Consider the following 72,089-nt stretch of genomic DNA (forward strand, 5'->3'; position numbering starts at 1 on the left):
ACAATGTGAAGTTTGACAGGGGAGGTGACAGAAACAGCATGGAATACAAAGGTGGATATGTACAGGTGTGACAGGGGAAGGACATTATGTGACCACTTTGGTGAGATGAGGAGTCCTGTTCCTCCCCCTCAACCAGAGAGTCGAGGGGAATGAGAAAACAAGGGGGCATCAGACAGGGCTGCAGGTTTCCTGTTGTTTTTATTCAAGAGTTCTGACAGTTCCATAGCAGTTGTAGAAACAATGGTGGCTCTCAGAATGTTGGCCGAAATCAACATTTCATCAACTGGATGAGAGTTTTTGGAGTTACAAAAAGCTTAATAGTTCAAAAAGTTTAATAGGTATCAGAAAGCTTTTATCAGGGTTGATGAATATGTTTTCGGTAGTTGAAAGAAAGTGAGATAGGTTGGTTGGTTGATTGGAAGGATGAATAGATGGATGAAAGAGAATGAATAGATGAGAGAGAGTATAGGTAAATCTAACAATTAAGAGGGTAATCAGTATGGGGTATACTCAGTGAAGCAGTAGTGACCAGTGAAAGGAAGAAAGGATGATGCCAGGTAGTTGAAAGCTTAGATAGATATAAGGTTGGAAAGACAGATAGCAGTTTAAAAGGTCATAGAGTCACAGATAGACAGGATGAGCCTGGGGTAGTTCAGCGGAGTGGGTAGAGGGTTAGTTGGTTGGTTAAATAGTGGTTTTAGTGGGGTAGAACTGGTAGCCAAGAGAGTGCATTGTTGCGTAATCATTCTAAGAATGTGTTTTGCATAACAGTTGCAGTAACAATGGGGATCTCAGAATGTTCGCCTACATCAACACCATGATGTACGTTAAAAAACCACCATGTTAAAAAATAGGACTTTTTGAGTTACAAAGAGCTGAATAAATATAATGAGTTTAAAATATATTAATCAAGTTAGACCTCTCTGCACGTTTTAAAGTTTGATTAGTGTAAACAGCCTAAAAGCTGGAAGAGGAGTAGCATACCAAAAAATCGGAAGAATTGGAATAATAATGATAAGAAAAAGAAGTAGAAGTATGAGCAATAACAATTAGACTCTCTCTGAACGACAGTTAGAGAACCACTCAATATTTGTTGTGAAACAACACACCACAAACCCAAAATGTAGGTGACTAGCAAGCTAGCTAGTTCAAGCTAAAGCTAACAATGCTACCATTGCTACCAACTGACAAAGTGTCATGCCATTACCCAGATACATTTGTTGACTCTACTACTGTAAAATGTAATTAAACGTTACATACCCGCTTCGCTGTCCTCACAACTGGAGCCCTGCAAAAAAGAAAACAAGAACAACAACCTGTCATAGAAACGGCTGCCCCCAGTCCACGCACAGCCAATCCTGAAAAACACGAAGGCATTTTTCAGTCCTTCTTTGCTAATGCTAATGGCTGAGTAATGCTAGCTGTCAGAAAACCAGCTGGGTCTCAATGTAAACATCAATATCAAGTGTATTGCTGTGTAGCGCTGGATGAAACATTCCATAGAATGCTGTTCAAGTCTTTATGATACATGTCATCTATGATTATTATGAATTGTTTTCAAAATTGTGTGTTGCTATGTAACCTTTCAATATAGAACATTAGCAACATTCTATGGAATGTTCAATCCGCTCCAGATAACAACAAACTTGAGCTGATGTTTACATCGACACAAACCAGCTGATTTTCGGAGCAAAACGGGCTGAAAAATGCCTCAGTGTTTTTCAGGTTTTGACTGCGGCCTGCCGTTTTTACTTCCGTGTTTTCTTTTTTGCTGGGTCCGCGATCGTGAAGAGGGAAGCGACGGCAGCGACCTCGGAGAGGGTATGTGACGATAGTTGGACCATATCTGAACGATAGTTAGACAACCACTCGATACGTGTTGCTAAAACAACACGGCACAAGTCGAACATGCATGTTGGTGACGAGCAAGCGAGCTAGTTCAAGCTAAAGCTAACAATGCTACCACCGTTGCTACTGACGGACTAACAGTCATGCCATTACACAGATGCATTTGTTTACCACGTGTCTACTGTAAAATGTAATTAAACGTGACATACCTGCTTCGAAGTCGCTGTACTCTCAAAAAGAAAACAGGAACAACCTGTCGTAGAAATGGCAGTCCGCTATCCATGCACTCCCGCAGCCAAACCTGCGTTTCTCAGTACCTTTCCTTGCTAATGCTAGTGGCGTAGTAATGCTAGCGCTCAGAAGACTAGCTGGGTCTCGTCAATGTCAACATCATCAGAGGTGTGTTGCTGCGTAGCGCTGGATCAAACATGGAAGGCTGCTCATGTTCTATTTCTAGAGGTCACATGGTAACGCATTTTTGAAAAGTGTTCATGATACATGTCATGCATCATTATTACTCATTATTTTCAAAACGGTGTGTTGCTATGCAACCTTTCAATATAGAACATTAGCAACATTCTATGGAATGTTCAGTCCGCTCCAGATAACAACAGACTTCAGTTGATGTTCACATCGACACAAACCTGCTGATTTTCTGAGCAAAACGGACTGAAAAATGCCTCGGTGATATTCAGGATTGGCTGCGCGAGTGCGTGGACTGCGGTCTGCCGTCTCTACGACGGGTTGTTCGTGTTTTCTTTTTTGCAAGGTTCGCGATCGTGAAGAGGAAAGCGACAGCGACTTTGAAGAGGGTATGTGACATTTAATTACATTTTACAGGAGACACATATCTCACAAATTGTGTGTGCAATGATTATTTTGCCAGTTAGAAGCAATGATAGCATTGTTAGCTGCTAGGTGGCTAAGTAACCCGTTGACAGTGTCTAAGGGCGTTGCTAAGAGTTACCTTTAGCTTGAACTAGCTAGCTTGCTAGCCACCTCCATGCATTTTAGCTAAAGAGATGTGTGTATGTGTGTGTGTTGTGAGTAGCAGACAGACATCTCTGTGGTGAATACCGTCCTGCGTATGGGACCGGATGGGCAGCTGTCCTCCACTGCGTGGTCGGGGGCTGACTCTTTCTCCACACCCGCTCAGCAGCAGTACACTGATCCTGAGCCACAGGGCCAGAACTGCTATGAGGTCAAACTTAACACTTAAGCCTTTACCATATTATCACGCCTTTAACATATTATATACAAGTTCCAGAAGAAACATTGTTTCTCTTTAACAGAGCAATATCCAAGACTGCGTAAAGAGGGAGAAAAATATCTTTCTTAAAGATCAGATTTTAGTAAATAGATATTATTGCACACAATTGGGCTATAAGAATCTCAAAGACAGAATCAAACATTTCACTCTCTATAGTAGTGATTTTGGTGTCTAGTGTCAGAGGAACATATTTCATCCCCACATTAAGTAAACACAAATAAACTAATTCATATGTAATGTCCTCCAACTTTCCATCAAGAATAAAGACACACTGTGTACTGTGTACCAGTATAGTAACACTACTACTAGAATATATAGACTTGCAATGGAATTTGGCCTTGGAGGGCTTCAGGTCCTAGGCCCCCCATTCCCTAGCATCTGATTTCATGTCTCTGCATTGTGTACTGGTTATGGCATGGTACCACTAGGTGAAAGGTCGAGAGGCACATAGAATATTGTACAATTCCAACAGTCCCCTCTTTGATTATTTTAAACAAAGTATAATAATCAAGAATTACCAAAATGAATAATAAAAACATGAAAAAATATAAAAGTAACAACAGGAAATATAAAAGAACCACTTTCCTCATCTTACGAGTGAGTGAGATCTGCTTGTCCTATTTTACACATACAATATGTTGAGTTGACACCATGAGCATCATGTACAGGACTGAGTGAGCGCTGCAAAACATGTTTGTCTACTGATGCTGTATCTTGAACCGTCATCTGCGTTTAACTCACTCACCGCCAAAGAATTCTGGTACACTCACCACCTGGAGTGCCAAGTGTTTTATGTGGTATTCACCTAGCAATAATACTTGGATTGGCTACAAAATGAAGTCGCCCTTGGTGCTCTAGAATGTTGACAATTTGGCGCAAACAACGCTTAGGTTGTGGGTTATATTTCTGCTGGGACCATACATACTGAAAAAATATGCACTCACTGCAATGTAAGTCGCTTTGGATAAAAGCGGTAGCTAAATTGCATATATTATTATATATTAGTCTCATTTCCCAATATTTCTCGTGATTACGTAGTACCATTAGCCAATTTATCCATCTCCTCTGCCAAAGTCCTGATATCAGTCAGGGCATAGTAAACACCTACAGGAGCTACAACAGAGAGAAGAAAATGTTGAATACCTGTAGTGTGAGACAGTTTGAATATTACATCAGTCTTAAGTAAACGTCTAGTGTACTGTCCTCCTTCAAGTGTATCTAACCAAAATTAGACAGCCACAAACAGAAAATAAATTAGACAGCCCAAAAATTAGACAGACACGCAAACACAAAATAAATATAACATTGAGTGCTAAAAACAACGCATTAAATGCAGAGCAGAATAATTAGTGCTATTGACAATTGTCGTTGCTAGGATTGCGTCTTTCTTGTGCCATTTCCCTAGATTCACATGACCGTACCTGTTTTCAATTAGTGGCATTTTGGTTAATAAAATGGAGAGCACGCTCCGAAGTTAGCTCTGGCTTCAGTCTCCGTTATTAAAACCCAACACCTATCACAGAGTTAGAGTAGTAACATAGAGTAGGCCATTAGAACACAAATAAATAAATGTTGTTCAATATGCTTCAGCTGGGTAGTTGAGACCTAGTGACTTTGGAGTCTGCTATTGATGTCTGTCAACATGAAATCTGTCAAGAAATCTGCCCCATTTCACTCTATGAGAAATCCCATAGGAATGATTTTCGTCCTGTGGAGAGATAGAAATAGAAATGTAGTAAAGTGTCTTATTGGTCAATAATGGTCTGTAATGAGAGTTGGTGTCATAACAGATTCACACAAAACAAACTCAAGCAGTAGTCAGTCACCATTTCAAGTTATATTTAATAGACTAGGACAGTTCAGATTAAAATACATGTTCATCTGGGTTTAAAGATGAGAACATAAAACCTCTTCTGATAGAGAGGGACTTCAAAAATGTAATTGGATATAGGGCCATCGCAGATTTTGTCCACAGCCACTCCCATGGCAGTCATTAAAAAACAATTTAAAAAAACATTGCTAATTATGTGAAACACCAAATTTCCTGATTCATGGCTCATTCTGAGAATTGGAATCATATACCAGCTATATACTAACTATGTATAACTTTGGTTTGTAGTCTCACTGAGGTCCAGCTCTCCACCAAGGGCACTGCAGAGGGACACAGCACGCCTCACCGCCCCCCTCTCACCTCCCACCTCCCACAGGGACCAGGTACAGGAGCTGCAGGAGGAGGGCTTTGCTGGAGCTGAGGGGAGACAGAGGAGGGAGCGTACATTGTACAATGAGAAATCCTCCTCCCTCCTCATCAGAGATCAGTGTGTCTGTCCTTACCCCAGACGGACTGTGTCTAAGTGGGATGAGCTCTGTGCTGTGTCCCTCTGCTCCTATGCTGACAGGTCCACAAAGGAGGAGCAGGAAAAATCCAGCCTGTGCTGCAAAGCCCTGAGCTGCTCTGCTGCTGCCCCCTGCTGGATGTGTGAGGCAGTGCAGCAGTGGAGGAACCTCAGCAGCAGCCTCCTGTCAACACTGCAGCAAGGGATACAGGGTCAGCTGTACCTGGTGGAAGACCTCGTTGATGAAGATGATGTTGTCCCGCCAGCCGGACAGCGTGCTGCTGTTGGAGTGGCTCTTCTCTGGCTCGGCAGGCCCGTTGGGCTCCCCCTACTCTCCAGTCCTTCTCCTTCCCCTGGAGAATTGCACAACTTTTTTTTATTGATTGGTGTTACAAATTCTTTAGCTGAGTAGTTTTACTGAGTTAATACCTATGTCTGATCTAAATTTCATGTGAATGGCTGCAATGGAAATATGTTGAATTAAACATTTGTTGATGTGTTGAATACTTATTTTCCCGCACTGTATATACACACTCACTGAGCACGTTATTAGGAACACTATACTATACTCGGTAGGGCCTCCCTTTGCTCTGAAAACAAACTCAATTCTTTGTGGCATTGATTCCACAAGATGTTTATAACATTTCTTTGACATTCTGGTCCATGATCACATGGTCAGCAACAATACTCAAATAGGCTGTGGCATTCAAGCAATATGATTGATTGGTATTAACAGGCCCAAAGAGTGCCAAATAAACATTCCCCACACCATTACACCACCTCCACCATGAGAATGTGTACAGGTGTTCCTAATAAAGTGTTTGTTGAGTGTATATATAATATATATATATATATTTGTATTTATTATACTACAGCATATACTTCATCACTTTCATATTTATTTGTGTCTCTGTGTGTGGTTTACATATGTATGTATATATAGTGTGTGATTTTCTCGAATTGTAGGACATCAGCACTTATTACCGTCTACCTTTTTCTAAAATGTTTGTTAATATATCACAACACTTACGCATGGCCACTTTATTATGGGGGTTTTACGTCCTGTTATCTCTAATTGTCTTATCACTATGCGTATTACTAATTTATTACATGTCCCCAGCATTTTCTTTTTATCTTAAAATTGTTATTATCTATTTATATAGGCAGGCCTATATTTGCACTTTCGCCCACGTAGCACTTCATCTCCTAAAGACCATTTGGGAAGACGTGATATGTGCACCCTAAGATATCTAAGTGTCATTTCGATGAGGTCTGTAGCAGAGGCCATAAAGCACAGCAAACAAATAATCATGTGTTTAAATATCCTTGTCGTTTTGAAAAATGACCATTGTCACCTGCACAGGAATGCCATGCGGCCAACATTGAAGAAATGTGCTTCTCGAATCTGTCATTAACACTGTTTTCCACACGCTTTTTTCATTGCATTGCCATAATATCAGTTGGTCATTGATGCCTCACGAATAACGACAATGCGTCGAAAATTAAAGAAATGTAAACATGAATTATGTCATTACTGTCGAAGCATCGAAAAGCTGTATGCGCAAAGGCGTCTCACAGTGGCTTGCCTGAAACAAAAACAAAGGAATTTGTAGCGCCCCTTTGCTGGTCTGGGCAATTAATAGGGGTGGCTAACCTGAATTCTTTAAATAAAATGTTATCTCTAACTATTATTGTATTTTTACTTTGTCTGTTCACATTAACACAGTCCCACCAATTACTTGTCTTTTGTTTATTTTATTCAAATCAGTCCTCTTTCATTTATATTAAATCCCCAAAATAGAGTACATGAAATGAAATACAATAACTCTTAACATGCACATACAAATATCAAAATGTAAATGGTAAACACTGTAAACCTCAATGAAAAGAAATAAAACCTATTCTAAAGCCGGCAATGATAACTACGACAACAATACCAAAGTCCAGTGCGTTGCAGGCCTGGCGCGTGTAGCTTGCGTGCGTTGTAGCTCACCTAAAATGGCGGCTCCTTCACTCCCACGAGCAAGACGACAAAAACCAAACTCCCAGTTCCTTAAGCCGGCAGCCTCGCGAAGCTCCTCTCTCGGCAACCGGGGTAGTTCTCTCAAACGGCAGGAATCTTTTGTGCCACTGTCTCTCCCGGTGGCTATCGACGTTTTGAACTCCCGTGTTGGTCGAACACACAGCCCATAAGCCTCCGAAGAAAAACTAGCTCTCTCACTGTAGGCTAGGCTAAGCCAGGTGGTTGACCGTCGGAACGGTTACTCCTCTGCAGAGAAATTGTTCCAAAACAGGTCATACGCCGAACGTAATAACTTATAAGATGCACGGGTTGTGCACTCGCATTATTACCTTGTTCTAAACACAGAAATAAGTGGGCTACCTATTTCCACAATATTAACCTTACTCAGCACAGCAGCATATTCCATGCGTTTTCTTTCTTCGCCATCCCGAATCTAACTTCTCCTTCTCATCCACCTGACACCTGACCTTCATCTCACTTTTTCATTGGCTCATGAAAATAAACAAAATGCACAAACTTTACATTTGAATCTTTTCTCACAGAAATCAAAAATAAATTCCTTTACAATATTGCCAGCATTGTGAACACAGTATTTAAGAAAACAAAATACATTTTACATCAGGTAAATAATTCAATACATGAACTTAACCCATGAAACTCTATTCAATATCAAACATAGTAATAGTTTTACCCTTTTTAAGTCCTATGTATTCTATTAATGAACTTATTCTATTTATACTATTTATTAGTTCCTATTTATTAATCAAAGAACTTTTAATAGTTAGGCCTAATTTTCCATAGGGCTACAAATTGGAGACACGTGCTTACAGGGGCGTCGAACCGGCGGCTCCCCTTGATGGAGCAACGTTGTTACATTGACAAAGACAAGCTCCGCGCTCATGGGCAATTTATAGGGGGCAACTGTGCTGCGAGTATCTAAGCAGTCGTATTGACTGGATGAAATGCAATGTTTCAAACAGATCTGATGAATTCACCTGCTTTGAAAAAGTGTGCGTCAGGGAGTGCTTTTGACACGAAGCAAAAATCTACAGTCAAGCGTCCTTCAGCAGACAGCCTTGTGTTCTTTAGTCATGAGACTTGTCAAAACGGCAGAAAAAAATGGTCACAAACGAAATATTGTTTCTACACTTAAAATGAACAAAGAAAAAATGAGCTAGCCTGATATAACTCATGTTCATGACGATGCAAATGTAAAGAGATTTCGAACTGTTCTGTTGCACACGTTGTGACTCATTTTATTTTTCTACAAGAATCATTTACCATGACGGGAATCGAACCCGGGCCGCCCTGCGTTAAAAGGCAGATTCCTATCCGCTAGACCAAGACGTGATATGTGCACCCTAAGATATCTAAGTGTCACTTCGATGAGGTCTGTAGCCGAGGCCATAGAGCATACCAAACAAATAATCAGGTGTTTAAATATCCTTGTCGTTTTGAAAAATGACCATTGTCACCTGCACAGGAATGCCATGCGGCCACCATTGAAGAAATGTGCTTCTCAAATCTGTCATTATAGTAAATTTAAAGACAAATACTAGCCTTAGTAATCCCACACCTAGGGGAAAAGGTCACAAGGACACCAGATGGTCCTGGAACATCTCAGAGGGGTGAGATCACTTAGGTGGGGGCTGACTAGGGGGTATGGATGCTTTGAAGTAGAGTGGTATACAGCTGTGTAAACATCATCAGGTGATCTGGGGACAGGATGGATGGGTGATAAACACAGTTGTAAACAGCCAAGACAAAAGGGCTTTAGAAAACAGCCTAGGTCAATTGATTTCTACAGTAGACTGATCGGCGCCAAGCCAAAGGGGGCGTAGCCCCGGCATGACGAAATGTAGTTCTTGAATATTATTGGTGTATGTAAACAGGAAGTAGACGTTTGTTGAATGAAGGTTGTTGACCTATGTGAAGTCTATAAAAAGACAGGTAACGGAAGTGAAAAGTGTTTTCAACTTTGCAAACCTGACCCGGCTTTGTTCTCTGTGAATAAAGTCTCTGAATGAATCAACAGCTCTGGTTAACGGTATGTTATTTCAAAATACCATGATTTAAATTCCACTACATATTTGGCGTCACGAACAGGATGGATAAATAAGGCTCGCATCGTGAACTATCGTTGAGAAGGGGACCGGGACCAATTTATACAAATTTAATGAGCTCAAAAACAAAGTAAGCAGAATTCGTGCTTTTAGTATAGAAAATTTGTATAGATCGCCCTGGACCTTTGGCCTCCGCGGTGGAACACGTACATGAGTCTTACCCATAAAGACATAGACACATACACATAATTATACCAATATAGACACATACTCATTCATACATTGTCATACATACAACCACATTCTCAAACACATATACATACATGCAAGTACATAAGTTGTTGGTTATATCTATATTTGATTCCCAAGGTGTAAGACACCAATTGTGATTAGGATATCTCAAGTTGAGTCCAAAGTGGTTGCCTAACATATTTCTTTAATTATACAGTAGAATCCTAGATAACCAATAATACAATATTGTTCTCTTTTGACAAATTACAGAAAAGAGAGTAAGACATTTTACAATAACCCTAAAAAATAATTACTGCAAAAGGAAAAATGGAGAAAGGGATTACCCTGGTAACTCCAGTAGAAATATTAGAGAATAAAAACCCTCTTTTAAATAACCAAATAAAAGAGATGTCAGAAAAATGGGAAAAACTAACCAGTAAGAATTATACTAAGTGGCCAAAAGAAGGGACATTTGATGTTGCAGTGGGTAAGGAAATGGGAACACTGATAAGAAACCCCAAAACTCGAGTAAAGTCAAGAAAGAGAGAGATATGTTAAAATTGTTCCAGAAATGAGAGGTGGACAACCCTGAGAGAAGAATATCCACAAAGGATGGATATTAAGACCCTGAAGGGAGACCCACTGGGAGAGACTGAGGATCCTGCCACATACCTGCACCAGCAACCAAAGAAGTGGAAACTAGAGACTGAAGTAGACCCAGAGGGAGACCCACTGATGACAACTCTGTTCAGAACCGCAGTGGTAGATGCCATGTCCCCTCCGGTGAAAAGCAGGTTAGAGGATGTGGTGGGACTCACGTCCAAAACACACAAGGATGAGTCAAGGCTAAAGGAGCAAGAAAAGGGGGACCAGAGAAGGTTAACACAGCTCCAGCTGGGGGAACTCACAAAACGAAAACAAGGCGTAATGGGCGCCGAAACCAAGAAACCAGTTCCATACAGAGCCATACCAGAACCACTTCCAGTGCTGAGACCTCAGGGACAAGAGCAACCCACCGTACTTGTAGTTCAGGTGCATACGCAGCAGCCCCAGCAGTTTAAGCCAGGGAAGGGCAGAAAGAGACCCCAAGGACGGTTCCAAAGAACAAACCCAAAAGGTCCATCTGACATGTGCTGGACATTTCCAAAGGGATTGTACTAATCCGAAATCGAGGGAGAATAGTAAACAGGGCTATAGTCAGCAACAGCAGAGGCCTCCGCAAGGACCGGCCAATCCATATAGGGGACTAAATTATGGTTACTAGCTTCCAGTATTAACCACAGAAGCTGATCAAGAACCAATGCTGTAGGTTCAAATAGAAGATAGGAGATAGAGCCACAACCCTGCCCATACTAATCTCTGACCGGACTCCGGTGAATCTCTTGGGGAGGGATGCAATATGCATGCTGGGGATGAAAATATGGTGTTCCCCAGAAGGTGTATATGTAGATAATATGGTAATAAAGATACAAGAAATACCAATAACTGCAAGCGCAAATGTTTACTGGTTAAGGGAAATAAATTATGAAATAGAGCAAAATTGGTTAAGATGGAGAAAATGTATTGAAGCCCAATTGCCAGATGCAAGGAGACCATGATTTGACTTAAATTGCAACTCCTGCCAAGAACAAATCTGGCAGGAGCAAACCAAAAATCTGGTTGTCCCATTAATGTCACAGTATATTATAGGGGAAAACAGGGAGCAGCTATACAAATAGATGAATTAGAATTCGTACAAAAGTGGTATAATAGACCTAATGCTGCTCATCATGGGTCATAAATGGTAAATAAAGGGTATAGAGCAAGAGTCTTGGGACCAATGATGAGAACCACATTAAAAAGTATTTGGAAAGAAACAAGTAACCCATTGGTAAAACATTTTGCGGATAAGGAATTCATAAAAATAATATATACCACAGGAAGTAGCCATATTGGTTGAACAACAGGTTCAGATGAAAGAAAAGTCAGATAATCAATTAAATAGAACCAATAACGCAACTAGAGGATATGATACGCATGCATCGGATTGCAGGGCCATTTGAGCAATCCATGTGGCTCTGAAGGGGGGCGAAGGTGGACTCTACAGGATTGTGGAGATCATATGAGGGTACTATAGTAGCGCCTACTGGGCTACTGGGGATTTTTGATCACTGCGCAAGGGGAGAAGTTGTGAGAAAGATAAAAATCCAAGGGTATTGGGCACCCTATGTACAGGCAATGGTAGAAAATGCATTTAAACTTATAGGTTAATTTATTAAAAACATTTAAATTACAAATTTGGTAATGGAATATGGAGACATGATAAAAAAGGTAATTGGGAAGAGATACATGCTTGTTGATATAGATAGATTCAGAAGATGGGTAGAAGCAGGGAACAGGGGTTACATTTCTAACAAGAGAAGAAATACCCAGATTTGGAATAACTAATGAGATTAGCTCAGATAATGGTGCAGTATTTATTCAGAAAACTGTGAAACAAGTCATACAGCAGTTAAGAATAATGCAAAGATTGGGTTGTGTCTACCATTCACAATCACAAGGAATGGTAGAATGAATAAATGGTACCCTCAAAACAAAGCTGAATAAGATATGTGCCAGTGCAAAGCTTAATTGTGTAAATGCCTTGCCACTTGTATTAATGAACTATCGCATGCAAACTAACAGAAACACGAATTTAACACCGCATGAAATGCTTACGGGTCGACCCATGCCATTGCTAACAATAAGAGGACCTTACAAAGGACCACCGCTTGAACAACGCCAGATAGAATTGATACAATATATGAATTGATTAACTGAGATACACAAAGTTATATGTTCACAGGAAAAAGACAAGCAGCTGGAGCCGGAGACACCCCTGCCCAATCCGAGAACTCCAGGAGACCAGGTGTACATCAAAGTCTTCAGAAGGAAGTGGAACGAGCCAAGGAGAGAGGGACTGTACGAGGTAGTGAGAGCCACCCCCACTGCAATACAAGATCGAGGGAGCCTAACCTGGTACCACTAGAACCACAGCACCAGGGTCCCGAGGCAAGAACTCAGGCAAACCAGAGAAGAAGACGAAGGAATGGGTGAGATCGTGCAGGAGCACAGAAGGAATGAGGGCACAGACTTTGGGAAATTAGACTGGTTTGACAACATCCTAGGATCATGGGGAGGAATGTTGGCGAAAATGGGAATAATGGTTGTGATAGTGATTGTAGTGTTAGGACTGTTATTTTGTTGTATAATGCCTGTTTTGAGATCCTTTTTTATACAGAGCACAATTAAGCAGATGAGTGTAACCAGAGGGATAGCTCCAATGGCACTCAACAGAATGGGAGGCCAACTAGACCTATATCCTGTTCTCGACTGGGGAGGCAGCAGTGAGTCTTCTGCCCCCTCATCCGATGATGACGAGATCGTCTACACTCCCAGCCAGGACTAGCAAGCGCTAACAGCAACACCTACATGGGAGAAGCATTGCTACAATCCTCAAGAAAGACGAAACCCTGGCCATACAAGGACTATATTCCCTTTGGGAATATTGACAATTTGAATGGACATTGACGTGTTTTAAAGTGTTATGTGTGACAATTATTGTGTGTAGTACTGATAGAATGACCATGTTGAATGTATGCATAGAGACACAATGGGATGGCTATGGATCAGAGACAGGGGATGGTCCCCTGTGTTGGACATAAAGTCCCATTATAGGTTGATGTGTTGTGTGTTGTTTTATTTTTATTAACAATTTGTGTAATCATTTAAATGTAGTTTAGTTGTTGCTCATGGGGACGGGTGCTCGTTTGCAGACCTGTAACGTGGTTGCTCAATGATTGGATATGGTGAGAACCGTGGGGGAATTTTCCCTAATGAAAGAATGGGTTTTTCGCCCCCACCTGTAAAGGAGGCGTGTCCCCAGGAGCTAATAGAATGTCATGCTGTTGATGTCATACAGGTTATGTTTACTTCTGTGAGTCGCCTATGTATGTTGTCTTGAAATCACTTATATGTTTTATTGCTGTGTCATTGATGTGGGACTATTAAGTCCCAAAGGGGGGAATATATAGTAAATTTAAAGACAAATACTAGCCTTAGTAATCCCACACCTAGGGGAAAAGGTCACAAGGACACCAGATGGTCCTGGAACATCTCAGAGGGGTGAGATCACTTAGGTGGGGGCTGACTAGGGGGTATGGATGCTTTGAAGTAGAGTGGTATACAGCTGTGTAAACATGATCAGGTGATCTGGGGACAGGATGGATGGGTGATAAACACAGTTGTAAACAGCCAAGGCAAAAGGGCTTTAGAAAACAGCCTAGATCAATTGATCTCTACAGTAGACTGATCGGCGCCAAGCCAAAGGGGGCGTAGCCCCGGGATGACGAAATGTAGTTCTTGAATATTATTGGTGTATGTAAACAGGAAGTAGACGTTTGTTGAATGAAGGGTGTTGACCTATGTGAAGTCTATAAAAAGACAGGTAACGGAAGTGAAAAGTGTGTTCAACTTTGCAAACCTGACCCGGCTTTGTTCTCTGTGAATAAAGTCTCTGAATGAATCAACAGCTCTGGTTAACGGTATGTTATTTCAAAATACCATGATTTAAATTCCACTACATCATTAACGACTGTTTTCCACACGCTTTTTTCATTGCATTGCCAGATAATCAATTGGTCATTGATGCGTCACGAATAACGACAATGCGTCGAAAATTAAAGAAATGTAAACATGAATTATGTCATTACTGTCTAAGCATCACAAAGCTGTATGCGTAAAGGCGTCAGGAAGACATTCTCGAGACTGCACCTGTAGTGTGTTCACTGTATGTCCACAGGAGTGTAAAGAGGATCAGGCTGCCCTGATGATGGAGGCAGCAGGACCGGCAGCTTTCGCAGCCTACACCCCACTCCCACAGAGGACATCAAGACGGGCCAGGCACACGAGAGAGAGGGCCAGAATGGCTAAAGAAAGAAAGGAAGAGAAGGAGGGTTGGAGGAGGGAGATGGAGGAGAGAGCGGAAGAGGTGGAGGGAGCCCAAAACCTTCTGCATAAGGTGAAGGAGCACACCGATGCAGAGAAGGAGAGGCTGAAGGAGGAGAGAGAGAGGGTGGACAAGGACAGAGAAATGGTGGACAAGGACAGAGAAATGGTGGAGAGGAAGAGGAAGATAGTCAACCATCTTAAAGATAATATGGAGAGGAAGAGGAAAGTGTTGGATAGAGACACTGAGAAAGTGAATGAATGCAATGCAATACTCAGTCGCATTCAAAAGACGCAGGAAAATAACAAAAAGGATTTGGAGGAGAGGATTGTCCAGTTGGAAATAAAGGCGAAAGAGGTGGAGGTGGAGAAAGTGACAAAGGAGATGGAGGAGACTTTCCAGAGGGAGATGGAAAAAACAAGAAATGAGATGAAGAGGAGAGAGAAGGAGGTGGAGGAGAGAGAGAGGGTGGTGCAGGAGAGAGAGAAGGAGGTAAAGAAGAGCGAAGAGAGATTAAAGATGAGTGAGAAGGAGACCGAAACAATGGAGGTGATGAAGAGAAGGGTAGAAGAGGTCGACAGAGAGATGGAGAGAATCCTAGAGGAGAAAGAAATGGAGGTGAAACAAGTGAAAGAGAGGATGGAGGTGATGAAATGGGCAGAGGAGGAGAGAGAAAAAGACAGGAATGAGAAGAAGAAAGAAAAGGATATTGAATGGATGAGAAAGGAGTTGGAGGCGATGAAGAGAGTAGAGGAGGTGGAGAGAGAGAAGGAGAAAATCCTGGAGGAGAAAGAATGTGACGTTAAACACGTGAGAGAAGAGATGGATGTGATAAAGAATATGTTGGAAAGGAGGGAGAGTGAAGTGGAAGAGGAGATGAGAAAGATTACAGAAGATGTCGTGAAGTGGATGAAGACAGAGATGGAGAGGGAGATGGAGAAGATTGAGAAGGAGAAAGAAAACGATATTGAATGGATGAGAAAGGAGATGGAGGCGGGTATGAAGACAGTAGAAGAGATGGAGAGAATCCTGGAGGAGAAAGAAATGGAGGTGAAACAAGTGAAAGAGAGGATGGAGGTGATGAAATGGGCAGAGGAGGAGAGAGAGAGAGACAGGAGTGAGAAGGAGAAAGAAAAGGATTTTGAATGGATGAGAAAGGAGTTGGAGGCGATGAAGAGAGTAGAGGAGGCCGAGAAAGAGATGGAGAGAATCCTGGAGGAGAAAGAAATGGAGGTGAAACAAGTGAAAGAGAGGATGGAGGTGATGAAATGGGCAGAGGAGGAGAGACAGAGAAACAGGAATGAACAGGAGAAAGAAAAGGATATTGAATGGGTGAAAAAGGAGTTGGAGGCAATGAAGAGAGTAGAAGTGGTCGAGAAAGAGATGGAGAAAATCCTGAAGGAGAAAGAAGATGACGTTAAACGCATGAGAGAAGAGATGGATGGGATGATAAATTATATGGTGGAAAGGAGGGAGAGGGAAGTGAAAGAGTTGATGACAAAGATTACAGAAGATGTCGTGAAGAGGATGAAGACAGAAATGGAGAGAGAGAAGGAGAAGACTGAAAAGAAAAGAGTAATGGCGGCGAACCTGGAGTTTGCCAGAGAGAGCATGGAGAGGGCTTTCCATAAAGGGAAACAAAATACAGGTATGCCCTCCATTATCTGCTTACAGTGCATTCTAAGCATGATCATTTTGGCTTCTCAAATCACCTCAAAATAATTTAGATTTTATCTATACAAATGATAAGACAATTTTTCTCTTACAGATATTTCAACACAGAGACAATTCTGGAAATCCACAACTATCCCAAACTTACTACCACAATAACTACCCTGCATACTACCACTATAACTACACTTGCCGTTTCAATTCTCTTTCATTAAAGTCATATTCAAAGGCAAACTGTATGTCATGTTTGAAATGCTGTATTTTACAAGTTGCATAGCTGTAAACTATGTTGAGTGATGATGAGTTTAGGAAGAAAAGGTATGTAAAAAATGAATACTCCTGCACACACGATTGTTACCTCTGCTTATTTATTGTGTCGACGTTTCGGTTTATGACCTTTATCAAAACATTTTTATCTGTGAGGTCTGTATTCCTAACACCACAAAAAGACAAAGTGGTGGTGTTTGTGTTTTTTACATTTACAAGTTGAGGAAGAAAAAACATGGCACATGTATGCACATGGGTTAGATTAGAAACAATCTGGGTAAACCTTAATTTGAAGAGGTATGCATGAGGTCTGTTATGTTTTTCTCTATATCCCATAATATTGATTACAATGATCAACATATTTGTACCCTGAAAAGAACCCAAACTGAACAAGTTCCCCATTATAAGTACCTGGGCATTTAGATAGATGATACACTTTTAAAATACATGTTGAAAAAGTGATCAACAGTTTGCGAGTTAGACTTGTACTTGTTTTGTAAAGAAATGTCTTGCTTCACCTTTGATAATAGGAGGAAGATTGTCTTGGCAACGCTCCTCCCTGTCCGTGATTATGGTGACACAATTTAAAATCACACGACAGCCTCAATTCTTAAACCACTAGACCCGATTTATCACTCTGCTCTGCAGTTCATTTGTAGGCATGTTTTCTGTACCCACCATTGTCTTTTGTATCTGTCTGTGGGTTGGGATTCTTTGACGTTGAGAAGGGCTTATCATTGGATTTCATCTGTATATAAAGCAGTTCTTTTAAAACTCCCATTTTACCTCACATCATTGCTTTTATGGCGACTTATTGGCGATCAAACTTGCAGCTTGTTACTATTTAATGTGCTACAAGTGATTACAGAATTGAGAAGAACTTTTTAGCTGCTGTGCTCCTCAGATATGGAATGATCTTCAGGCTAGACTGAGGTTGGAGCACTTGGTCCCTTACACTTGTACCATCATCTGCTTTTTAGTGGACAATATATGCAATAAATACCTTTTTTACACAAACATCTTGAATCAGAATGGGTCAGCCCTAGCCTCTTACACAAACAGGGTCAGAGTCAATGGGTACAAAACTGGAGCAAACGTGTGTATACCAAGATACTGTACCTCGACTCCTTTCCATTCCAAAAGAAATGTGTCCCTTTCCCTTCACTCAAATGTTGTGGATGACATGTACATAAAGCCACACACTGATGCAGGTGTGATGTTATGAGAGCTTTAGCATTTAGCATTTCCTGTGTCCAGGCGTTCTATTCACTTCTAATAGGACAAATGAAGGTACACTTGCCTCATAAGGCTCATTCTTGTTTCATTTGTCCTATTAGCTCCTACTGACCTCACTTTACACAGACACAGAGGAGGAGAGACTCAAACTCATTAGAAGTTTATTACTGGATCAGTTTACAAAACAAAACAAAACTGCATGGAGCATACAGTACAGCAGAGCTTGGAGTACCAGACATGAACACACACATCGGAGCTGTCACAGTGGTATACCTTGGATCACACACAGACACACACACACACACACACACACACACACACACACACACACACACACACACACACACACACACACACTCACTCTCTCTCAGGGCTGCATGCGGATAGCTCCATCCAGTTTGATGACCTCTCCATTGATCATGGGGTTCTCAGCCAGTGATGTCACCAGGTGGGCAAACTCTGCAGGGTCTCCCAGGCGCGAGGGGAAGAGCACTTGGCGGGCTAGGAATGAACGCACCTTCTCAGGTAAACCCGCCAGGAGAGGAGTGGAGAACAGACCTAAGGAGAGGGAGAGAGAGGTTGTCTGATATGGAGAGGAAGGGGGTGGGGGGGGGAGTGTGTGAAAGAGTGCGTATGTATGTGTGTGTGTTTACTGACTGGGTGCGATGGTGACCACACGGATGTCCATGGGTGCCAGGTCTCGGGCGATTGGTAGAGTCATCCCAACAATACCCCCCTTAGAGGCTGAATACGCAGCCTGACCCACCTACAGAGAGAGAGAGTGAGAGTGAAGGAAGGGGCTGTTGAGACAGTGTTTGTGTGTGTGTGTGTGTGTGTGTGTGTGTGTGTGTGTATGTGTGTGTGTGTGTGTGTGTGTGTGTGTGCGTGCGTGCATGGTGCAATGGAGGTCTTGGCGATCTGTTGGTTCTTGTGTGTGATTGGCTGACGGTACTGCAGCATGTTGACCTCTTCCTCACTGCAGGGTCTACTACAGTTGGAGCAGTCAGAGAGCACAGCCTGGGCCCCTGCAACCAAACATACACCCTGAAATATGGTTTGGACAAAGGATCCCAATGTCAAGATAATATTGCTGTAGGGAGGCTAGTCTATGACACAATACCATGTGGAAATGTCAATGATTTTCTAAAGATGAGTGGATAGTGGATAGTGGATAGTGCCTGGTGAGGTCGCAGACTTCAGGCAGATTGTTGACCTAATACGAAACATTAGTACTTTATTTGGACATTATATGATACTTTTGAAGCCCTGAAATAGTGGGAGTATGTTTACAAATGTTTTTTTAAAAACCCATTGAATTAAAGTTGAGAATCTCTACTTTGACCCCATAATAATTGTTTGATTTCAAATCCAAGTGTAGAGCTAAAAGAACAGAAAATGCTTCCTCTTTCCAATACTTATGAAGAGCACTGTATTCATGTTAATCAGTTGCTTCATTACTGTAATATGTGATGTGTTTTGAACTAGTATTTTGAAATACTGTTTTTAGGAGCCAATGATATAAAACAAGTGCATACATGTAAAGAACATAACACATTTTTAGAGGAGTTCAAATATGTAAAATTCAGTATTACTCGAAAGAAAATATTTGCCCAAAAATATTTGCCCCATAGTCCTTCTTGAATCAATGGGTCTGCAAACTATTAAAACCCGATAGGGATCAAACAGGCAGCAACTATTAGCAGGATGTTAAGATAAAGGCCGACAATAACATCACTGAGTTTTGCCCTCTGCGCAGGGATCCCCTTTCAATCATTCACTAGCCATGGCTTCAACTTCACCTCTCACATACTCTTTCGCCTGTGTTTCATGATCTGAAACACAGGTGTCATGACGGGATAAAATAATCACTTCAGCAGACGTGTCCGGGGTTACTCAGAAGAAGCGATTGAACCTGTAAAGATGGGTTACCTTCCGTACTTCTCCACCGAGACATGGACTCTCCTTGCCTTACTCATCTCTCTGATCGTAGTGTAAGAAGTTTTAATAAAAAATATTATTTGTTAGTTAGTTAGTTGTGATAATACATAGAAATGATAGTATTGATAATTACAGTTATCTAACAGTTTCAATGATACCTATGACTTGATCGTTTTGCTTTTGTTTCAAGTCAGATTGTTGATTTATATTTATTCTGACCAGGTATGGATACTGGCCATATGGAATATTCAAAAAACTAGGCATTCCTAGTCCTAAACCCATCCCTTTCCTCGGGACGATAATGGGATATAAGAAGGTTTGTCGAGATTAAGCCCATAAACAACAACATTGTAGACTCATCCATGATGTGTGTTGTTGTGGTGAAAGCCATGGGAGCTGAATATGAATTGTTTTACCCAGAAAAATGGGCAATAAAGCTTTTGAACGAAAACGAAAAGAGAGGAGTGAGAGCCGGTCTGTAGTGGAAAAGGGCCATCATAGACTAAGCCACAGTTCAGGTTTATGACAAGCATTTATGAACTGGCTATTTTTTATTTATTTTTTTTTGTTCCCAGGGTGGTTTCACCAATTTTGACACAGAGAGCTTCCAGAAATATGGGAAACTGTGGGGGTGAGTCTGCTAAACTGATCCTGGTTATTGTTAACTATGATGGATATATATATCTCTCAGTGTCTACAGTATACACTCTTAAACCAGGCGGACACCGTGCGATTTTCACAAACACAGACGATCCAACCGACGAAATGGTCTCATACACCAAGACAAATGATCTGTCTTGATGCAAGTACACTGCCCAAGCAACAATTTCATGCTTCCACATTAATAATTTGAATCTGTTATTGAGCGATTTAAGTTTTAAGCTTTTAAGTATTCTGTAGTATGGTCCCAAACACAACTTGTGCGTTGCCAATGTTTGACAACATCCTGGATTCTCATTGGTTGAGGCTCCTATATTGCCTCTGAGCACGTCTCAAACTGCATGAATAAAGAGGAGCCACGACATGTCAGAATTCAAATCGGAAGTGATTGTGTCTTCCCTCCATGTCATTGAAAGGGCAAAAATGTAATTAAAAAAATAAAGAAAAAAAGGGTTCTAAAAGGATTCTTTGGTTGAATAACTCTTATGGGTTCCATTTGCAGTGCCCTGCGTAAGTAATGGGCCAAGCATTTTTTCTTCTTTTGCATTATGCAAATGTCCAAATTAAGCACTCATGTTCAGTATTTGGTCCCCAATCCTTTGTATGCAAAAGTGCAAAAGTCTGTGACCCATTGACCCAACCAGACGCTGGGTATCTTCTCTGGTAATGCTCTGCCAGACCTATATTGCAGCGATTGTTGTTTGTTTTTTTAGGATGTTTTGCGCTCCTCTTCAGCAAATTAAATGCATGTTCTATAGGATTCTATAGGATTCTCTTTTTGGCCCTGAATAATTTCCTAGTTGCTATGGCAGTATGTTTTGGGTCATTGTCCTGCTGTATGGTGAAATGCCGTCCAATGAGTTTGGAGCAATTAACTTGTACTTGGACTGACAAGATGTTTCTGAACACTTCTGAATTCATCCTCATCAAAGGAGACAAGTGAGCCAGTTACAGTGGAAGCCATACATGCCCAAGCCATAACACCCCCTCCCCCATATTTCACAGATGATGTGGGATGCTGTGGATATTGGGCAGTTCCTTTTTTTCTCCACACTTTACACTTGCCATCACTCTGGTACATGTTTTTCCAGAACTCTGCAGGCTCTTTTAGGTACTTTTTAGCAAACCGTAACCTGGCCAGCCTGTTTTTGTGGCCAAGTAGTGGTTTGCACCTTGCAGTGTAGCCTCTGTAGTTCTGCTGGTGAAGTCTTCTGCGGATGGTAGTCTCTGACTCATTGACGCCTACCTCCTGGAGAGTGTTCCTAATCGATGGGGCAGTTTTTTTTAGTTTTTTTTTTTAATTATGGTGAGCATTTTTTGGTTATCCACTGGAAGTCTTCCTTGCCATTTGCGATTTCTTAGCTCACCAGTGCTTTCTTTCCTTTTAATGAAGTTCCAAACTGTTGATTTTGGTAGGTTTAAGGTTTTGGCTATGTTTCATTTTTTTCTGATATTTCAGCATCATAATGGCTTCCCTGACTTTCAATAACATCTCTTTGGTCCTCATGTTGACAAGACACCAATAGCAGACTGCACAAATTATGTGATGGAACACACCTGACGAACACACCTGTCAAGCCAATTGTCCCATCACTTTAGTGTAGCCTGAAATAGGGGGATTATGCATAAAAATGTTGTAATTTCTGATTGATAAACCAATATGTACACAAATAACATCAAATAAAAGATGAGAATCTCTACGTTCTCATTTCAACTCCAAAAAGAAGAAAAAATGCTTCACTGTCCCATTACTTTCGCACGGTACTGTATAACCTTCTGTGGAAAAGGGTTCTACATGGAACCCAAAAGGTTTCTTCAAAGGGAGAGTGGAAGAAGAACCCTTTTTGGTTCTAGGTAGCACTTTTTTTCTAAGAGTGCAGGATCTGTGATGGGTCTGTCTGTCTCTATCTACGGTATATTCGCTTGAATGCCACAGCCTATTTGAGTATTGTTGCTGACCATGTGCATCCCTTCATGGCCACAATTGACCCATCTTCTAATGGCTACTTTCAGCATGATAATGCACCATGTCACAAAGCAAAAGTTGTCTTAAACTGGTTTCATGAACATGACAATGAGTTCAGTGTTCTTCAGTGGCCTTCCCAGGATCTGAATCCAATAGAACACCTTTGGGATGTGGTAGAACGGGAGATTCACATCTTGAAAGTGAACCTGAAAAATCTGCAGGAATTGAGTGATGCAATCATGTCATCATGGACCAGAATCTCAAAGGAATGTTTCCAACATCTTGTGGAATCAATGCCACGAAGAATTGAGGCTATCTTTGTTTTTGCTGGTCTGTAGGATCTATGATGGCCGTCAGCCCATCCTGTGTATCATGGACACAGCCATGATCAAAACCATCCTCATCAAGGAATGCTGAATTGAAGTTGTTGTATGGGGAAAAAAACATAAGGACTCCTTAAATAGATAATATCATTGTTATTATAGCATTATTAATAGTAGGTTAATCTTGCAGTATATAATTATTATTATTTTTCTAGAATATCTATCTCAACGGGCCTCTGTATGACGCCGTGTTTATCGCTGAGGATGATGCATGGAGACGGATCCGCAGTGTCCTGTCTCCCTCCTTCACCAGTGGGCGGATCAAAGAGGTACAGTCCCATCTCTCCTCTCCTTCTTTCATTCATTCCTTTATACAACACAAATAAATGAATGACTAACAACTCTGATGCGCGCGCGCGTGTGTGTGTGTGTGTGTGTGTGTGTGTGTGTGTGTGTGTGTGTGTGAGAGTGTGTGTGTGATTTGTACTATGTGTATAGTGTGTATTCATTGTTGTTTGTTGTTGTGTGAAGCAGCAACTTTAATTAATTAATCCAAGACAAATTTTCATCCGGGACAATAAAGTATATTTGATCTTATCTTCGATAAGTTCAGTGGTCAGATGACAGAGTATAGAATAATAGTTCATCTTTGGAGTCACTTATTCTTTGACTATATACATAATGTATCCTGTATGGATGTATATTCTCAGGCTATATAAACATTAAAATAATTCCTGTTTCAAACATGATATTAATATATGTTTTGCACATATTAATCCACGTATCAATCATGATATTTTTCCATGTATCCTTCCCAACTCAGATGCTCAGGATCATGAAGCAGCACTCTGGTAACTTGGTCAGCAATCTGAAGAAGACGGCTGATAACGATGAGCCCATTGAACTAAAGGAGTGAGTATTTATCTCCGAGACGATAAGGTGAATTTGTAATTTCAGTGAACTCCCCCTTTAATTTTGCGGTTGTGGTTCTGGTGGTCAGAGATTGTGTGGTTGTGTTCCAGGTTCTTTGGACCATACAGTATGGATGTGGTCGTCAGTACTTCATTCAGTGTCGACATCGACTCCCTCCACAACCCCTCCGACCCCTTTGTGACCAACATCAAGAAAATGCTCAAGTTTGACATCTTCAGCCCACTGTTCCTCACAGTCGGTACAACTGCCCCCATATAGCTTTCAGTCATTTTGTGCTTAATAAATGAAGCTATTGATTTCATTGATTAGACTGACATAAACCACACTGCCAATGGTTTGCGCTCTACTGATTTGACAAACACATGGGCCGTGTCCAGAACCAACCTCTAGTTCCTAAATGCTGGACACTTGGAGATCTGAGTGGATTGGATACAGAAGTGTCTAGGGATAGAGCCTAGGAGTTGTTTCTGGACAGGGCTGTGCATTGAATAGGATTGGAGTCACGTATCATGGTATTTCCTGTTCCTGTTTGTAACCGTGGCATTTCCTGTCCGTCCAGCATTCTTCCCCTTCATGGGTCCTGTTATGGCAAACATGGAGTATCCCTATTCCCTGCCTCGGTCACAGATTTCTTCTACGCTGTCTTTCAGAAGATCAAGTCCAATCGCGTGGCTAGCACCAGGAAGGTATGTAAATATAACTGATCAAATATACGATCTTCAGCCAGTATTGTGTAATACAATTGTAGAGATTTGGTAGTTCTCATGTGATTTTGATCTGACGTAAGCCTGCTTCCAGAGTCGGGTAGATTTCCTGCAGCTGATGATAGACTCGCAGAAAGACAGCAACTCAAAGGGAGAGGAGCAGAGTAAAGGTGCCTGCCTTAAACACACACACACACACACACACACACACACACACACACACACACACACACTGTATACTAGCATCTAACACACACATACAGTACCTGCCTCAAACACCTATACCTACAAACACACCGTGGAAATACTCTACTTCGTCCCCTTCTCACACCTACCACCCCATTTCTCCCACTCTCCCTCTCCTCCCTCTCATTCTCCCCCTCTCTCCATCATCATAGGATTGAGTGACCACGAGATCTTGTCCCAGGCAATGATGTTCATCTTTGCTGGCTATGAGACCACCAGTAGCTCTCTGTCCTTCCTGGCCTACAATCTGGCAACCAACCCTCACATCATGACCAAGCTGCAGGAGGAGATAGACACTGTGTTTCCCAACAAGGTAACCCCTCTGCAGACTCCTATATAGTACTATTCATGTGGAACAGGTGATAGTGACAGTGACAGTGTGATAGTGACATGATAGTGACAGTGTTTTAGAGGGTACTGATGAGTGTGTAACCCCTGTGCACTGCAGACTCCTACAGATGGTTAGATAGGTGACAGTATTTTGCAGTGTGCTAATGTGTCTGTAGCATCCCTGTGCAGACTTCTGCCCAGTATTATTCATTTGAAACAGGAAGTAGATAGGTGTTGTTGGAATCTTCAGAATACTTAAAAGGCCAGTACCTGAGGACCTGAGGGATCTACAGGGTATATACCTTAAAAGCATGTCTGACATGCAGTGGTGTGCATGACCATAGAGTGATTTCTAAACTAATACAATCATCTTAAAATAAATTATAAAACTAACAGGTAATCAGTGCAGAGACTTGTGTGATATGTGCTCTCCATCTGACTCGTGCTGCTGCATTTTGTATCATTTGCCAAGAGCTTTCTTTGGTCGACCAGACAGGAGAGTGTTACAGTAATCAAGGCTGCTAGTAATACAAGCATGCATTCGTCTCTCAGTGTCAGCCTGGGAGAGGAAAGGTTGCATCTTTACAGCTGTGTTCTGTAAAGGTCCATGTAATATTCAAGCTTTCTAAAAGCTTCCTAACGGTTGTAATGACTATCTTTAATCGGTAGCGATCAGGGAACAAGATCCCTTATAATAAATCCCTTATGAATAAATATTTCATTTACGAACGCTGTTTTGGTTCGGAAAACACGCTTTTTAAAATGCAGTGTCCTACCTGACATTCGGTTTGCATATAAACATGTTGTGAGTGCCAGGGGTGTTCTAGGGGAGTAGACTGACCTTTCTCTGGTGGCTGCCTCTCCCAATCGTGTGCGCATGCAGAAACACAACAGCTAATGTCCAACACTGCAAGTTCATTTCGGGGGGATATATTATTATTAGGGAGGATGTTGTTGTTTGGACAACTTCAGACAGAATTTCTCCACGATGGCAAACTTACTTACTCTTCTTTAAGTGATACAAATATGTTTTAGTCACATTCTTGATATGGGTTTCAAAATTAAGATCTGAGTCAATGGTAACACCTTGTTTTTTTGCCTGGTGCTTAGTGTTACTGTAAGTAGTGTCTTTAAGTGTGCAGACAGTTTGACCAGGACAAGGACAAAGAGCATTTTGGCATCAGCATTAATTAATTAATTCTAAGGTCATTAAGAACCTAGTTAATAACTTAACAACATAGTGCTATCTCAGTGCTATGATCGGCACAAAAGCCAGATTGGAACATGTCAATGGTACAGTTGGGAATAAGGAGATTATTTAACAGTTTGAACACCTTTTTTCAAGAATTATTATTTTTTTGCTTAAAAAGGGAAGGTTGGAGATTGGCCTAAAATCGCTAAGGACTGAAGTGTCTAAGTTACTTTTCTTCAGGAGGGGTTTCACCATGGTAGTTTTAGGTGCAGATGAACAGACCCCCACTTTGCTGAGCATTTCTGTATGACCACTGCAAAAGAGTTCATAGTGCTTCCATGTGGTGGAAGGTGGGGTAACAAGTCATCAAACACATCTTCAGGTCTTGCCTGAGTGATCCTCCTCACCTAATATTGGTTCTCTTATCTCAGAAGTATGTTGCAAATTCCTCACATTTGTAGGTGGAGAGCAGATCACCAGGTGTCTTGTGGGCGGGATTTATAAGGCTGTCAATCGTTGAAAAGAGCACTGTTTGAGTTGTTATGATTCATTATCAATTTTGAGAAATGATCCCGTCTTGGCGTTTTTTTATTACCTCATTAAAAGCAGAAAGATGCTCTCGAAGAATATCAAGGTGGACCTGCAGTTTTTGTCAGCTCAGACTTTCTGCAAATTCTTTTAAATTTGGCCACAGCCTTTTTCAGTTTGACTGGTGCTACAGAGTCGATAGTTGCCCTTAGTTTGGTGTTGAAGCTGGTTACTAAATCATTATCACAGGAGGAAGCTGTTGATGGTGTACTATTCATATTCATATTCATCATGAAATTCTCATCTGCTCAGCGACATGGCTAGATAAATAATAGAGTGAAAATATATTTTTTCCCCACTTCTAATAGACTGACATGCATTCATGTTTAGCCAGGTTTCAGATAAAAACATTACAGTGCAGCTTTCGCTCTGAGATAAGATCAATAAAGGTTTTGCCAGATAGGGACCTAATATTCAAAAGCACCATGGTAATGTTCTCTGGGCTGTTCGGTGCTGCCCGGCCACAGTTAATGGAATGGATACCAAGTTATTCACATTTGAACCACCTGACAGTTTTCTTGTAGTCTGTCGACTGTGATAGGAAATAATAGACTATAGCACATTCAGTATTCCAAGCAGTCAATCCACTAAAAGCAGCGCAGTTTAGTGGCATTTTGACTTCTGATTGATCCTTGTGTACATCTATCATTGGTGTCATGAAATTAGGCTATGCAGATTAGAATAAGTACAGTACTGTGTTCATTTCCCAAAAAAAGAACACAAAAAACTAACAGCTCTTCAGATTTGCGACGAAAAAGAGTTAGTTCTGGGCTACGGCTACGTGAACGACCAATCACTAGTGCTCATGTGAGTGTAATATCACTGCAGGCTCCTCTCCAGTACGAGGCTCTGACGCAGACTATCTAGACAGCGTGATCAACGAGTCTCTCAGGTTGTACCCCATCGACTTGAAAGAGTCGCCAAGAAATCTGTTGAGATCAGCGGCATCACCATCCCCAAGGGTATGGTTGTCATGATACCCATCTGGACCTTGCACCGTGACCCCGATGTGTGGGAAGACCCAGAGGAGTTCAAACCAGAGAGGTAATGGGCCACATCTTAACCACAACCACAATATCAATCACAACAGCAACGATAAGAGCAGTGTTCCACAAACAACCATAAAACAAACCTAAATGCGACGACCAAACACAAACAGGTTTCTTCAACCATGTATAACCATCATATTACTGTGATTTAATTGATATGTTCTTTAACCCCTCCTCCTTTGAACTCTCCGTGTGTAGGTTCAGTAAGGAGAACAAGGAGAGCATCGACCCATACACCTACATGCCGTTCGGGGTGGGCCCACGGAACTGTATCGGGATGCGATTCGCTCTGGTATTGATGAAACTGGCGATGGTGGAGATTCTACAGAGGTTCAACTTCACCGTCTGCAAAGAGACAGAGGTGAGACAAAATAATGATACAATGATTGTAAATATAATTTTGTACCTATGACTTTGTTGCGTTTCTATATGTAGCAGAGGTGATTTTGGAATCACACTCGCGTGATGAGGTAGCCCTGCCTGAGACATGTAAACTGAAGTGTCGCCCTCAGACCTTGAGGATGTCCTCTTGGCTTAATAGTAGCGTTTGTGTCTTCCACATGGGAGACCCGGGTTTGAACCCCCATACTACAATTCTGTACTTGCGTACTGCATGAGTATGTACTCCCCATTTAATTTCCCAGATTGCATTTTTCAGTACTAGGCGCCAATCATCCTCAGTATAGGCTACCTACTAAATGATGGAAGTGTGAGATTTTAAAAAAAGCTATTTGTATTTCTGCAAAACTCCCTCGAGACTTCATAGGGCCATTTTAATGTATGTCGACCCAAGAGAGGTTGTCCAGGAGTTTGAGTTTATTTGAATTTATAGTGCAATGCTACCCGAACGTAACAGTGACACTGTATTAGGTAACATTCATAGTGTAACGCTGACATCTGTTTTACTCGTTCCTTCATATTTTAACTGTGTGTCAACTCTCACCAGATCCCCATTGAGATGGACCTACAGAACACTCTGATGCCCATACGGCCCATCAAACTCAAGCTGCTGTTCCGCTGCCAGGAGTCCAACGACAACCAGCTCAAAGCAGACAGCCAGTGATGAGGACCTGCCCTGCTGCAGGTCTCTCAGTTATTATGTTACACATAGATCTAGGATCAGCCCCAACACTGGCTACTTTCAAAAATGGGCTTAAAAAAAAAAAGGGCTTCGCTTTTGCCTTAAATTGAAACTAAATTGGCGCTAATAATTGCACTGTGACCCTAAAATGCACTGTGACTTTTATTATTTTTTTATGTCTTTTATGCGTTTTTATTCTAATTTTTTTTTCATGCTGTTTCCTTTTTATCTATTTTACGTAAAGCACTTTGAATTGCCTCTGTGTATGAAATGTGCTATATAAATAAACTTGCCTTGCCTTGCCTTGCCTTGCCTCGCCTCGCCTCTGGGCTCTGCTGCTACTGTATGCTGCTCTCTTTGTATCTGTCTATTAGTGGAGGTCCAGGACTAGTTGTACAGAGACAGTTGTTGTCTGTCGTCTGCAGTGCAGGGATTTGCATGTGACTTGTGTATGTTTTGTACTCGTCTGGTAGTGGGTCTCTATCATCACGCTAAAAACGTGTGTATAATCACAAACTAAATCATAACATGAGAATGAACAACATGCCATCAAAACATGACAATCAATAGGTGTTAGATTAGATTCAACTTTATTGTCATTGTGCAGAGTACAAGTACAGAGACAACGAAATGCAGTTAGCGTCTAACCAGAAGTGGAAAAAAGCAGAAAAGTGCAATGTGAACAATATATACAGGTAGAGCAGTATAAGCAATATATGAGCAGTATAAGTAGTGCAGTATAAGCAGTATATGAGCAGTATAAGCAGTATATGAGCAGTATAAGTAGTGCAGTATAAGCAATATATGTATTAACAGTAACATTATAAGCAGAATAAATATAGAATGCAGTATGAACAGTATAAGCAGTATATGAGCTGTATAAGTAGTGCAGTTACCAATGTATTGGTTCTATCTATGGGTATCGTAGTGCAGCAGTAGTCAAAATGTACCTGCATTTTATCGGTTGAAGTGCCATCTCATCTGTCATAAGATTTGACTTGTAAAACTGAAAAGTAGGATACAACTAATAGCCTAAATGTATAAACACAGACCACAACCAAAAAACAACATGGGAAAATCGTTTACGCATCCTCTGCAGCAGGAACAGTGCAGAGAAAAAGTATGTACAGTAAACCCCATAACTGAATACACTTCATACGCTTCAGCGCGACACAGAACGCCTATACTGCAACAAAGTAAAAAGATGAGACAGACACGTGTCTTCAATAACTTGCATGTTTAATCAAAATACAAGCATTCGGCACATCGTTAACTTGTAGGAAAGTTTAATCAGGTTTTATCAATTGTATTATCTTAAATGTGAAATAAATATCATCAGTGCAGAGGCTATAACACACTACAAAAGTCACATTAAATCACGGAAAGTAGGCTAGGCTAATTAACGGAACTATATGAATATACAGCCCGAGCCCAGTCCAGGGTTCTGAAAGCGACAAGTAACAAGTGTGCATTGTCCATAACGGCGCATTGTCCATTTGTCATACATGTCCAAACAGACCTGCACACTTGAATAGGAAAGTAGCGCGGCGGTTCGTTGCTTCAGCAAACCTCTCGATGACTTTACTGTTGAAATCCATCTGTCCCTGGATCAATGCATTTTCAATGGAAATCATGTCAAGGCCGTTCAGTCGCTGGTGTCTGTTCTGTTCTGACAGATGTATAATGTCTTTGAATCCAGCCGATGCCCAAATAGTCTCCACCAAAAATCATACATGGGAAACAGAACAGCGCATGTTTCGAGGTGGTAGCGGTTAGCCATCTCTTTTTGTCAAACCATTCCTGTTGGCCCTAAACGTTTTATCTCCAACTTCTCTTCCAAAGGCAATGTACTAAACCGCATGGTCAACAAATAATCTACACGATTCATTGTGAAAACTTTAGCTAGCTAGCATTAGCGATAGACGTACAGTAGATGAACTGAATTGCTTTGTGATTATTTCCTGTCATGTCAGACCACGTTAATGACATTAGCGTTTAATAGTTTTTCGCCACCTGTTGCTAGGCAGAATTCATACCCAATATAATTTGCGTGAGGTTTTCCCTGCTTACGCCAAACACGCTCACGTTGTTCCCCTCGCAACGATGGGGCAGAGTGCTCCGCTGCCCCACAGCAGAAAGACGGGACAGGGAGCGCAGTGCGCACACACTAGTAATTACTAGTAATTAGTAATTACTCCAAAAACAGCACTATACGGATTATGAGTCAAGTTTATTATATGTATACACACCAATTTCACCATTTAATCTATTTTGTATTAAATATAAAATACATATTATTATTACTAATAAAAAATATGACTAATAATTGTTTCGTATTTGTAATGTACTTTATGAGACTTTATGTTTGTAATGTACTTTATAAAGAAAAAAACCCTGTATATCCCCAAATTTGATTCTATGCAATATGTTTTTTCAAATGTTGTATTTGTCTTGTAGGCTACTTTTGTGTAAGCCGTATATTGTGGGTAAAATGCACTATAAATTCAAATGAACTTAAACTTAAATGTGTATGTGCAGTGGAATCCTAACTCGAGATCCGCGTGTAAATCGAATCAATTTCCCATTGACATGAATGCAAGATTTACGCGCGCGGATTTGGAGTTAGGATTCCACCCAAAATGCGTTGCTATTGGTATCATTATGACGTTGATATGTACACAGAATTGAGAATGTTCTGCAATAATACACAAAGTTCTTGAACTTTTAGTTCAGTGGCATAACGAGCTAAGACGCAACCTGAACCTGTGCAATCAGTATTACCAGAGTGAGATATAAAGAGATTATAACCGGAAGATTCGGCGCTTATACACAGCCTACTGACTGAGGTAGGCTAATGTAGGCCAGAGATGTAGTATAGTTGACATATAGTATAGTTTTATAACACTTGTATTTGTAAATACTTGAGACGGCATAGGCCGACTACCTTTACAGCATTTGGACAAGGGACGCGTAAAAATGTCACTGAGAGATATCTGTCACTAGGAGATGATATTCCCATTAAGTCGATTTCTTTACCATTATTTCTATATGCCTAAAAACTCACATCTTTAGAAAGGCCTTCCTTTAGGTCCTGTCCTCTTGTTGTTGTTAGTGTTTTGTTTGTGTTTTTGTTTGTGTGTCTATTGCACTCAACTGCACAGGCTTTGAAATTGTCGGCTACAAATGAAAAACACATTCCAAATAAAATATATTTTTTATTATTATTATGAGAGACCTAAATGCATGAATTGAATTAGGGCTATTTTAATTTTCCCGAGGTCTTCTGCTTATTAGCCTATAGGCTCCTACCTGTACCAGGCCGATTCCAGTTAATAAAATGTGCCCATTATATGGCCACTGATATTTGACCTGTTGGCCACAATTGTAGGCTATATTTCAAGGCGTGTCAACAAACATAGCCAGCCAACCCACACTGGAAGCTTTTGCTGACTCTAACATAGGCCTCTGACAGGACCAAGTCACTTCGAACCATTGCATCGAACGCTGATAAGAGTTGTTAGCCAGTGAATTACCATGATAGTCATTCCAAACCCATTATGACGCCAGCCGAACGCACATTATAGATAATAACATTTCTTTGCTGCCAATCGGTGTACTGGTATTTGTTGACTGATTCAGAAGGGCAAACTCAAAGATTGTTATACCATTCTCATTTGGGGAATCTTTCTGACATTCCTGTTGCATTATAGTATGGGTGTGTGGAGATTATTTCAATCATTCTTGTTTGTGTTCTATCTACTGTAGGTGCATAAAAACAATGGAGGTGAAAATATATATGAGTATTGAGGATATCAGGAAGGAGCATGAGAGGATTAAGACAGAGAAGGCAGAGTTTGAGAAAAAGATAGAGGAATATGAGAAACAAAAGAGAAGGGACCAAAAAGTTAGGCAGAGGGAGGAGGAGATCCTGGCCAGAAAGGCAGAAAGACTGCAGGAGGACAGGAATGAGTTCAATAGGGAGAGGGAGGAGATGGACAGTGGGATCAAGATCCTCATGATGGAGATTGAGAAAGAGAAGGAGTCCTCAAAGGAGATACTTAGAAAGGCTGAGAAGGCAGAGGCAGAGTTAAATATGATGAGGAAGGAGAGCGTGAAAATCCAAAGAGACGGACAGAAGGTGGAGCAAGAAATGCTCAGGATGTGGAAGGAGAAGGAGACATTTCTCAAGGCCAAGAAACAGATGGAGAAAGAGATGGAGAAAAATATGGTGGCAGTCAAGAGGAGAGAGGCCCTGGTGATGGAGGCCGAAGAAAGACTTAAACTGAGCAAGGAAAAAGAGAAGGAAGAGCAGGAGAAGGAGACCTCAAAGGAGATGCTTAGAAAGACAGAGAAGGTCGGAGCAGAGTTGCAAATGATAAAGAAGGAGTGGATGAAAATCAAAAGAGACGGGCAGAAGGTGGAGCAAGAAATGCTTGGGATGTGGAAGGAGAAGGAGACATTTCTCAAGGCCAAGAAACAGATGGAAAAAGAAATGGAGGCAGTCAAGAGGAGAGAGGCCCTGGTGATGGTGGCTGAAGAAAGAGCGAAACAGAGTCTGGAAAAAGAGAAGCTAGAACAGGAGAGGGAGACATTGAAGAAGGTGAGCATGGTGACGATTAGAGAGATGGTAGAAAACCTATAGACTAAGTAGATGAAGGTGATTGTTGCTAGTTTTACTATAGCATTTAGTCCATGACCTTCAACTCTCAGTTGAATTTGTCCAATTCTTGTTACACCTTGCACTCCCCTCTGATGTTACTTTTTTAATTTCAGATGAACGATGGCTCCAGATATGCCCCAACCCTCATGTTCTCGTTGAGAGCGACTCCTCTGATGGCTCAGCTGGTACACAATCAGGCAAACCAGGGGACGAGCCTTTCTGTCAAAAGCCTTGTTGATGTGGCCCTGGCTGAGAGCGTGTGGGGGTGCAGAGATAAGACAGGGGACTGCACATGCCGACACCGTTAGCCTGGAAACCTCAACACAATTGGCCGCTATTTAGGGATACATAGCAAATCAATTTATATAGTTGTCTTAAGTTCAATAAATTAAGTTGAACATTAAATTAAATTGATTTCCTTTCTCTACCACTGTGACTGCTTGTGGCATTTATTATTATAGAAAGTCTTACTTGTGATGACCGTGATGTATGTAGCTGAAGATGAATGTAGCTATTTATTTTAAGTCGCTCTGGATAAGAGCTTCTGCTAAATTACTCAAACGTAGGCCTAAAGTACATCCGTAAAATAATGTATCCATTTCCTGTTAACCATCTCTAAACCCTAGATGGCAGTATTTACTCTTACACCAGAAACGTGACCAGTTGCACATGTGGATGCAGAATAAATAGCCCTCCCAGTCTGTTTCTGCAAGGAACTTCTAATTTATGGATTCTCTACATATGTTGAGAGTCTTGTCAAGTCTGAATATGTTAGAGTTGGGGTTTGTCCTCTACCTCCAAATATAAACGAGGACAATCACTTTGTTTTTCATACAGGTACCACTATTGTATGTATTTCTATTATCAAGATTTTTATTACTTTACCATACTATGAAACTAATTGAATATGTTTTATATATTGTTTTATATAATAAGCGTCCAAAAAGCATTGATACCATTTCCAAGCACTCCAAGAATCATTTTGCGTTGCTGCTACAGCAGCCGCGCAATGTCAACACTTTACACACGCACTGGTGTAGCATGTAACATTAAAATCCATCAACTTCATATCACACCATTGATGATTGGTGAACTTGTTGGATCAGTTAAGGCCTGTGCCAGAAATCATTACACACACCAATCACACAATGGGACTATAACAGGCACATACAGTGCATTCTGAAAGTATTCAGACCCCTTCACTTTTTCCGCATTATGTTATGTTACAGCCTTATTTTAAAATAGATTAAATTATTAATCTAATCATTAATCTACACACAATACGCAATAATGACAAAGGTGCTTCAACAAAGAACTGAGTAAAGGGTCTGAATACTTATGTAAAGGTGATATTTCAGTTTTTTATTTTGAATAAATTAGCAACAATTTCTAAAAACCTGTTTTCACTTTGTCATTATGGGGTATTGTGTGTAGATTGATGAGGGAAAAAAAATGTTGAATCCATTTTAGAATAAGGCTGTAACATCACAAAATGTGGAAAAAGTTAAAGGGTCTGAATACTTTCCGAGAGCACTGTATTTACATCTTGATTCACAGAATCACGCCTTGTACACACTTGCAAGTGATAGCAACGCCATCACCTGTCCCAATAAAGAGATGCTCCAAGCACACCATTTCATCCTTTCCACTCTTCACTCTCTGACTGTCTGAAGTGTACTGTAGTTGTGTTGTTGTAGCTGGCTACACCTCAGCCTATGATTCTCACGGGGCGTTAGATTGTCTCTGATAGAATCCTACGGTTCAGCTCGACATTCAACGACGATTTTCACCTTCTGAGCACCTGTTAACTCTCTGAGCTAGCAGGCTAACCTGTGAGCTCTCAATTCTTTGTTATTGTTGAACCCTAGCTCAACAATAATTCCTCAGGTTATTATTATAACTTGCTAGGTCACATGTGTAGGCTACAGCTAGCACTTGGGACGGTCGGCTAACTAAGTTACTTGTTGTTTCCGGACAGCTGAGAACCTTGGCTAGCTTTGACAAGCTAATATTGAGAAATATTAGCACCCTGTTTGCAGGAGGGTTGGCCAGCTTGTGTTTGTAGCCCTGGGACTACTGAGCACTTTCTAGTTTGACATAATTCCTAGTTAGTTACCTCATATAATGATCTAGAATATGCCAGTTCTCTCTAGTGTGAGACCAGTGCCATATCTAACTATGCGGGTATCAGTTCCCTGTGGTAGCACGTGGGTGTAGTAATGCTGAGGTGTGCTGATATTGTACCTGCTTGTTGCTTCGTGCGCTGTATCTAAACTAGTCAACTACACTATCTACAACTACACTGTCTATCAGGGCCGGTTCTAGGAATGCACATATGAGGGGGCAGTCAGAAATGTGAAGGGGGCATTATGCGTACACATCATGTGCCAACTGTTTTTTTTTATAACAGTGTTTTCTTCACGGCATGGGCTGTTAGCTGTGTGTCCAGCCCTCAACCTGGAGAAGTGGATTGCACTCTGTCAGGCCTCTACCCTAAGACCTGTTCAACTTGGGTGTCCCACCTGAAGACTAAAGCTCCTGCTGGTATAGCTCTTAGGGTCACTGAGGCACACAAACCCCCTGACCACAATAAGGTGGCAATCCCTCAGGGGGAAAACTGAAAAATAAAAAGTAAAATAAAATATCCTTCATCCAGATTTTAACAAACAACAACATAACATTTATCTTAACTGGATGGTCTAATTCTCAAATACATTTGAACCTAAAGGAAAGACTTTTCACTATAATCAATATTTACAAAACTGAAAGGTAGTCTTATGAAAAAATAAAATAAACAAGCATATAACACACTGTAACAAAGTCCGTTTATACACAGAGGCAGACGCAGTATCACGATAAGGGAATTGGTCCCGTTTATTCATAAAGTATTCCGCTGGCACTGTTTGGCTTTCCAGCCTCGTCCAAAGTCTCTCTCTCTCCCGTCTCAGTTCTCAGTTCTCGGCTCTCCTCGCCTCGCCTCGCCTTCTCCAGCTTAGCTCGCCTACTGAAATGGCAGAAGCACACACATCTTAAACCTTCGCCGACGAGACTTAATTCGCAGCAGGTGTGCAACAAAAGTCTCGCCGACACAACCCCGGCCACGGTCCTGTAGCTCCCTCTACAGGCCGAACGCTGCATGTCCCCCCACACACACATAACTTTTTTCTTTTTTTCTTCTTTTTTTGTTTTAGTTGTTGTTAATTATTAGTTATCTCACGGGTCGCTACGACGAGTTTAGTGGAGTTTTAGCTGCTTCCTCAAAGTCTTAACCGCTCTGTCTGGAAACCACAGTCAGGCTGCTCTTGGCTCATTTGCATACTAACAGTGATTGGATGTTTACGGAGGGCTGAGGGGGCAGGGGAGAGGGGCGATCTCTGCTGACTGCAGGCTGTGTGAAGACACGCTGCACGGAGATGAGAGATGAGGGGAAGCATTTAACTTGTGCTTTTTTCGGCGGATTTTTCACTTCTAAATTTTTGATTTGAGGGGGCAGGCCATTTGTTTGAGGGGGCGTTGCCCCCTCTTGCCCCTGCGTAGAGCCGGCCCCGCTGTCTATCACAACTAAGTCAACTAATAAACATGGGCTACGCATATCTTAAACATGCCTGTGTCTGTGTGTTTGTGTGTGTGTGTGTGTGTGTGTGTGTGTGTGTGTGTGTGTGTGTGTGTGTGTGTGTGTGTGTGTGTGTGTGTGTGTGTGTGTTTGCATACATGTGTTTTTTCGGGGATGCATAGAAAGTCTTCCAGCTGTTCCAATGAGAACATCCATCCATAGACCTATGCATTTAATTCTGGTTTGTTTATAACTAAGAGGAAGACACGGTTATCATCAAAAACCACTAGTTATTATCAAAAACGATGGTCACAGTTTGCTAAAAAAAGTACCTAAAAAGCCTGCAGAGGTCTCGTAAAAATGAAAGTTTGGAAAAAAAAGGATCTGCCCAAGATTTACAGCATACCACCTCATCTGTGAAACATGGTGCAGGGGGTATTAGGTTTGGGCATGTATAGTTGCCATTAGAACTTGTTAACTTGTCTTAATTAATGATTGTACCTGCTGACGGCAGCAGCAGAATGTATTCTGAAGTGCACAGAAACATCTTGTCTGCTTGAGTGCAAGCAAATGCGTCCAAATGCATTGGATGGTGCCACACCATACAATAAAACAATGCCATAGCCAAAACACTGCCATAGCAACTAGTGGAAAGATCTTGATTGGCCAAGTCAATCTTCAGATTAAAATTCAATTGAACATGCATTACATTTCCCTAATGATAAGAATTTAGGCAAAAAGACCTCAAAACAAACAACAACTGAAGATGGCTGCAGTACAGGCCTAGCAGAGCATCACCAAAGAAGATGCCCAGCGTCTGGTAGGGTTAGTGGGTTGCAGACTTCAGGCAGTTATTGTCCACTAAATACTAGTGGATTGTCCACTAAATACTAAACATGACTGCTTCATTTGGACATTTGATAAGTCTGTCCCATTACTTTTGGGTACACTGAAATAGGGGGACTATGCATAAAAAGTGGGGTAATTTTTGAATGGTGAAACCAATGTGTACACAAATACCGTCAAATAAAAGCTGAGAATCTCTACTTGTAATAATTGTTTAATTTCAAATCTAAACGTTTGGAGTATAGAGCCGAAAGAACAAAAAATGTTTTGTTGTCCCATTACTTACACAGGCAGGGGTTTGGGAAAGTGAACAACATTTGATGGTGAATACATACTGTATGTCAAACCCCAGCCTGACCACTCCGTTCTTCCACCTCGGCTGGCCGCCTCTAAGAGGATGCAGTGGTTGCGCTAGTTGGTCACGGCTTTTCACTGTCTTGGCGCCCCGGTGGTGGAACGAGCTTCCCAGTGCGGTCAGGACTGCAGAGTCACTACCTATCTTCCGCCGTAGATAGAAGAACCATCTCTTCAGGCTACATCTTGACTGTCCCTCCTAAAGACCTCTTCACCTTCCACTACCCACCTGTACAGTACCTCTAATGTAAAGCATTTTTAAAAAGCATTGTGACTACCAATGGCCCATCTGCTAAATGTCAAAAATGTAAATGTAAATGTGGTGAAAATGGGTGAAGTGTCTAGCCCCAAATTTACAAAAAATGGTTAGGGCATAAACCCAATATTTTCATGTTTTATTCATTTTTCCAGAGAACAGATTGGTGTTGAATTGTGGGATATATGAAGGATTGCCCCTTTTAAAAGGCTACCCATTTTTAATTGGCAATTAGGGCACTTGAAATTAGCCAAATAAGCCACCTTTTTGGAGTGGTAGGGTCTCTCTCTGATAACCCCCCCCCCTCCCAAAAAAAACTACCACATAGGTTCTTGACATCAAAGATGAGCATGGAAATTAACAGGCCATGTAGCAATTAAGCTTATTTTATTTTCTCGTGCATGAGGTTATTCGCAGGTTACCTAAATGTTAACCTCGTCCTCAGGCTATCGCTCACAGCGCATATAAGTCTGGAATAACGACGACTCAAACCTGGCCGTAGGGTGATTACTGATTAAAGTATTTGTTATTATTTGATTTCAGCTAATCACACGGCTGCAAGGTGTAGCTTCTTATCAGAAATGTTTGGAATGTGCTGTGGTAGATGATTGATCCGAGGTAAAGCCAATGGCTATGCCCCGTCCCTGTTTTTGACGCTCTTGCTCTTGGCTTAATGAAAGCCAATGAAGTTTAACGCATTGGTCCAACAGACCTTTCGGGCATTTGGGCGGAAGTGTCTGGGAACGAGACTACTTAAATCTTAACATAATATTAACATAATCTTCAGCAGTACATGCTAAGCACAGTGTATCTATGAGAAGATATTCAGCAGTTTGCTCGTACAAAAGTCCTACAATTCCGAAGCGAGTATAAACCAAGGCAATAATTAATATTAAATACATTTAAATACATTCATAAAGTTCTTCATAACCAACATCAGGGAGATGTGACCAGAGAGGTGGTGAGTGGATCCTGGCTATAAGGGCACACTCTTGCCAACACACATTCTGATGTGACATGTGGGATGTCTTATTGATCTATGTTGCTTTGGCTGTCTCCACGTGTGGATCATTGTAATCAGGGGTGGGGCTGGCCTTTTAAACACCTGTGCTTTGTTTCATTCAGGGAAAACAAAGAGATTTTTAACATTTCTTTTAAAGAGACAACACACATTTTCTGCCATGCCTCTGTCAATTGATTTGGCTTTAATCAATGGTTTCTTCTTGATGTTGTGTACATGTTTTCATGCCAATGTCACCTTTCAGAGGAAATCAAGGAACCTATCCAGATCTAATGTCGTATTAGATGAGTCAAACCCTGTCAGAACATAGTTTGCTTTTGCAAGATTCTTTTCTTTTCTTTTGTCTATTATTGGTATACATGGTCGAAATTATGCACTCATATTTAGTATTTGGTCGACAATACTTTGTATGCAATAACCGTCTGGGACCCATTGACCCCACCAGGTGCTGGGTATCTTCTCTGGTGATATTCTGCCTTTTTTTGCCTTTTGCCCAAAATCTTACCATCAGAAAATGAAATGCATGTTCAATAGGATTTAAATCCAAACATTGACATGGCCAGTCAAGAACTTTCCACTTTTTTTGCCCTAAAAATCTCCCTAGCTCCAATGGCAGTATGTTTTGGGTCATTGTCTTACTGTATGATGAAGCGCCATCCAATGAATTTGGAGCCATTTACTTGTACTTGGACTGACAAGGTAAATAAATGATTCTCAATTATGGTGAGCATTCTTTGGTTATCCACTGGAAGTCTTCCTTGGCCTACTAGGTAATTTGCGATTTCTGAGTTCACCAGTGCTTTCTTTCCTTTTAATGAAGTTAAATGAAGTTCCAAACTGTTGATTTTGGTAGGTTTAAGGTTTTGGCTATGTTTATTTTTTTTCCTGATATTTCAGCATCATAATGGCTTCCCTGACTTTCACTAACATCTCTTTGGTCCTCATGTTGACAAGACACCAATAGCAGACTGCACAAATTATGTGACGGAACACACCTGATGAACACACTTGTCAAGCCAATTGTCCTATCACTTTTGTGTAGCCTGAAATAGGGGGATTATGCATAAAAATGTTGTAATTTCTGAATGATAAACCAATATGGACACAAATAACATCAAATAAAAAATAAAAATCTCTACGTTTTTATTTCAAATCCAAAAAGAAGAAAAAATGCTTCACTGTCCCATTACTTACGCACGGTACTGTATAACCTTCTGTGGAAAGGGTTCTACATGGAACCCAAAATGTTTCTTCAAAGGGACAGTGGAAGAAGAACCCTAAACTTGTCAACTACACTATCTGCGTGCAGGATCTGTGATGGGTCTGTCTGTCTCTATCTACGGTATATTCGCTTGAATGCCACAGCCTATTTAAGTATTGTTGCTGACCATGTGCATCCCTTCATGGCCACAATTGACCCATCTTCTAATAGCTACTTCCAGCATGATAATGCACCATGTCACAAAGCAAAAGTCGTCTTGAACTGGTTTCATGAACATGACAATGAGTTCAGTGTTCTTCAGTGGCCTTCCTTGTCACCGGATCTGAATCCAATAGAACACCTTTGGGATGTGGCAGAACGGGAGATTCACATCTTGAAAGTGCACCTGAAAAATGTGCAGGAATTGCGTGATGCAATCATGTCATCATGGACCAGAATCTCAAAGGAATCAATGTCACGAAGAATTGAGGCTGTTTTGAGAGCAAAGGGAGGCTCTACCCAGTATTAGTATAGTGTTCCTAATAAAGTGTTGGGTGAGTGTATATCTAACTATCTTTGTTTTTGCTGGTCTGTAGGATCTATGATGGCCGTCAGCCCGTCCTGTGTATCATGGACACAGCCATGATCAAAACCATCCTCATCAAGGAATGTTACTCACTTTTCACTAAGTTGTTGTATGGGGAAAAAAACATAAGCGCTTCTTAAATAGATAATATCCTTGTTATTATAGCATTATTAATATTAGGTTAATCTTGCAACATATAATCATTATTATTTTTCTAGAATTTCTATCTCAACGGGCCTCTGTATGACGCCGTGTTTATCGCTGAGGATGATACATGGAGACGGATCCGCAGTATCCTGTCTCCCTCCTTCACCAGTGGGCGGATCAAAGAGGTACAGTCCCATCTCTCCTCTCCTTCTTTTATTCATTCCAACAACACAAATAAATGAATGACTAACAACTCTGACGTGGGCGTGTGTTTATGTGATTTGTACTATGTGTATAGTGTGCATTCATTGTTGTTTGTTGTTGTGTGAAGCAGCAACTTTAATTGTCCAAGACAAATTTCTATCCGGGACAATAAAGTATATTTAATCTTATTTTAGATAAGTTCAATGGTCAGATGACAGAGTATAGAATAATAGTTCATCTTTGGAGTCACTTATTCCTTGACTATATACATAATGTATCCTGTATGAATGTATATTCTCAGGCTATATAAATTTTAAAATAATTCCTGTTTCAAACATGATATTAACCCATGTTTTGCACATATTAATCCATGTATCAATCATCATATTTTTCCATGTATCCTTCCCAACTCAGATGTTCGGGATCATGAAGCAGCACTCTGGTAATTTGGTCAGCAATCTGAAGAAGACGTCCAATAACGAAGAGCCCATTGAACTAAAAGAGTGAGTATTTCTCTCCGAGAAGATAAGGTGAATTTGTAATTTCAGTGAACTCCTCCTTTAATTTTGTGGTTGTGGTTCTGGTGGTCAAAGATTGTGTGGTTGTGTTCCAGGGTCTTTGGACCATACAGTATGGATGTGGTCGTCAGTACTTCATTCAGTGTCGACATCGACTCCCTCCACAACCCCTCTGACCCCTTTGTGACCAACATCAAGAAAATGCTCAAGTTTGACATCTTCAGCCCACTGTTCCTCACAGTCGGTACAACTGCCCCCAAATAGCTTTCAGTCTAAATCATTTTGTGCTTAATAAATGAAGCTATCGATTTCATTGATTAGACTGACATACACTGTGGAAACACTCTAATTCGTCCCTTTCTCACACCTACCACCCCATTTCTCCCACTCTCTCCATCGTCATAGGATTGAGCGATCATGAGATCTTGTCCCAGGCGATGATTTTCATCTTTGCTGGCTATGAGACCACCAGTAGCTCTCTGTCCTTCCTGGCCTACAATCTGGCAACCAACCCTCACATCATGACCAAGCTGCAGGAGGAGATAGACACTGTGTTTCCCAACAAGGTAACCCCTCTACAGACTCCTATATAGTACTATTCATGTGGAACAGGAAATATGATAGTGACAGTATTTTAGAGGGTACTGATGAGTGTGTAACCCCTGTGCACTGCAGACTCCTACAGTATACATTACTGTTGCTTTGGAACAGATGGTTAGATAGGTGACAGTATTTTGCAGTGTGCTAATGTGTCTGTAGCATCCCTTTGCAGACTTCTGCCCAGTGCTATTCATTTGAAACACGAAGTAGATAGGTGTTGTTGGAATCTTCAGAATAATTAAAAGGCCAGTACCTGAGGACCTGAGGGATCTACAGGGTATATACCTTAAAAGCATGTCTGACATGCAGTGGTGTGCGTGACCATAGACTCTAGAATCTAGATCAAGAGAAGGCTGAGTGAGTCACCAATTCTTAGCAGGTGGTTTTGGAGCAAATTGGATAAACTGTTCAAAACAGCAATATGAAACTGGAGCTGTGTTCACACTACAGCACTGTTATAACTACAGTGGTGATACAATAGTACACCCTACTGGTCGAAATGAGGAAAAGCTTACGGCACCGGATCCTCAACCGACCAATGGTTGAGCGCCGTTGAGCAAAGTTGAGCGCTAACCCACCAATGACTTTGTCTTTTCTATTCCTAAATGAACCAGCTGATCAGGTTTTTTTGTTGAATTGAAAGATGTTTTAATATTTTGTAGCGCTCAACTCACCAATCATTGAGCGAGGAATTTCAAACGTCATCTAATTTATACGGCTCCGGCGGCCACTATCGGTGAATCTCATGTACGACGTCCCTGTTACTCAGGTAAGTTTCATCCTCTTCATCCTTTGCTAGTTAGACATGTATAAAGCTGTGCCGATTTTGTCAAAAGATAAAAGATTGTCTGGAAATCAGCAACTGACCATACCATCGTTGACATATGCGGGATTTGGCTTGTTAATGTGTAATGACAACGTATTGACAACCTGTCAGTAGGCTAGCTGGCTAGCGCTAGCAGCTAACGGGTCTGGTGACACGGAGTTGAGAACGAACAAACATCCCATAAAAAGTGTACCCACACACTTAGAACAACGCTTTCTTAAAGGAATAATCCATAATACGTTGCAATTATTTTGAGTTGGGGGCTATCAACAAAGTTTTCTGTCATGGTTCATCCGCCCCCCCAAGCCGTGTCATCCGCCCCCCTCCCCGCCACCAGTGTGCTGAACGAGCGGGGCCAGTTCTTGACGACAGTGGTGGTGGCAGCTGAGTCCGAGGGGTGCTACGCGCGCATGGCGAGAGGTCTCATTGCCCGGTTTCGACGTGCCAATGCTCCTGCGCCAAAAGTCTTGCAGACAACTGCTGTCGGTAAGTTTAATAACAATTCCATTGAAACCTATGATGAAATTGATAATCCAAGTGATGTACATATCAGTTAACTTCATATAATTTTTTTGCAAGACACACATGGATAACACAGTTATAAAAACATGTAACACACGTACACAAAATGTTGATATAATTTCAGTGACAGCGGTTCATCCTTCCTGGAGAATCTGTTTGGTGACTGGGTGCAGAGGGGTACTGTGGTCAGACTGGACATCCGACACTGGCTGCACCGCTGGGATGCTGTTGTCATCAAACAGAGCCACGTCAAGTATGGGGTGTTCATGAGTGCCTTGGCAGGTGTGGTGCTCGCCTACAACAAGGCGGACATGATGCTCCTAGTCCAGGCGGTCAGGAGTGGCAACCAAGAGCTGTACGCCAGGTATTCGGACGAGGAGATGATGGCGTTCCTCAAGCCTCACCAGATCAAGTCGTATGTCAGGCGCATTACCCGTGGGGTTATGGTAAGTGTGATATTGATCCATGTTTGAATTTCATGAATAAGAAGCAAACATACTTGCTTATTTGTCAATATGGATTCAACTGTACTGGACTAAGGTGTCACTCAGATCTAGTTTTGAAAATAAATGTAAGATCATTAGGAGTAACGACTGATTTAACACTGTGACGGCCCGCTGGCCTGTGCCTTTCCCTTCACCATATTTATCCCTCTGTTTGTCCTCGTTGTTTCTGTGAGTGTTCCAGGTGTGCAGACTCTACCTGTGTCATGCTGTTTCCTTTGTTTTGCCTTTGCTATCTTTTGTCTTTGTCATTTGGATTTGGTGCAGACGTTTTGCCCATTTGTTTGTTTGATAATTGCACCATATGGGAAAATAAAGCCAGTTTTGTTATTGGTAAAACCTACTCCGTCCATCAGTTGTGTTACACTCATTCTAGTTGTGACAACACTCAAAGCTGAGAATATATATGTTACAGGAGACCGCTTTGGTGATTGAGTCCATCATTGCCGAGTTCAGGGGACCAGCAGGCCTTGACATTGACGGAATCCACCTGTTCAAGTCGACAGAGGCAGTTGATGCTCACTGGGCAACTGCAAGCAAGCATCTCAGTTGCATGCAGGTGGGTTAATGTCTTTGCAGTCATCGTGTGTCATTATAAAACCATTCAAACTTGTATGGCAAAATTTCAAAGGACACCAGAATAAATAAGGAACTTGCAATTCGTTGTGCTTTACAGGATCCCCCTGGCATACAGCTGTATGTTTCTGTGAAGGTGGTGGTGCTGAATGGCGTTCGGCTGAACAAGCACAGGTGCCGGCGAGGCAGTAACTCTTTGGAGGGGTTGCACGCACACCTGTACAATGCCATTCCTTCACAGAGATGTGGGATTATGCCATTCCAAGTGAGTAATTAAAAAAAAAAAAAAAACACTTCAATATAGCGTAGTTTCAATGATGCATTTTATTTCACAGCTTTAGTCATCGCTTCTAAGCATATACAATAACAGTCAAAATGGTCATGTGTTTCAGGTATACCTGATGGCCTTTGCTGTGCAGTGGAACAACCGCATGGCATCACTCCGGGTTGCTGGTGGTCAGGGTCGGAGGAGGATAGTCCTGCTCTGCAAGATGTGCTCATGAGCAAGAGACATCTGCATCTGCCAGGAATAGAGGAAGTGGAGGCACTGGCCTTGCTGCTTCTAGAACTGGCAGACAACAGCGACCTACACCTAGTGCCAGCCGACCTCAGGCAGAAGATCGCCACCGCCGCCAGCTCTCTTCACGAGCACGACAAGACCGCCGCCCTATTCGTCAAACAGTACGAGTCCAGGTGGGGCTACACCTTGTTTGGTCGGTGCCTTGTTTGAGTCAAAGTGTTTCAAAGTGTTTTAGCAAGTAGAGCAATACAGTCAGCCTATTTATTTATATTGTAGTTAAAAATGCACTTTGTTGTATCTTTTTTATACAAACATGTTCTGGTCTATGTCCAATATCCGGTCCAATCTAACCTCTGTTTCAATCTAACACAATTCATTTACATACCCTTTATTGTTAGTTTATGTTCAATTAATCTGTGTTTTTGTCATGCGTGTCCTCGTGCCGTTCTTTTGCGTGCATGTCCTTGTGATGTTTGTATGTCAGCTCCATGTTTAACTAAATGTTTGCAAATGTTTGTAAATGTTTGTCTCTCATCATCTCACTCATGGCCTGTACCTTGACGTGGTGAGTGGGCTTTCAACTAAACAGGTCTGCCTACTTGTGTTTGTGTGTCATAAAAATAATATATCTGTGCCCCATACATGGAATCTGAGTGCATATGTAGTAAATGGAAAAATGTGCATGTTGAAACCTTTACATTGGGTTCTTTGTACATTTTGAATGCATTTTCGTTTCACAAAATGCACTGTTCTCATGTCTCATTCAGTAACTGTTGGTGACCATCTGTGGCATTTTAGCAACCACACTCTCGCAGTTCGTTGGGACGAAACACATTCTAGTTAAAGAATAAAACTGTAATACTATTTGGTAATTTGTGAATAACATTTTTAAGTAATAATATAAATAAAAGTATTATAAAAGTATTTCAAGTATTTTGGAGTCTCTGTATGCTTGGGTTTCAGAAAAAAAGAGGAGGGTGGGACATGTCAAAAATGATTGTAGGTGAAACACCTAGAGTATAAGCTCTAAGAAAATACTTTTACCAACACCCAGTTTATTAATTATGGGCTGCATGGTAAGTAGGATGGTGGGGCATATCTCATGTCACACATCATAACACGAGGTGCAAGCATTCAGAAATGGTATGGTTTGTATGATCAGTTTCCCCTTATAAAGGGGAAATACACTATGGTATTTTTTGGTCAAAGCAATGCATCAATGGTGATCAAGTATTATAGACTACAATTTAATCTGACTCCAATAAGATGAGTAGGTTGACCTCGAATGTAGTTTATCAACTAATAACACATGAGTAAGGCTAAGAAGGGCTACGGAGGAAAGAGATATGAATGGTGGTTTATTTAACAGTTACCAATAACCTTAAATGTAACCAAGTAAACCAAATGAAAGAAATCAAGTTACATAGGTTAAAACCAGATAAAACAGAGAAGTTGTCTTTGTGTCTTCTCCCAGACTCTGAAGTGTCAATATGCATTGCTAATTAGATTGTGCTGACTGCACCCCCTGGGTGGTCATTACAATGAGTCGTGTGAATGGCTCAGATGTCTTCCAGACAAAGTGAGAGTGCATTAAATACATTCTTACACCCTTTATAGTTCAGGCCAAAAATGTAATAATTGTACACTTTTCCACCTAAATATATAAATCTCATCAATCTACATCAACTCAAACTATACAAATAATGCAAACAACATTCAGCAGCCAAGTGGATTTCAATCAATTCTTATACATGACATTTCTGTAAATAGAACTTCAGGCCAGTGAACACCAGGGGGCATCCTTCTTTCTGATCATTTTTGATCCGATCCCAGGTTGAGCAATAGGGACTTGGGGGGGTCATGGGCCATTCCCAGGCGGTCACCCATCCAAGTACTAACCCGGCCCGACGCTGCTTAGCTTCCGAGATCGGACGAGATCGGGCGTGCTCAGCGTGGTATGGCCGTAAGCGAAGGAACCAGCCCTCTGCACTGTATATAAAGTCGAGGAAAGGAGACGCCCGCCACTTGACAACACAAACAATACTGCAGTTGATACGCAGAAGGCAGGGAGTTATTGTGTAAGTCTCAGCTTATATAAAATGATGGCTACGTCTGGCAGTATCAATCGCGTTTATTAACTGGTACAACAGATAGGACTGATGAGAGAGCGCGAGGCTTCCGCCGTTACATGCTTATATATCATCTCTCTTTCCAATGCGCATGCGTACATACATGACAGTTATCTGGGGGGGAAAAACACCAAAACTGCAATTAACATTGCTTTACCACTCCACAGCTCATAGTTCATAGTTGTCAGTCTAGAATCGAGCTCAAGAGAAGGCTGAGTGAGTCACCAATTCTTAGCAGGTGGTTTTGGAGCAAACTGTATAAACTGTTCAAAACAGCAATATGAAACTGGAGCTGTGTTCACACTACAGCACTGTTCAAACTACAGTGGTGAGACAATAGTACACCCTACTGGTCGAAATGAGGAGAAGCTTACTGCACCGGGTATTCCCAGGCGGTCTCCTATCTATAACTACTATCCCGGCCCCCCATCCTAGTACTAACCCGGCCCGACCCTGCTTAGCTTCTGAGATCGGTTGTGTTCAGGGTGGTATGGCCGCAAGCGAAAGTCCCAGCCCTCTGTACTGTATATAAAGTCAAGGAAAGGAGACGCCCTCCACTTGACAACACAAACAATACTGTCGAGGCCCTTACGGAGTGCTTGCTACAGTGTAGCGTAGCGCGAACCGCGTACTAGTCGCACAAGTGACGCAGAAGCATGTAGAGGCCTTAAGTGTGCTCATCCATCACTCACTCGTTAATAACATGGCTTCGCTACTTTTCACAAAAGTATAAAGAAAAGGAGGAAGTGAAATGAAATATATGTAGTCGGTCGTTCTTTTGCAAGGGGGCAATGGGTGGGGCACGGGTATGCAAGTAGCAAGCCCCTTACCTTGACTATGACAAAGTAATTAATGCTAATGTAAAAATATATGAAACATTCGCCAATTTGATTAATTTAGATGGTCACCCCTCACCAAACCACTGCTGCTCCAGATGGTTTGACGTTATCTCAAACTCCCTTCACTCAGTTTTTTCTGTATTATTTACAATATTGCTGTGAAAAGTGTATGCTTGTTATATTAAGCAATAAAAGCAATGCCAGTTATGTTCTTAAGAATTGTCTTCTTTCCTCCAAAAAGTATAGATAATGTTATCAATATAATATAATAATCTACTCCTTAAGCAGTATCGATAATGGTATAGAATCGATAAAATCCTAACGATACCCATCCCTAGTTATGAATAGCCTAATTCATAACCACTTATAAAAATGCGTTTTGCATAAATTGCCTGCCAGGCAATTAAAAGGGACAGGCATATTTGAAACTTTGCAGCTGCTTTAATCATAATGATTAGTCAGGCTGCTCAGTATTATTGCAGATTGGGACCTACATAAATCTACTGCATATGTATGCATGTATGCTTGTCTTGGCTTACATCTCTTACATAACTTTCCAGGTATACTTACGAAATATCTGGGACAGCCCACCAATGCACAACCCGGGGGCCCTGCTATTGGGAAAGGAGTCAAGGTACAGACCCTCCATCTGCATAACAGCCTGCAACAGGTGGGTCGAGTCAAGTTTATTTATTTACTGTGAAATTGTGTGTTGAGTTATTATTATTGCATATTACAGTTGCACTTTTATTACCAATAACTACATTGACTTTGCCTGCAGGTGAATGGACACCAATCATACCAGCAGCCCCATGTTTAAGTACAACACAACCTACAGATGGAGAGACATCCACCCCATCTACCTCCACTGAAACACAGCCTGCACCACGTGAGCCCTGTGAATTGCACAATGCATTAGCACTTTTATTACCAATATATAAGTTATATGTCTAAGCAACACACACACAATGGGTATATAACTATATACATCTGTGTTTGACTTTACCTGCAAGTGAAAGGACACCTATCATAACACCAGCCCCATGTTTATGTACAACCATCCACTCCATCTACCTCCACTGAAACATAGCTTACAGCAAAGTCCTCTAGGACTCTAGTAAGTCCTCTAAGGCAGCACCTATAGTTCCTGCTGACTGGCCAGCCCTGTCTGATAAGGTGAGAACAGAGTTTGTAAGCAGAAGACCCTATCAAATAAAATCTGAATTAACTTTTCCGAAAAGAGAGAATGGAAGAAGTTGCCACCACCACAACTTTTACAGCACACTAGTAAATGGGGGAAAAATCATGAAAAGCTGTCTGGAAATATAATAAAGAAAATGTTTGTTCTAAAGCAAGTGTGGTTTGTGTTTTTGCTATCATGTTTAGATTTGAATGGATTACTGTATGTTTGTAGTGGGAAGGGGGTGCGGGGTTGATGAGATAGTGAGGTGGCAGCATCAGAGGGCAGGTTGGAGGAGTTTGGGTGGTAAGATATGCAGTGTGCAGGGAGTGTGGTATGCACACATAAGGAATTTTGTGGCATACGCGCACAGAGGGGCCTCTGGTATGCAGCGTGTAATGTGTAAGGAACTTCAGCGCACGCTGAGGGGGGGCGAGGCTACATATCTCTCCTATGACTCCAAAAAGGAAACCCCATGTGAAAAAAACAATACACTAAAGCATATTAGAAACACATGAATGTGTTTCTGTACGGTTTTGGGGATTGTTTATGGTAATTCTACATATCTATTTTGCTTTTGGCCTGTAAGGATTGGGATGGATATGTTACACTCGAACATCAGCGGAACAAAATGACGGCGCTCAGAGATGGTGGGGGGTTTAGCCCGAAGGCGTATTTAATAATAGAGGGGGAAAAGGGGTAGGGGAGAGAAGGATAATCCAAAAGAGTAATCGTGGGTCGGTCCAGGGTTCGGCAGGCAGGCGGGTAGTCGGACGAGCAGGGGTGTTCGGCAGGCAGGCGGGTAGTCAGACGAGCAGGGGTTCGGCAGGCAGGCGAGCAGGGGTTCGGCAGGCAGGCGGGTAGTCAGACGAGCAGATGTTCGGGAAGGCGGGAGGTCCAGTAGTCGGGGAGGGGGCTAGGTCCGTGGAGGGGTCGACGAGGGGAAACACCAGGGAGGACGGAGTATCTGGATAAGCTGTTTTGGGATCAATGTTTGGGGGCAACTTTCTACCAGGAGTGCCTTGACATAGTGCATCCATTCATGTCATGCACTTATCGAGAGTGGTTGTTGGGGAGGGAGTGGGAACCCAACAAATCCCACACTTTACAGTAATTCTTGTGCTTTAATTATTTAAGTATTATTAGGTTTATAAAAAGAGCAATTGAAGTAACAAGCTTGTTATGGGAGTTATTGTAAATTATCCTAAGTGTTGACATGTCAATTAGATAGGAATAAAACAGTATGTCATATTTTTTGTCTTTTATTTATCTATCTGTGATTAGCTGGGGGATGTTGTAGTAGATGTAGATTGTGTGATCTTCAGTATCAAGGGTCAAAACACAGTATGTAAAACATATATCTTGTACTATTTTGCAGTACCTCGTCTAAAGCGGGCATTATCTTTAATATACAAATGTTTATAAATGACCTGCTACAAAGATTCAGTCCAGATTAGTAGTGCCATGTTTTATAAGCCCCATTACATTAGCCTAGTTTGTATTTGCATGTCTCCAACACAGGAAAGGTAGACCAAAAACGTTTTGCTACATTTTGTCATTGTAGAGGTGGGCTATCGCAAATAGTTTAGAGGCAAGAGCTGTGAAGGATGTTTGAAAATACCCATCCTTCTGTGGTTGAAATTAATGACAGCGCTGACATTTGTGTTCCCTCCTTGTAACAAACTAATCACTCAAATTAAAATTGTTTGTGATTGCAGAGCTTCGCATAATCAGCGTGCTAGATAGACTTATACATATTACAGAATATCTCCTAAATGTAACAGTTTATTAGATAGCAGGTTAGATCATGAATTACAGGGAGATGAAGAGTGGAAATTGTTTAAATATCATGTTATCTTAACAGGGACCAACTTGTGTTTTTACAATATCCTTGTCCACCGTCACACTTTTTGTAATAGTCATCAAGCATTCTCTCATATGCACAGCAGCAACGCACAACAGTGTGGAGAAACGGGGGAAATATTTTAGTTGTAATTTGGCTTTGATAATGCAACCTATGGATTATAGAATAAAGTTATGAATGTTCATGCAATATAGGCTGGGTAGAGAAGATACAATTTTCTGTCCCATGCCTCTACTGTATGGTTGTGACAGAGACGCTTATATGAGAGTAGTCTAATGTCCCGCTTCAGGTTTTTACCACCAAGCCTACTTGTATTTCAATTTGAATACATTTACTGAAATTTCTAAAAACCTGTTTTCACTGTCATTCTGGGGTATTGTGTGTGGATTGATGGCAAATTCTTTTAATTTAATCAATTTTAAATTGAGTCTATAACACAACAAAATGTGGAAAAAGTAAAGGGGTCTGAATACTTTCCGAAGGCACTGTAGTGTGTTTGTCAGTGGCAGAGCTGGTGCATATCCAGTATCAGTGTGGGTCACATGTTGAAAGTGTAAAGCATGATTCCAGTGGATGCAAGTCTATGACTATGATAACTTTGCTCTGTTATTTCCTGGGGTAAACCACCAAATTAACAACAACAAAAGTCTAGGAATCGTGCAATGATAAAAAGGATCTTTGCAGGCTGAAACAACCATATGTAGATAGTTCTGGTGAGCAAACATATCAATGTGCTGTGGCGCCCGCCCCGTGCCTAAGCCCATGCGCGAGTGTGGGAAGGTGGTAAATGGAGTGTATATCTCGCCTCGCTTTGTCTCTGCTGTTTCTGCTGTCCCTCTCTTGCCCCGTGTTGTCTTTGGCAGGACCATGTATGGAGTTCCTGCGCCCCAAGGGGCCACAGCTGCAACCCGTGGAGATAATCACCGTATGCCCATACATGGAGTTCCTGCTCGTCAAGGCACAGCTGAAGGGCATCAGCAGGAGCAGCAGAGACCGTACAAAAGGAGCCAACGGAGCACCCAGTGGAGGGAGTTGCTACGGCGAACCAAGGAGCAGTTGATGAGAGAGAGAGAATAAGCCAAGTCACCATTGTCCAGTGTATGACCCCTGACCATAGGAGAGCCCCCTTTGAAGCCCGACCCTGAGAACGTCCGAGAGCCCGCTACGTTGCCAACCTTCGCCTGTCTGACTACCCCGCTGCCGCCCCGACCTGGAACGTAAGAGGACCACCCACCGTGTACCGAACCCCCCTGCTATCTTCACGACACGACGCCTTCTCACCCCCACCCTCTCTATCACTTCCCTCTCCCCGCTAACCGAATAAATATCTTTGATTATAATTCTGGTGTGGACCTCTCTGCTTACACTGTGTTTGGGTCCGTGACGCGCCCGCACACCCCATATCTTATTTTTTTGGCATTGGTTCATATTCATATTTGGATTGGGTAATACAAGACCCACCACATATTTCACTGGGGGACTCCTAGGCCTCCCCTCGCATACCAAAGGCCTAGGAATCCAAGGGAACAAAAAAGGATTTGTGACTTGGGGATTTTCTCAGAGAGAGGGATTGCTTAGCAGTGTTAAGATGGGGAAAGTAGTAGCATGCCGGTTTGCCTCTGGTTGAAGAACATCAGTGTCTCATCTCAGGTATGTAGGTATTGATAAACATTTTTTTATGAAGAAGAACTGCAATGATGGCTCAGTAACTTTACGTCATGTTTTTATTACTGTACCAAACTTAAAGGTTTATGATCGCTTTCCCTGTTATTGGTTATTATCACTAAAACCTATAGTTTTTTAAAACTGGTGTACTGTTTGAGCCAGTTATTGTGTTCTCGCGTAACCAATCACACACTCCCAAAGACCAAAAAATCTAGTGTGTCCTAAACAACAATTTTCAAATGCAATGCTTTTTTTCGTTTCACACGGTTTTGTTTATTTAAGTTGATGGACTTTTGCATTAGACATCACTTCCCCTCGGTGTGTGTCAAGATGGTTTTGTTCACATTGTAAATTTCCATTATCACCCAGTTACCTCAACTTGAAATCCTCAAGGAAATGCTACAAGATACCAAAAACGTTTTTTTTTTTTTTTTTTTAATCTTTGCTTTCAAGCACATAATGTACGTTGATGTATTTCCACTGTGCACATTTTCTACTTTGCACAATTTGTACAGCTGTAATGAAACTGTTGTAAGTGTGCAAATAGAAATGTTCCACATTGTGTGGACAATAAAGTATTTATGTACTATACTATTTCTATTCTATTAACACATGAACCCAACCCTAACCGCACCCCCGGATTTTTCCCGGAAACCTTGTTACTGTTACTAGGTCTGATTGAATATGTATCCAGTAAAGTTTGTCTCTTTGTGGGTATGGAGTGTCCCTTTGTACTAAAAGTATCTGCTCACTGCACACACCAGCAGTGGGACCAGTGCGGGCAGAGGTTGCAGCACACCTCTTCTTGTGGGGGTTATGCTCCCCACAGAGACTACAAACTGTGGTTTTGGCAGAGGAGGAAGTGGCTTGCCTGTGGTCTAATAGAAAAAAAGAGAAAAAACAACTTATTTAATTTAAAAGCAAATCTTTAAGTACACGAAGGTGATACCATGGGTGGTGCAGCAGAGGCAGAAGGAGATGATCTTTTATTCTCGGTTGCAGAGGGGAAAGGTTAACTCATGTTAAACAGAGCAAGTTAGGCAAAAAGCATACATGACAACCACTTTTTACTTGTACATGAATAAGTGTAGAGTACACCTTGCTACAAATGTCTACTTTTCCACCTTACCTTTGGAGGAAGCTACCGAGGTGGACTTCCTAGTGGTCTGGGCTAAAAATGTTAAAATTGTTAGACATAATTTATTACATAAACAGATGAATGATAACTTCATTATACAATGTCATGTGGTTACCTTTGAAGGTTTCTGTACCTTCACAGGAGGTAGGATTCATGCCGGAAGAGACAGTGACAGTGGCATGGACACAGGAGGTGGGAGAGGCAGTGGTCCCAGAGGAGTTTAGACAGGGTTGGTGGTGTCTTCCTAGGTGGTGGTGGTGTGAAGAGTCACCGATGGTGGCTTGGAGGAGTTGGTGGTACCAATGGAGTTAAGGGGTGTTGATGGCATGACCTGGGAAGTAGGCACATAGCCTGCTACTGCAGCTGGGTGCCCCTATGGTTGTTACACAGAAGGTCTGAGGAACCAAACGACGGCACACAGAGAGCCCGAAGGCGTATTTAATAATGGTAATAGTGAACGGGGACAAGTGGATAATCCAAAGAGAGTAGTCGAAGTTCGGTCCAGGGGTCTGCAGGAGAGCGGGCAGTCAGACAGGCAGGAGGTCGGGCAGGTAGACGGGTAGTCGGACAGGCAGGCGGTCAGGCAGGCAGACGGGTAGTCGGACAGGCAGATGGTTGGGCAGGCAGACGGGTAGTCGGACAGGCAGATGGTCGGGAGGCAGGGAGGTCCAGTAGTCGGTAAGGGGGCTAGGTCCGTGGAAGGGTCGACGAGGGAAAAACCAGGGAGGACGAGGTATCATGGACACAGTACGATCTGGCACTGGAGTGGAGTTCAGGCAGGGTTCTTATAGGGCGGTGATTGCAGATGGTTTGCAGGTGTGCTGAGGGGAGACAGGAAACAAGTGCGCTGTCGACTGGGAGCTGGACGCTCCAGCGATAATCGTCTGGGCCTCAAGGTGGCGCCAGAGGGATGGTTAGGAGGGGGAACCGTAACAGTGGTGTTGCCATTGTCAGGGTCCCAGCAGAGGCAATGACGGCATCTATGGTTTGGTCGATGGCAGCCCTCTCCTGCCCCCTCTCTCTTGTGAGGGCTGCCCACTGCTACTTGCCCTTTCCAGGATAAGTTCTGTTTATTCCTCGTCAGTGATGGCTCTGGCAGTCACAGGATACCTTCTGAGATCCCTCTGCCATGGTTAGTGAATGGCAGTGAGGGTCTTCGCCAGGACCTCTGGGATCAACCCTGCTGCCACTAGCGGGTGCTGCCAGACAGGTGATGGGACGAAAGGTCTGTGACTGCAGATGAGGACAAGCTGGTGGATGGCTCTTGGCTGTCTCCTGGAGAGGCGGTGGTGGTGGCACGGGGCCCTGACAGGAACCAAGACGGCATCAAACGTGACCCGAGCTGATGGGTCAAAAGGAAAGATGCCACACTTCTTAAAACCTTCCACCACAACACGCCGGTCCTTGCACTGCTGGTACGGGTAGCGGAATACCTGCTAATCAAGTTTGAGTTCTTGAAATGGCTGAGGTGTCCGGTTACCTTGGAGAACTCCTTCAGCGGCCCAAAGACTGACATTTTCAGCGGTTGCAACACATAGGTGCAATGTGGTGGAAGGCAAAGAAGTATAAGCCCTTCCCTTTTAGCCGCCACAATCACCTCCAGGAGACACACTTTCTGTGTGTCAAAGACCAGAAGGAGAGGGCTCTCCGTGACCACATGTTTCAAAATGCTGGAACCACTTCCTGAACATCTCCTTGTCGATGTACCCTGATGGTGACTTTCCATACAGGGCACTGGGGGGACCTCCCTGTGTGTAGGGGTCGCTGGCGAATTCTTTTGCAAATATTATAAATGGCGGAATGTCATCCCCAGCTGTGTTTAAGCAGGCCATGACAGAGATGTGGTCTCTGGTCCCCGGTGACTGGTGATAGGGATGTCTACAGCCCTCAGGGACCAGTACTCTGTGCCTGCTCCTGTCCAACTGAAACCCTGACTCATCGCAGTTATAGACTTGTCTGTGTTTCTCCCTCAAACCGCTCTCCTCCAAGGTCTTCTCCAAGAGCTGGAAGTAGGTGTCCACCATCGGCTGCGTGGTGTACTCTGCTCTCCACCTGATTAAGATATGCTGAGCCCGCCTCATGCTGAGCCTGTCTTCATGCCTCTCCCTGAACATTTCCCACCACTTCTTCCTGAGTGGTGGGATTCTCTCCCCTGGGTGCCTCTTCTGGTGTATGGCTGTACAGCAGCCGGGCCTTGGTCAAGGAGAACCCATGGTGCGTGCAAATACTGCAACAGAGCTTCCTCATCCTCTGGTGCAAGTAATTTAGCAGGGCCACTGCAGCAACCATGAGTCACCCGGCCACTGATCCTGTCCAACAGGGTCTGCCACGACACTCCATGGACCTATGCAGAAAATAGGAAATTAATAGTGTGCATATATATATATATATAAATTCTCTCTCTCTCTCTCTCTCTCTATATATATATATATATATATATATATATATTATATATATATGAAATGTAATTTGTGGTATGTTAGTGTGATGACAATTTATCATTATGATAATTGGTTTCACAAACTGAAAGCAATACCCACCTTTCTATGATGAAATGTGATTTTTATCTGTAACAGAGGTTGACTAAATAGTAACTAAAAAAAGTTGTCGCAAATGTCACATTTTAAGATTCACAGCAAGTCCCGCATTACTTTAAAACATGATATATTTTAAAACTCACAACTTAGCTAAATGTTAATGAATTGTTATGAGAGTTGGTAATCAGATACCTTGGGGTTATGCAGGAGAGAATTTACCGTTATTTTTCTGGTCTTTTTCAAATGAATGTAAACAGTGAATGAAAACAGCTGATCGTGGGCATAACTGATAATAGGGGGTTAGCTAACTGCAGGTGCAGTTAGAGAGGAATAGAAAAAAAGCCATGCAACACTGCTTACCTGCACACTCTGAAGGTCTTGACCGAAACATCAGTGATTAAATGCAATGATTTTTTTAGTTTTTCTTTACAGTATGGATAGTGCCAACAGAGAGAATCCATGTGAGACTGACCAAACAAAAATTGGCCTGGTGGAATAGAGGAGTGGGCAGAGTATGATCATCCAGTCATGAGGTTAGGGGCAAGTGAGTATAAGTAGACTAATTAGACTAATACTATAATTAAACGGGCAATCCGGAATACAAACAACAACACAGTGGTCTTCCCACCACTTTTTTGGTAAAAAGCTGAGGGATGGGGTTCGAGAAAGGTAACCACTCTCAATTATATGGTAAATTTAAAGACAATTGCAGGGTTAGCAATCCCACACCCAGTGAAGAGATCAAAGGACAACAGATAGTCTTAAAATATTTGAAGAGTGCAATAAAAGAGGGGTCCTCGCACCTAGAGGGTGTGAATACAATGAATACAATAAGTACAATGGATTAGCAGCCAGGGATAGATGAATAATTAACACAGTTGTAAACAGCCAGGACAGATGGCTTGTGTAAACAGCCTGGGCCAATTGATCTTTCAACAGACTGACCGATGCCAGGTCAGGTGGGAGTAGCTCCCTGGATGACGAAATGTAGTTCTTGAATGTTATTGGTGTATGTAGACAGGAACGGGTGTTCAACTTTGCAAATCTGAACCGGCTTCTTTCTCTGTGAATAAAGTCTCTGAATGAATCAACAGCTCTGGTTAACGGTATTTTATTTCAAAATACTATTATTTAAATTCTACGACAATTACATAGACATATATGACAGGTATGGATCAATGTTCCCTCTAAGCTGCGCGCCTGCGCAATCGCGCACTGCTCGCACATTCTCAGCGCACAAGAAAATCTATGCAGCGCATAAAATAAAATTCACCATAAACGTATTAATTAATATCTAATATTAGACCTAATCTAATCTAATTAATTAGACCAATAATGTGTTTTTTGTACCATTTTTCAATGTAACACAGTGAGTGACAGGTGTCCAGCCAATGATACGATACGGTTTACTTACGCTACGCAGCCAATCATAGCATTGATAGTGCTTGCATATGTGCCCTGCCCATACGCACCATGCAGGTTAGCTAGCTAACAACAATGCGGCGGAGTTAACCCATTTGTGCCGGATGCTGCGCTACGCAGCATTGCATCTACCGCCGGTTGCTGCGTTACGCACATTTGAATTTGCCGCCAGTTGCTGCGTAGCGCAACTTTTTTTCAGATGTTGCTCACAGTGGTCCTCAGTGTGCTCAGGGAGCTTGTGTGTATGCCCAGACACATGAAAAATTAGAGGGAACATTGGTATGGATGCAAGGACTGACCATCCATGAGATCAAAATGATAGTTTTAACCATGTTTTGAAGCTATACAGTTTTACAATTGCATTGTTTACATACAATGGAGTAAAACTAATTTATATTTTGGGTTCTGATGGGGTAAAATAGTTGAACTAAGGGTTAAGGTTAGGGTTAGGGTCATGAGTGATTTATACATTTCATCCCAGATTGCCCCTTTAAAAGTACACTATGGAAGGTTAATTGTTAAACGATTAACCTCAGACTTTGATCCTTGGCTTTACGGTTATCATACTCCTATGATATAATACAAATAAATATATTGCCTCATTAAACCAGACAATCCTTCGTTTTAGGCTAAAAACTTTAGAAAGAAAGGCTGATGCTCATGGACATTGCAAGGTGTGGCCCTTTCGGTAAATATTTAGCTTGAAAACATTTTTAACCTTGGGGAGAAACATCCACCGTAAATTCAGGGTGATTCTACTAACAGAGTTAATTTGTGACCTGTAATATTTACATGGCAAACTTAACCTTGGGGGCAAAATACAAGTGAATGACGAAATACAGTATATAGCTTGAAAACGTTGTTATTCTTGTGGCGAAACAGTCCTCTTAGAATAGTAATAGACATGTTTACCATTAATTATTTATCAGTCCGGCCTGTCTCCAAAATGGACAAGAGTGTCTCCAGTTATGTTTACATTCTGCAGTTTATGACACTTGAATGATTTGATGACGAATTTGACACTTGATACTACTCCAGGAAGCAAACTTAGACTTTCTGTTAGGCGATCTATGAGGCTACCAGGTTGCCAGTTAGGGGGATGAGTTTGTTATTGTGTAATGACCTGGCTGGGGTGCATGTTTGTGTGACTCCGAGGGTGAGAATCTGAGGCCGTGGAGAAGGAATATCTCTAGCCGATGTGGTTGCTCCCTCTCAGATGCCAGTCAAAGAGAGTCAGGAGAGGGTCAAGGAGATGGCAGTGGGGTCATACATACAGGAGGAGGTCAATTATGTGGTTAGCCCTCCAGGCCAAAGGCATGACCCTTTTGGCTGAAGAGCATTCTCAGTTGCAAAATCTTCCATAACATACTATCATGTGTTGAAACTTTCATACTCTTATGAAAGTTTATAATAAAATAAAAAGAAAGTTTATAAGTTTAAAATATAAAGTTTCAACACTTTAAAGTATTTGTACGTATGCGTTTGCTCAAAACCATTTTCTCAGTGCATGTTAATCATTTATCAGGGGGGAGTTTACATTCCATAATCTTTCACTGTCAGAATGTTGAAAGGCTCAGTGGCAAGTTCTCTCAGTGTGTCAGCCCCTGGATAGTCTTTTCGTGGGTGAGTTAACTCATTAATATGTCAAATTTCCTTCTTTGTGCCAATGAAGAGTATGTATTTAGATTCAAAGCCCTAACAGTTGCGTGGAGACTATTTGTTTTCAATTTGATCCCCTACTCTAAGGAGGTGTTTGACCAGTAAAATGTCTGAAGTGTTGAATTGTCTGTTGGACATGTGGTTTGTTGTGGGAACTGTAATAATCTGGATATGCCAGTGCATGAATATAGTTTTGGTTATTTAGTCTCTGAATAGTCTAGACTTGTTAATTGGGTTGATTATTAAGTGTTGTGTATTAAATTAAATATTTGAATTTAATTTTTTTCATACTTTTGTTTTGTTTGTATTTAAAGTTATCAGTATAATATTCTCTTCTCTATGCTCAGAAGTTGGATGTACTTTTTGAGTCATGAGTAAAGTTACTAGTGTAGTAAGTGTCTTACAATGTGTGATTTTATTTTATTTATTGAATTGCACACACACACACAATTACAAATGAACGACAAAATGAAAAGCCTCCTCTATAAAGTAGTAAAAAAAAGAAAAAACAAATTTGAGGTGTGCACAAAGTACAGGCAAATGATAATTTTTAGATGTGATTTTATTTTTGGCCTTTTAATAATGAATACACTATGAATGGGATTTTCTTCGGTGAGACAATCACATACAAATCTGCATTTATAGACTCACTTTGCTGTACGTCTTGTGTTGATTTAATTTCCAGCCTTTTAGCCTGTGGCTTACCGCACAGCAGGGTTGCCAGGTCTGGCTAAAAGTTATTCCCCATTAAAAACCTCTAATGTTGCGAAATCGCTCCATACATATTTTTATAGTGTGTGTGAGTGTAATTGTGTTGTGTAATCATGGGCAGTACACAGCATTCCAGGACCATATACTATTATTTCTAAATCATAAAGCGCTTCTATTGTATGTTACGTAATGCTAATTGATCACATGTATGCTATCTAAGGCTGGAACACCAGCAGTCAAACGCTGTTCAATGAAACCAGCACTGTAGGAAACCCACAGTGCAAAGAAATCCTGTCCATCCAAAACCACATGTTCATTTGGTCTTGGCAGTTTGCAGAGTGGAAAATGTTTCTTTCCATAGTGCAGGTTTGAATGAGTTTGCGGTTCCCAGTGCACATTTGATAGAAGTTTAATTCGATCATGGACCAGAGTAAGCAGTTGTCACATGCGTGATCATTTCAAATGACAACACACTCAATCTTTCATTCTAGCTGCATGTGCACGTATAATTATTCCCACTGAATAAGGGCTAACATTTCCAAACCATAACACACTCTTATTCTATGTTATTGGTCGTAGGGATATAAACATTTACACTGTTCAGTTTTCTTGGAGCATGACATTGAGAGAGGAATTGGCCATGCAGGCCACCAAAGCAAGTTGACTAATAGCTTGGTTAGTCACATAGTTGCCCCTGGCTACACTAACTGTCCCCTAAGCTAATAGATCTCATGCCTAATCTTCATTCATTTCTTTGTCAGGCTAGAACAATAAGGTAAAACATTATAGTAAAACATAGAAATAATACAAACAGTCATTCACCACACTCTATCCTGTCCATGGTGTAACAGATGGCTTAAGGTGGACCCAAGTGTAGAGAGACAGGACTCAAGAGTTACCAAACTCAAATGTAGCTTTACTTTAAACCGTCACAGGACGGACGGACGGACGGACGGACGGACGGACACAGGTACAGGTACAGGTACATCCATGGAACATTAGTTCACGACTGATCGACAGGTGAAGCAAAAAACCAGGCTTATAAGCTTGCAGAATAACAAGACACAGGTGAGGACAATTAACTAAAAGAGAAGAATAAGGAAAACAATGAGTAGGGGAAGCAGCAGGATGAGGAGGACTCCTCACACATGGACAATTACCTACATATCATCACATTACAATCACAATTTATGTGTTACACAATGATCTCAAACCATTGATTTTCTCATGGAATCCCTATAAAATGTGGCCTCTTCTTGTTGTTCCAATAACAATGTTTAATGGGTTGCAGTGTTCCGTTGTTGCATGGTAGATCAGAATTAATGGGCTTGCTTCAGCAAGTCCAACTATTGTTATTGCTCATACTTATTCTTATTATTATTAGTGGGCTTGCTTCATGGTTGGGCCTCTCCCTGGTAGAGAGCAAGCTGCCTTCGTCTTCAGTTGTGCAGAGCTGGTTACTGCTCTGTTGTTAAAATTGAGCAAAAACTCTTCATGCCTTTCTCCTGTCATCAGGAGGGTGGGTGTGTTTGAAATGTGTGCTGGTCCCAATGTAAGGCCTGTGCTGGCCATTTGGCACCTTCTGATGCCATTGTTTAGGGTCTATTGAGGGGTATGCTGACTGCCAAACATAGGACCTCAAAGACATATTCATCAGAGCTGTGGTTGTGTGCCAGGGTTTACAACACACACACACACACACACATCCTATAGATACCCCTAACACTTTCTATGAGACACACACATATAATGCATTATCATTTATTATAAAATAAATATATTTTAAAAGTACAGAGAGCATTAGTTTACCATTTTTTCATTGTACTGTGGTCGTCAGGTGATCAAATGACTCTAGTTACTATTACATATTATCAATAGCCATGCCACAATTTCCTAGACATTGCACTGTAGAATGCATTTGTGTATCTATCCCAAAAGTCAGAATTGTGTTTGCACAATAAATTAAATTAATTTATTGTAAATTAAATAATACATTAAAACCACACATATGGCAGACACATTAACAGTTCATATACTGACAATAGTGTTGCTTCACCATTAAAAGCTTCGATTCTATTTTCCATAGAACCAAAGTTCAACAGTCAGTGCAAGCTCTGCTTTTTGTGCCTTGTATTATACTACAGTTTGTGTTTCAATGACGAGGGGACTTATAGAAGTCAAACGTATTGGTCCTATAATAATATTACTACTCTTCTACTTAGAGTTTGCTGAGATTGTAAACTATCCTAGGCCTACAGCTGTCGCTCCTGTCTCTGGATGTGCTTGCCCAATGTAGTTTATCTTCAGAACAAATGGCAAAACAATTCTTCTTTAGGAGTTTAGGTGCACAATGTTTCTAGTATGCTTTTCAGATTTTGACCATGCATGCGTACCTGCATACTGCTTATGTGAACCCCTCTTAATTTGTAATATTTATACTATATTGTATTGATATTGCAGACCTAAATCATATTTTTTCACATTATAAAAAGTATCACATTAGCTTCAGTGATGACTTCTTTGCACTGGTGTTTTGTCTTGGAATATACTAGTATATATATATAGTAGTTTGTATAGTGCTATTTTTTTACAATCTTGTACCTTTAACATTTTTATGATAAGATAATATCATTGTGTGCTGTCCTGTAACATGGATATGTCATTAACACGAGTCGTCAGAGGTCCACAGGGTAGTATGTCAGAGTTTAAAAGCTTCACGCGACGACTATTTACCATGTTTTATTTCAGGTAATTAACCTTGGCAAAACATCCACCAGGAGGCATCGTTGAGGAGGAATTTGAATGGATATGCTTACAGTGTGTTTTCGAGGCCTTTCTGTGTTTACAAACATTGCCGCCTGATGAATTATGTGAAGAGTAGCTTTTGAGTTGTTGTTTCAATTTGGAAAAGGGCATATTATTGTCTGGTCGGAGAAATTATGTCCTTGGATAAACCTTAATTTTGAATAAATCAATCAACTCTTCATCAAATGTGAAGACATGAAATATATGTGGCAGTGTGTCTGCGAAATTGCATATTAATTAACTCATAGCGATATAATGTTTCTCAGTTGATTCCGCGCATTTCTATAGGCTATATGGACACAGCACGCTCACAAAGCAAAGAGCGCAGTTTGTGACATTAATTTTCCACTCTGGCACTGCAAGTTCACGTTGAACATATTTCACATGATTGAAATGAGAGCTTTTATGAATCAATCAAAAATGTTTACATGCCATTTACAATGATGAGAATAAATCTGAGAAGTCAAGGGATAATGTCGAACAGGCAGGTGAGGGACATTAAGCTGTCATGTTGACATGCTTTTATTCATATTATTCTGTAGGCTATAGCCTTATATATAAAACTCACAACTGTTAATCTGTTAACAAATTACATTCACTGTTTTACTGCCCATATCCAACAAGTCATTTGTAGTTGCCTACTGTCTGTATTTGGCTGTTCTTTTTCGACCCTGTCCATCATATCATGTATCATAATTGGCTACAAACTATGTGTGCTTCCTTGAGCTCCGTTTACAACAAGCTCAAATCGTTTCCCAAACAAAACAAATGTGTGACAATTTATCTAGCCACTAGACAGTCTTTGAGAGACACAATTTGAATGCTGAGTACAGTAATGTTCTTCATTTAACAAATTCTGTTAGTTCATAGAAGATTGACATGCAAACATTGATTTTACTGTAGGCAAAATTATGCATATTTTAGAAAACAGGTAATCAATTCCATTTTACATCACGGAAATAATAAAATGGTTGTGTTCATTTATGGATTTCAAATTATTTTTAGGTTACCCAGCTTGGAAGCATGGGTTTTAGGAGTAGTCTAACCAGTGTGATATCAAAGCGCAAGTTGCTATCGGTATATTAAGGAGTGAGCTAAGACAGAAAGACTTGTGTTCTCTATGACAACTGCATCGTAATATGGCAACATACGTGGGCTAACATTAGACAGATCACAGAAGCATGACAAACATCTCTGCTGCCATAAGTGGGGCAATCAGGATGATGGGGGTTCTGTAATTTATACTGACAGAACAAACTGTCTTTTAAAATTTCGGTGATGGGCACGGGATTACAAAATAGGGGGGGAAGGTGTGGAGTGGGGGAAGGTGAGCGAATTTGTCTGTTGGAAAATTCATACAGTCGCCATACGTTCGCAACAAAGTAATGTCTGCTAGTTGAGAGAGCCATCCGCTTGGCCAGCTCGCAAGTTTCTTTCCATGTAATGTTAGGGAGGCCTACTGCAATCCCTTACTGTTAGCTGGTTTAGGCAGCTAGCGGTGGTGCATCTCTCTGCTGTTTGACTAGTCAAAAAGTATAAAAAATTAACTTCAACTGTCAATAGTGGATTTGTCAGTTATCAATGGCTGGTACATTTTTATTTAATATCCGCCAAATATTAAATCATGATGCCAGTTATGATAAATGTTTGAAATGTAGTATCTTTGAGTATTATGAAAAGCGCTATACAAAATAATTGCATTATTATTATTATTATTGTTATTGTTATTATTATTATTACATTGAGTGGACGAGAGAAGGCTGCCCTTGCTGAAAATTCACATAGTATTATGATGTTTTTAATGATAACAACTGTTTCAACAACAATTTTTCTATCCAGTCTCAATCCCACTGAAACCCAAAATCTTTACTCCTGTCTGGCATGAAAATCCCTAACTTCATTATTAAAGTCGACTCAGGCTTATTCATGTCAGATTGCGCTAAAACTTGTCTGTGCTGAAAGAGAATGTGTGACAATGTTATGAGTGGATAGGAGTTTGTCCCATTGCTTGGTCCTCATTAAAATAACCTGATATTTTAACCATTTCGACTCTGTAATTCATGAGCTGCTAAAAAAACATCCTTCAAAGCTCTTGTCACCGCCTTGTGGTGGCTTTCGGCAGCACTTCAAACCTTGTGTCTCCTCCAGCAGCGCCATTGAGGTAGACCACCGCTGGGATAGTGGCGTGAACCGATTAACCACTGGCCCACTGTATAATAAAATAAGTCATTGTGAAACCCATGTCCCACTCCTTCCCTGACTTACCCTGTTTTTAACATAATACCGTTGTTACAATTTCAAAATGGTCCTTACAATGGCCAAAATGGCCCACCCAAAATGTGGTCCTCTGTGGCTCAGTTGGTAGAGCATGGTGCTAACAATGCTTAGGTTGTGGGTTTGATTCCTGCTGGGACCATATATACTGAAATGTATGCACTCACTGCAATGTAAGTCGCTTTTGGATAAAAGCGTCAGCTAAATGGCACTGTTATGAACAGTTTACCCATTTCAGCCTATTAGACCTTATTGTTCCCCACCTGTGTGTGTACAGTATATGGGCTACAGAAAAGGGCACGAGATCCATGCGCGTGGAGATGGACAAATTTATCACGATTACAGACATTTGGAACATTTTTGCATATAACTCAATTGCTTGTTATAACCAAGCAGAAAACATCAATATTTGTTTTGAATGTGGTTTGCATGGTGGAGTATAAGAGCTGCTGGATTTGTCTGTGGACAGACACATTTGCGTAAAGGCGCATAGCCAATGAAAGAAGAAGCGATTTTGTTCTTTTTTTTAAACTAGCAAATTGTACAAACCTTCTTGCACATGTCATTATTGCTTCAGATTTGTGTTCTGCTTTACTTGTTATCTGCTTTACTTGATTTTTTGGTATGCTACTCCTCCTACAGCGTTCAAGCTATTTAGACTAATCAAACTTTAAAACGTGCGGAGAGGTATTTTAAAGTCATGATATTTATTCCGATTCCGAACCCTAGCACATATTCCTGACCAATCAGCGGGTAATGCCGCCATTAGCCTTCCTTCTCCACATACCCAATAGTAATCTGCCACTGGCTCATTCTGGCTAAGATATATATCTGTAGCCCTATGGAAATTAGGCCTAACTATTAAAAGTTCATTAATTAATAAATAGTATATATAGAATAAGTTCATTAATAGAATACATAGGACTAAAAAGGGTAAAACTATTACTATGTTTGGTATTGGATATTGTGCAAAATGAATAGAGTTTCATGGGTTAAGTTCATGTGTTGAATTATTTACATGATGTGAAATGTATTTTGTTTTATTCTATACTATGTTCACAATGCTGGCAATATTGTAAAAGAATTTACTTTTGATTTCTGTGAGAAAATATTCAAATATAACGTTTGTGCATTTTGTTTATTTTCATAAGCCAATGAAAAAGTGAGTTGGAGGTCAGGTGTGAGGTGGAGGAGAAGGAGACGTGAGTTGGGAGAAGGCGAAGAAAGAGAACGGATGTAATATACTGCTGGCTGTGAAATCTAATAGTGTGGAAATAGGTAGCCCACTTATTTCTTGTTTCGAACAAGGTAATGCGAGTACACAACCCGTGAACTCTACAAAGTACTACGTTCGGCGTATGACCTGTTTAGGAACACTTTCTCTGTAGAGGAGTAACCGTTCCGACGGTCAACCAACTGGATTAGCCTAGCCTAGCTCAGAAGTGAGATAGCTAGTTTTTCCTTCGGAGGCTTATGGGCTGTGTGTTCGACCAACAAGGGAGTTCCAAACGTCGATAGCCACCGGGAGAGACAGTAGTACCAAAGAGTCCTGCCGTTGGAGAGAACTACCCAGGTTGCCGAGAGAGGAGCTTCGCGAGGCTGCCGGCTTACGGAACTGGGAGTTTGGTTTTTGTCGTCTAGCTCGTGAGAGTGAAGGAGCCGCCATTTTAGGTGAGCTACAACGCACGCAAGCTACACACTAGGGATGGGCGTATCGATCCTGTAGTATCGATAGATCGATACTCACGCACTACTCATTTGGAATTTATTTCCCTAAAAAAATATCGATATAAACTAAAAAATAATAATTGGGGGTGTATGCATCACTTTCAGCTGTTTTGATTCCTTACTTAAATTACTATGTGCCGGGACACCCCTGTACTGGCGGCGTATTGAGCTGGCCCATGTCACGTGACAGGAGACGAGCGAATGAGCGTCAACGTGCGACACAGCCGACAACGACACAGCCAGAGCCCGCTCAGCACGAATGCGGGAGCCGGAGGAAAAAACAGGAAGCGTAAGATATGGCAGACAAAAAACGAAGCATGGTGTGGTGTTATTTTTCACCAGTCGATAAACTCACGGCAAGGTGCCAAGTGTGATGTGGGTTTTTTCCTTTTAGCTTTTTCTACCAAGATTGGTCTTTTTTATTTTTTTTGAGAAATAAGAAAAGTGAAAATGTGTATGTTTTTGTTCATATTTAATTTATTTCATTCATATTTATGTTATTTATTTTATTTTTTATTTTATTATGCATTGACCATAATACATTTTGTATAAATGGTCTGTAATTGTCTTGTGATTTGTCTTAAATGTAATATTTTTACTGACAAACATTGCCAATAAGTATCGGTATCGGTATCGATATCGATGAAAATGCAAGAAAAAGTATCGTATCGAATCCTAAAAGTGTGGTATCGCCCATCCCTACTACACACGCCAGGCCTGCAACGCACTGGACTTTGGTATTGTTCTCGTAGTTATCATTGCCGGCTTTAGAATAGGTTTTATTTCTTTTCATTGAGGTTTACAGTGTTTACCATTTACATTTGGATATTTGTGTGTGCACGTTAAGTGTTACTGTATTTCATTTCATGCAATCTATTTTGGGGATTTAATATCAGTGAAAGAAGACTGATTTGAATAAAGTAACAAAAGACATGTAATTGCTGGGACTGTGTTAATGTGAACAGACAAAGTAAAAATACAATAATAGTTAGAGATAACATTTTATTTAAAGAATTCAGGTTAGCCACCCCTATTAATTGCTCAGACCAGCAAAGGGGCGCTACACTTATATATACAGTGCCCTCCATTAAGTATTGGAGAGAGGAAGCATTTGTCTTCTTTTAGTATTCTATACTCCAACAGTTTGGATTTGAAACATTAATTCAATGTTTAATTTTTTAAGATTGGTTTGACCATTTAGAAATGACAACCCTTTTATGCATAGTCCCCCTATTTCAGGGCACCAAAAGTATTAATTGGCTTGACAGGTGTTTCTGGTTAGTCAGGTGTGTTCCGTCACATAATTTGTGCAGGCATAAGAGAGCTGTCAATGTCTAGTCTTGATTCTCGGCTTGCATTTGTCTTTGAAGTCTGCTATTGCTGTCTGTCAACATGAGGACCAAAGAGACGTCAATGAAAAAATCTGTAAACATAGCCAAAACCTTAGACTTACCATAATCAACAGTTTGTAACTTCATTAACAAAGAATGAAAGCACTGGTGAGCTCAGCAATTGCAAGATTTTCAGCATACCACCTAATCTGTGAGCCATGGTGCTATGGTTTGGGCATGTATAGCTGCCACAAGAACTGGCTAACTTGTCTTAATTGATGGTGTTACAACAGCAGCAGAATGTATTCTGAAGTGTAAAGAAACATATTGTCTGCTCGAGTACAAACAAATGGCTCTAAAATTCATTGGATGGCACTTCATCATACAGTAAGACAATGACCCCAAACATACTGCCATAGCAAATAGGGAGGTCTTCAGGGCCAAAAAGCGGAAAGTTCTTGACTGGCCAAGTAAATCTTCAGATTTAAATCCAATTGAATATTTATTGGACATTATATGATTTTTCCAATACTTTTGAAGCCCTGAAATAGGGGGACTATGTTTAAATTGAATTAAAGCTGAGAATCTCTACTTTGACCGTAGTAGTAGTAATTGTTTGATTTAAAATCCAAACTGTTGTATAAAAACTGGAATATAGAGCTAAAAGAAGACAAAATGCTTCCTCCTTCCAATACTTATGGAGGGCACTGTATATACTTATTTAAATGAAGCCCACATATTTGGGTAGGTTGGGAGCCAGTTTGAAGTCATGATAAACGGGAGAATGAGAGGCGCATAGTTTGTCTGTCTGCCTATACTGTTCGAATCACGCCTAGTACTCAGTGCCATGGGGAAAATGTGCTTACAGAAAAGTTTTGTTTCCAAAATAAGATTTTCTCTCCTGTCCCATCCCGTCTCTTGCTATCGAGGGGTTGTTGCCTCTTGAAGGCCATGTTGTTGTGTTTATTTGATTCATTAGGAGCCCAGGGATAGTATTCAAGCATCAATCAATGTATATTATTTTTGTAAACCGAAGGAGCTATTGGTCATCTGTCCTACAGAGTCTGGCGTCCAGTTAACCCACATTACGTGCCCTATAAAGCTTTGATGATTTACATGACTGATTCTTTGATTTGTGTGGATGTAGTGATTTAACCTTGCTTTAATAGCATTATTTGAAATCAGCCCACAGTTTTGGGTAATATGGTAGTCATGATGAGAGCACTGTTTGTGTGAGGGACATTACTATATTCGTAGCCCATGGCTCAGCCTGTTTAATTCAGTATCAACCTTGCTTTATTTTAACATTAGGTCTACTTGAGAGGAATCCCATTGAGCCTAAGCATTTCAGGGTTAGTTTGGAGTTGAGGTGATAGCTCGACCTCATCTGCACTCATCTGTCTTGTTCCTGGTGGTCATGGGACAGATCAAAAGTAGTCAGTAGTTTAGTCAGCACTTAAGAATCATTGGAATACCACATTTTGTATTTTAAAGAGCAAATAAAAGCTTACATATTGAATATAACTTATCGACAGATATAATTGGTGTAACTGTACAGTACAAATAACAAAGAAATTTCCTCCCTGTCCCATCATTTCTGCAGCTCGGCCTACTTTGTCAACAGAGAATTTCCTGCTGCTGGGGCCAATATGACACGAATTGACAGCAACCTGTACACTGCACCTGGCCGTGGAATTAGAATAATGTGCAATGTAAAGAATGCATGCATGATAGACGTAAACCAAAAGAAAAAAAAAAAATGCTTAGGATCACCGTGTGATATCAATCAGGATTATGGGCCAAAGATCTCTAATGAACTTTGTGTGCTCCCATGGCTTTAACAGACCTAGAGGTATCTACAATATAGAGCCAGTGTCAGAGCAGACTTCTATCCATTGGGGTCACTATCTTCATCACCAGCCAACTCTTTTGGATCAGCATCACTCCACCTCCCAGCTATTTTTAAGGCTCAATACAAACACAGCTTTTTGTTGGACGTTTTTTCGGTGGAATTATGAAATGCTCACATCAACCATATTAACTACTCAATTGTAACTCACAATTTATTGTGGTTCCAAATATTGGGAAATTACTACTGTATAAAGATCAGACAACTTTAAATAGTTGGATTATGGATCACTACTTTTTGTTATATACAGAGGTCTCATCAGTAATAGTCCTCTATTCTAATCCACCTGTCTGTTCACTGATGCTCTAGCTAGTCTGCCGGTGACCGTGCCACTTGGGATCGTCCATGTGCAAAGTATGCAGATGTTTAATGTGTGGTTAAGGATTCAAATTATGCCTTTGAGGCAACTGCAATGAAATTATTTGAACTTGATAGATAATGTAATTCAGAGTTCATACTGTGTGCTGTATTTCACCATAATTGCTTCGATTGCTCTTCCATTCATAAGTACCCATTGGGAGCTGAACTAGGCACTAGTAACTTATCAGTGAATAATGCAAGTCTACTGTTGACTTAAATGGAGGATTGATGTGAAATGATTGATGCAATAGGTTATGATTTGGCCCTCATTCATGAACTGATCTTAGCTATAATGGGGCTGCAGACAATCTCATTGCCCTCCTAGACTCAGGTCAAGTAGTAAACCACAGTACACTACTGAGGAGAATGGGTTATTATGATGGGTCAGTGTAATTCGCAATTATGATAGTGCTTTTCATGCTTTCGAAGGGGAGAGAAAGTTAGGTCAGAGAGAATGTCATGATGGGTGTGTGATAACAGCAATAGTCTACTAATGCTCTCTGTATTCTCAGAGAACAGATGGGGAGGGTCGTGCTTGTGCTTGACTGCCGAGGTTAATTGTTTATTTGCACCAGCGGCAATGGTCTGTTTAGATTACCGTTATCAGAGGGATTGAACACTCATTGGCCAAGACCTTTAGGAGCTTGGCTATCTCCAGGCACAGCACATTTCAGTACGTTTGAATGCTTGATGTTATTAGAGGCTCAGCATGACCCGCTGTCCT

At 41.2% G+C, this 72,089-nt stretch overlaps 1 protein-coding gene and 1 pseudogene across 2 annotated transcripts; both read left to right on the plus strand.

Annotated features, from left to right (window-relative positions):
• Positions 1–499: 499 nt before the first annotated feature.
• Positions 500–28,903, plus strand: LOC310824106 (cytochrome P450 3A27-like; annotated as a pseudogene). Its single transcript has 12 exons — positions 500–504; positions 772–822; positions 22,814–22,904; positions 23,014–23,127; positions 23,622–23,710; positions 23,821–23,969; positions 24,291–24,417; positions 24,530–24,605; positions 24,834–24,994; positions 27,620–27,835; positions 28,039–28,201; positions 28,787–28,903. The product of its transcript is annotated as a cytochrome P450 3A27-like (transcript).
• A 15,179-nt stretch (positions 28,904–44,082) lies between these two features.
• LOC310824262 (uncharacterized protein) lies at positions 44,083–46,592 on the plus strand. The gene is made up of 5 exons (XM_083697107.1): positions 44,083–44,179; positions 44,340–44,661; positions 45,134–45,277; positions 45,395–45,559; positions 45,687–46,592. The coding sequence occupies exons 2-5, from the start codon at positions 44,482–44,484 to the stop codon at positions 45,795–45,797; spliced, it is 600 nt and encodes a 199-aa protein (XP_083553233.1). The 5' UTR covers positions 44,083–44,179; positions 44,340–44,481; the 3' UTR covers positions 45,798–46,592.
• Positions 46,593–72,089: the final 25,497 nt, after the last annotated feature.

This window comes from Argentina silus, assembly GCF_951799395.1.
Source record: "Argentina silus genome assembly, chromosome: Y".
NCBI lineage: Eukaryota > Metazoa > Chordata > Actinopteri > Argentiniformes > Argentinidae > Argentina > Argentina silus.

Excerpts from the sequence above, each read along its gene's own strand:
- LOC310824262 (XM_083697107.1), top strand. The coding sequence starts at position 44,482 with ATGAGTGCCTTGGCAGGTGTGGTGCTCGCCTACAACAAGGCGGACATG. Across the intron at positions 45,278-45,394 it reads AGCATCTCAGTTGCATGCAG|GATCCCCCTGGCATACAGCT; the intron begins GTGGGTTAATGT and ends TGTGCTTTACAG. Across the intron at positions 45,560-45,686 it reads GTGGGATTATGCCATTCCAA|GTATACCTGATGGCCTTTGC; the intron begins GTGAGTAATTAA and ends CATGTGTTTCAG.